This window comes from Natrix helvetica, assembly GCF_964273705.1.
Source record: "Natrix helvetica genome assembly, chromosome: 7".
NCBI lineage: Eukaryota > Metazoa > Chordata > Lepidosauria > Squamata > Natricidae > Natrix > Natrix helvetica.
Window position 1 is genome coordinate 54,179,064 of NC_138558.1, and position 72,089 is coordinate 54,251,152.

Sequence of the window (72,089 nt, forward strand, 5' to 3'; positions counted from 1 at the left end):
GTTCTAGCATATGCTGAATTAACTCTATAAACCAGGTCTATTTCCCACCCCATCTGTTGTTTCTCTCTGTGAATATATTCAGCCAAAATACTTGTCATAATGTCCCTTATGTCTTCATCATCCACTTCCACCACATTTTGAAATCTAAGATAAAAGGACATTCTCTCAAATTCTATTTTCATCTGCTGGGTATCAAGATCTTTGTTACCCTTCTGCATCACCTCCATCCCCTCCCTCATCTCAGCTGTCCCACCCTCCAAAAGATCCAGTCTCTGTGAGTTTTTATTGATTTGGGCCTGGTTCTCTTTGATTTCTTCTTTCATCTCTTTCAGTTGTTTTTTAATTTCCTCTTGTCCCTGTAGAAGTTGTTGAAACATTTGTTGAAAGTCAGTCTCTGTAGATTTAGGTTGCATTAAAGCTGATATCGTTGATTGTGTACTGGGACTAGACGTTGCAGATGTCGGGGCAGAGGCAGCAAAGCCAGGCTTTCCAGGAGGTGGTTTTTTAGGAGGCATTGTTTGTAGAATAAGAGAATCAGTCAGTACAGGGAGTGATCAATCAGAGAGGTGAAACAGCCAGGGGAGTCCAGGAGACAGAAGGTCCAGGCAGAAGAGGATTTTTCTAATCAGCCTGGCAGCAGAGTGAAGTTTCCCACTCCAGGGAGATCAAAGGGTAGCAATCAACAAGAGATTTGTCTGAGTAGCACGGAGACAAAGACCGGAAGCCTGAAGTTTCAAAGGTGGAGTCAAATTTGAAAGCTCATGAAGACAACGTAAGTGTGCCATCTTGCCCTGCCAGCTTCAGGTTTAGAGGCATAATAAAGTTTTCAAAGTTCCCAATAACTTTTCAGATCATCCTTCCATTGTAGCTTTAAGTTCAAAAAATTCACCATTATTAGGAGCGTGACATCCTTAGTTGGCTCTCCCCCCTCCTCCTTCCCTTGGGGCTGAGAGCAGGATTGTTTCTAGCCGCCAGTCTGAGGGGGGGGAATCCCCCTCCCTCTAGTCGCGCTTCTCCAGCCAAGCCGAAAATCAAGTTTAAACTGCTGGCAATTTTTCTAAGTTGATGAAAGGGGTAGGAGGGAGTTGTCGCCTCACCGCACCGCAGTCGCGTCCTTCAGCTCATCTTTTTCTTTCCGGCAGCATCACAGCGAAGACGCCGGAGCATCCCCCATCATGCTCCCTGATGCCTAGAGCAAGGCGGGGGTCTCCCCCGGCCGCCGCCGATCCAGCGGATCCCCCGCGGTGCCGCTCCTCCGGCAGGAGCCTCTGCGGGGCGTCCTGTGCCCCCCAAGGAGTGGGGAGCCCACCGGGAAAGCACGGGGTGAGCAAAGCTCGCCCGTCGCCATCGGCCGCCGGAACCGGAAGTCCAGCTCTTTTATTGTTTTTGTACTTATTTTGATCTTATTGTAGTTCATCCATTGGGGCAAAGAATTCAGTGACATCATCTTGGCCACTCCCACCCGGTCACAAGCCCGGCAAGCCACTCCCACAAAGTAGGCCACACCCACAGTTGCTGGTACACTTGCACCATCTAATTTTGCAAATACTTTTCCCTGGCCAAGGGAATGAAGTAGATGCTGGACAATGGGCACTGGATAAGCTCTCTGTTGGAGACCCTTATAGAGGGTGCACTTGTGGTCCGCACAGATGCAGACAGACCCATCAGGCTTGACCGGGGTCACAATAGGGGTCTCCCAGTGGGCACGATCAACCAGCTACAGAATCTCCTGGCCAATTAGCTTGTCTAATTCTTGGTCAATTTTTGGTTGGAGGGCAAAAAGGATCCTCTGGGGCTTTAATTGAATGGGGGTGATGTTGGGATCCAGATTGAATGTAATTGAGGTCCCCACATACTTGCCAAGACTGCCACTGAAGACGTCCTTGAACTCTCTCAGCAGGTCTTTGGCGCTGTCATCACATTGATGCCGGTCACCCCCAAACCCAGGGACTCCAACCAGTCTAAACCAAGGAGGCTTTGTAATGACCCACTGACCAGGAAGAAGCTGTCAAAGTTTTTGAATTGGACCCAGAAAGAGCCCTGTCCCAAACGGGGATTTGGTTCTCCTGATAGTCACTGAGATGCAGTTCTTGATGCCTCAGCTTGTTTCCTGATGTTAGGGGTGGCCTTCTTGAGTGTGGCCCAGGACATTATTGTTAGAGATGACCTGGCATCAATCTCTATGCTACACAGCGACCCTTCAAGGAGAATGGAGATTCACAGTTTTTTGTTCCGCGGGGTGCTTGCTTGCCCAATTGTTGTTTGGAAGGTGTCGTTGGCGTCTGCCCTCTCCTGTCTTTGCCTGGGCTTCCATGCCTCTTGCCTGGGTGGTCTTGGTCATGCAGTCTGGGCGGCAGGCTGTTTCAGTGGTGGTGCGGCTGGAAACTCGGTCCTGCAGACTCTTGCAATGTGTCTCCTATGATCGCAGCGTTAGCAGATTGCGTCTTGGAAATGGGAGGTAGATTGCTGGTGATTGCTCCCACAGCCGGTGCAAGGCGGTAAACAATGTTCAAATTCTCGCACTGCTTCCCTCCTCTCTGTGTGCATGCAGCAAACCTCATCCTCGCTTTCAGAGTTCTCGCTCAGCAGTCTCGTGATGAACTTCAGAGGTACTGCGAGTGCTTTTTGGGCTATTCTGCCTTTGCAGCATCTCCGTCAACTTGGTAAAGGACTCTGTAGCCCTGGCTTCGTCCAACTCAATTTGCAAAGTGAGATTGGTTTTCGCTAGCAACCTCCTTTACAAGTTGATATCTTGGATGCCACAAATAATTCTGTTCAGCAACAGTTCATCTAGATCGCGAAACTCACAATATGCTGCAGCTTTTCAAAGTGCGGCAACATACTGGTTGATGGTTTCGCCTTCTTTTTGATTTCAGAGGTTGAACTCGTGTCTCCGCACATATTTAGATGGTTTGGGAGCGTAATGTTTCCTCAATGTGTGTTGAAGCACCGACCAGGTGATGGTCTGTACAGGCGTTGGGCCGGATAGATCTTGGGCGGTGTCAATTACCTCTGGCCCACAGTAGCTCAGGAATATGGCTCTCTTGTAGTTCTCGGAGAGCCCAAGGAAGGTCATTCACTTCCAAGAAGCAGTCGAACCACATCATATACAAGTCCCAGTGTTTGGTTACTGGGTCATAAGGATCTGGTGGGGCATGGGTTGTCATCTTGTTCAGTCAAGGCAGCTTCGAATTTGCCGCTAAAAGATGGCCACTTTATGCTGCGCTTGCTCCAGCTGGATTGTTAGGCTGCATTATTTGTCAGCTCTTTTTGTGCCTAGTTGCCTTCCAATCCCACCTTTGTCGCCAGTGTTAGATCGGGTGAATGGATGAGGCAGACTCAGGCTTAGCAGTAAACAACAGCTCTTTATTGAGTTCAACTATGTACAATCCAGCACCGCTCTGTTTGACAGCAGTTATAGGGAGCTGTCAAAATGGCTCGGCCAATCATCTTTGAGTATTTTCCTGCCGGATCGGAGGACCTTCGTGGAACCTACCACACTGGCTATCAGTATGTAACAGGGTTACTTCTGGGGATTACCAGATACAGTAACTTTAGATTGGGAGCCGTCCAGAGTTGGTTAGGAAATGGGCAGCTATATAAATATTTTACATAAATAAATAAATAAACTTACAGATCAAGTTACTTGGAGCCCAAGGATGGAGGTTGGTTACTGTCGGTTGCTCCCTCCCACTTCAACCTGTTCTCTGTGCCTGGCTCTTTTTGGACCAGTATTTAATGCTTTGTTAGTGTTTTGTCAAATACTCTCCCAATTCACAGCCTTCCATATTGAAGAGAGTGCCTGATGGTTTTCCTGAAACGCAAGTTGACATTTAACTCTGCTAATCAGGAAGAGGATGACACTTCTAACCCGGCATCTCTCCCGAAAGGCTAACTGCCGGCATCTACCTTCCCCTGCCCGGATTCTAATTCCTCCGGTTTCAATACCCCACAAACCCTTTACTCGGCTTTTGAAAAACGTATATAAAAAGGAAAAAAGGTGGGGCAAATGTGGGCGACCGCCAGAGGGCAGCGAGGGAGAGCTGGATTGTTGGCAGTCCGAATCCATGCAGACTCGCCGCGGGAAGCGTAGGAATAATTCTCCGGTTCCTTCCTTTCTGCCATTCTGGGCAGCCGCCGCGCCGCGTCCAGGCGGGAAAGACGAACACTCGAGGTCCCGAGCTCCCCACCACCCAACCCTCTCCCGCTGCGTCGAGCCGCGGAGGAAGACGCAGCGCCAGGATCCGAGCGACTTCTCCCTCCCGGCGGCGCTTTGGGGCCGAGCCCTTCCAGCCACGCCACACGGCGCGGTCGCCGTTCTTTCTCCGCCCGTCCGTCCGCCGCGCGAACAGAGTTGACTATATATGGTCAAAGCCGGGAGATAAGCGAGAGCTGGGTGAGCTGCGCTTCCTGCTTTGCGCAGCCGGGAGTTGACGTCGCTCCCTCCCCTTCCACGCCGCTGGAGGAGGAGGAGGAGGTGGAAGAGGAGAGGGGACTGGCCAAGCCCTTCCTTGCTTTGCCTTGCCTTTGCTCCAGCCGCGGACTCGTCGCCCTTGAAGCCCCCGCAGCAGCGACAGGCAGCCACGATGCCCTACCAGCTGAGTGAGTGGCGACATTCCCGCCGTTCGCGGGGAGGCTGTTTAGATAGGCCGGGGACTGCGGGAACGTGGCTCTGCCTTCCGTGACCAGCGGAGAAGGCAGAGGAGGAAGAGCGGCGTCCCGGCTGGTCCCGTTACTGTCGATCCGAGGCTCCCTGCGCTTCCCTTCGATCAAATGAGATGGCGGGCCTCTCTTGGGAGCGGCCCGGGAAGCTGAATGGGAGAGGAGAGGCGGGGTGGTGGTGTAGTGATACGATTCCACCTTCGATCCGGGAAAATGTAGCTCCGATCATTTCGGAATCCGCCGTCTGGCCATGGGGGGAACCTTCCCAGCCACTCGCGCATCGCCGGGCCGAGGCGGGTTTCTTGATCTGGAAGGGGGAGAGAAGGCTGGTTGGAGCCGCTTGCCGCTTGATGGCTGAGTCAAGCAACAGGTTACATTTGGGGCCCAACGCCTCCCTCTTTCCTCCGTAGAGGCTAACCCTGTGTCTGTCCCCTTCTCTCTTGCAGAAACAGTGTTTGCCAGCCTCCCGCAGGTCGAAAGGGGGGTCTCCAAAATCATTGGCGGAGATCCGAAAGGCAACAATTTCTTATATACCAATGGAAAATCTGTCATCATTCGAAACATAGATGTAATGTATTCTGGTTTTTATATTTACTTAATTTAAAGCTTTCGTGTGAAACCACTTATGGCTTTGTAATTTCTGTGTAATTGGGGAAGAAATATTTGTGCCGATCTAGGAGGGCGTGGAGAAGCCGCCGTAGCGTATAAGTCAAAAGAGATCTAAGAATATCCAACAGCCAGGTTGCCTTTAGGGTTCCTGCCATGAAATCCAGAGTAGGAATGGTGGAGGGCAGCTGTTCTAAATAGCACTAAAATCCAGAAAACAAAGGTTAGTTCAGTGGCTATAGTCACTGTGAGATATATTTAATTTGGGTGTGTGCCTAATTAATAAAAGATCCAGAATAAGTGCCTTGGATTGCAAAGTACAGCCCTCCCCCCTTAGGCTTCATGAAGGCAGCCCCTCTTTTTTTCATAGCCCTGTCAATTTAAAGTGGGTTTTCTTCCTTTTCCCTCCTACTCAAGTGGAAGTCAGGGAAAAGAGGGGCTGCCTTAATGACTAGAAGAGAAGGACTGTGAATGTAGTTGCATAAAGTCCAAATCAATTTATCCGAATAATTTTTAAACTATACATACCCTTAATGTATATATAAAAATGCAAAGCACTAGATACATTGAACAAAATTAAACAATTAAATATTAAGACCTTTTGTGTTGTATTTTCCTTAATATTGTAACCGATGTGGCAGAACTCCTGTATTAGTTTCATGAGTTATGATATTGCATGCTCAGATTGTATAAAATTATTATTTTACAAAAAGGGGAAAAAGAGCCAGGGTAGGAACACCCTTCAAGGGCCAGGTCCACTGACAGGCAGGAGTCCTGGCTATGGAATCTTGGACTCAGAAAGCAAGGGAACAGGAAAAGAGAAATAGGATAGGCCCAGCCAATAAATAAACATAAATTATCCTTTTTGATGATCTGAGCATGCTTCCCACACAGAGCTCTCCCAGTTTGTTCATTAAAAGCATTGGGACTCTTCTAACACCTGGACTTTGGGGAAGGAAAAAAAATAGTTGGTAAATTTCTTTATCAAATGTAGCCACTTCACCAGAACTGAAAGTTGCAAATGATCTCATATGGACACCCTTTTGCATGAAAGACTTTCAAAACAGTTTCTGGATGAGAGTCTAGTTAGAGTTAATTGGGCATTGGAGTGGCTGAAATTACAAGTATGAAAAAGGTTACTATTCAATTGTCATATAAATCTCCATATTTAGATTACTCATTAGACTTTAGCAGAAACTTAAGACCTGATAATAGAAATTAAGAGATGTTGTTTTCTAAAAAATTGTTTGCCATGGCAGCCTTCGGTATTAGCCCAGTAAGACCTATCTTCTCTTCTGATTTTACTGTTTACTGGAAGAGGTGGAAACCAGAATTGTGTTCCTCTTAGAAATGTTCTCATACCTGTAGGCAACATTCATTGAATCACATCCTATCATATCTTGCAGCTAAAATCCTTCCTCTCTAGTTCTGCATGTTGCTAGGGGATTCCAGGGCAGAAGCATTCCAGGGGTTGGAGCAGTATAGCTTTGTTACAGTGCAAGTATACTATGGATTATGTACCTTCATGAAGTACAATGCAGCCATATTACAGGCAGTCCTTGACTTACAAGAACAATTGAGCCCAAAATGTTCGTTGCTGAGAGAGTTGTTAAGTGAATTTTGCACCATTTTATGACCTTTCTTGCCACAGATTTACCTTATTTTTCAGAGTATAAGACACATTCCCCTCCTCCCTAAAAGAGGGTGAAAATTTGGGTGCGTCTTATACACCAAGTGTAGCCCTGCCTACCTGCCAGCCCCCACCCTTTGGCCTCTGCCTCTCAGCAATTTACCTCCTTGCAGCAAATGGGGAAAATGGGGCTTGTGGAGGTGGCTATAGTCTATGGTAATTGATCATTGGGAGGCCCCTGCTGCAACTGAAATTGAAAGTGAAAAGGCTGTTTGCTGCAAAGAGGAAAATTGGTGGGAGGCAGAGGCAGGTTTTATTTTTCTTGTGCAAATCAGGCTGTGCTGAAACTGAAACAGGTTTCTGTTTGCTGTTTACTGCAAAGAGGTAAGTCAGTAACTATAAATTCCTATAGAATGTTCAAATTATTAGACTTATTTTTTAAAGACTGCTTTATTATTGTTCTAGACAACTTAACAAAATGAAGATTTTTTAAAAAAGTAAATGCTTGATCTGAAGAGGCCCAGTGCTATTGTATCTTCTTTTAAATAGCAGAGAATAACATATACTTCCAGAAAGTCACATCAATTTTAACAGCATCTGTACAAGTATAGTCTGAAATGTAAAAGCACAAACATTGTATATTGTCTGTGCTGTTTGCTGCAAGGAGGTAAATTGCTGGGAGGCAGAAGCAGATTTTTTCCTCTTGTTTTCCTCCCCAAAAGCTAGGTGCATCTTATACGGTAAGTGAATCACTGCAGTTGTTAAGTTAGTAGAATGATTGTTAAGTGAGTCTAGCTTCCGCATTGCCTTCACTTGTCAGAAGATCACAAAAGGTGATAACATGATACTGGAACATTGCAACCATCATAAATATGAACTAGATGTCAAGCATTTGAATGTTGCTCATGTGACCATGGGATGCTACAACAGTTGTAAATATGAAAAAAACAGAAGTCCCTTTTTCAGTGATGTTGTAATTTTGAATTGTCACTAAATGAACTGCTTTTTAACTAGTTTAAGTTACAACTATCTGAGAAAGAAAGGAATGAACAATTTCAACAGCTGATACTTTCTTCCATGAATATAAATACCTTCAACCTGACCACACTGGATATATTGATTGCAAGAGGTCCTCAGTTAATGGTGCCAAGTGGGATTGGAATTGCTGTCATATCATGCCATTGTGCTGCTTAGCAATGACAATTCTGGCATTACTGTTGACATGACTGCAGGGATGCTGCAATGATTGGAACTTCAAGGACCAGTCATAAGTTACCACTTGCTCAGCACTAATGCAAATTTGAATGGTTGCTGAGCAAGTAGTCCTCAAGCAAGGACCATCCATATAAGTCCCCAAATTTTCAGCCAAATCCAACCTATCTAGATTGCATCAGGTTTCTGAATCTTGTGCTAAGAATTGTTTGCTTTTATGATATGTAAAACTTTAAAAATAAGAATTTATTCCACTGTCCTGAACTACTAGACTACTGATTTAAAATGTCATGGTAAAATTACTTTGTTAAACTGTTAATTACATGCCATCAAGTCATTATCAATACTTAATGGCCACGTACATTTTTGAGATGATCTGTCCCCAACTTGGTCCTTGTTTTTCAACAGTGTACTCATTGCTTCTATAAATGTATCTATTCACCTTGCTGCTGGTCATCCTTTTCCCCCTTCCATTCCCCCCTGCATTATAGTCTTAAGAGAGCTAGGTTTGTGCATTGTGTCTAAATTGGAGCCTGGCCATTCATGCCTTGAAGGAAAACTGGATTGATTTGTTCATTTGCTTGTTTTCTTGGCTATCCATAGTATTTCCTCATTTTCAAAGTTCAAAAGTGTCAATACTCTTTCTATTCCTCTTCAGTATTTTCATTGTTAATCTAAAGCTGCTTGCAATACTGTACCTGTTGTCATTAGTCTTTACATTTAATCTTAGTCACAGTTTTTTTACTGTGTTCCTTGCACTTTCAGCTTGCAAATGTAGATTTTCAGCTATCAGAGTAATGTTATTGATGTCTCTTGGTCCAGTTTTAAAATCGCACTTGGTTGGCATGGTGAACTCGGCCTGGCCTGTGACATCGAGGGGCACCTGTGACGGGCCAGACAAGGCTGGGAGGGGTGATCCAGGGCGGGCGCCAAAGCCGGGGGGAAATGGGGGGAGAAGCTGAGCATCAGGACTTATGCGCAGCTGGGGAGAGTGCTTGGTGGAGTGTCGAACAGTGCTGGGGGAAGACGAACTGCCCATTCGGTTTTAGACTGGAGTCCAAGTGCAGAGGCAACAGCAGTGGGGAGAGGTCAAAATGGGAAGCCCCTGTCTACTGCTGCCTGCCCATTGGCTGAGGCGGCTTCCCCTTTTCACCCCTCTTCCTCTTTGCAGTTCGTGCAGTATTGTTCGACACCCCCTCCTCAAGTACCCTCCTCAGCTGCACACAAGCGATGTCCTGCAGTTTGTGTAGTACTGCAGAGCAAGCTCATAGGAGATCAGTAGCGTGAGATCGTGTGCTACTGATCTCACACTACAGTAGTTTAGGCCACTGTTGTCTACGAACTGAGGCTTGTTACCAGAGCTGTTTGAAGTGTGTTTGCAAGATAAAATTTTGGGGCAGTAAAATCACCGAGCTTGAAGCCTCCCATCAGCTTGAAAACACCTTTCATGCTGTTCCAATCTGTAAATGGCACGAAGAGCATTTACAAGCTGATGGGAGGCTTCAAGCGAGGTGATTTCGCTGCCCCAAAGTCTTGTCGGCTTGGAAACGCTCTTTGCGCCGAGACTGCAACAGTGCAGGGGTTTGCAAACCGATGGGAGACTTGAAGCAAGGGATTTCGCTGCCTCAAAGTCTTGTCAAATAATTTTCATGCTGTCTGAATCTTCCTCCACACTCAGAAAAGTATGAGGCCAGGGGGAGAGATTGGCATTGCTGCCGCTGGTCCTGGCTTTCCCATGCAAGGGCAGTGTGGTCCCAGTGAAAGAGGGCTGCAAGGTCTGATCTACAACTTGGTGTGGCCATTTGGGGAGGAATATGGCAGCCTTAGATCTGACCCATGCGGTCGCCCTGAAGCCAGCGAGAGACCAACCCCACTGCCTTGGTCTCATCCCCTGGGCATGCACACAGCAGACAGCGAGTGCATTTGACCTGGAAGAAAGAGGAGCACTCAGAATATACTTAACCTGTGGGGCAAGACAGTCCCCATGGACACCAGGGCCTGCATGCGCTCACCGCCTCCTGTGAGCATGCTTAGGGGGTGGCAGAGTAGCCTCTTGAGTCCAATCTAAGGCTAACCAAGTTCAGGCCCGGATGTCTGCCACCAGGTTGTAGAATATATCAGGGCCATGCATCAGAGCCTCCATGACCCACTAGTTGGTCCAGTCTCACACTCTGAGAGGCCTTCCTTTCACTGTGACACCCTCTCCCCCATTGGAAAGCCACAGCCAGACTCCTCAACTGCAAACCCTGACCCAGGCAAAGCAAGCAAGGGGTGCTCTGCATGTGGCCAGAGGCTCCCTCGCCAGATGCCCAGGCTGCAGTCTCTCTCCACATTATCCACTCAAGCACAGTCCCGCCAGCTCACCGGGACTCACCCCAAACTCACCTCTGCCCTGTGGCACCCTCCAGATGCAATGGTTTGCCTGTGGATGCCTCTGGCCAAGTCCCATTGACGGGTGCCACCTCAGAGGACAGGGCATGGGTCGAGGCTCCGGCAGCCTTTCCTCTGCCTGTAGATCGGGAAACCTGGACCAGCTTTGCCAGTGGAACTCCTGCCTGGCAGGTTTAAAGGGTGCGGGAGCCCGCAGGCGCCGGGTATGAGCTTCCACTGGGGGGAGGGGCTGTCCCAGTGAAAAGGAAGCACTGCCAATCTCTCCCCTTCTCCTTGTCCCTTTCTGAACATGGCCTTGTAGTCTGTGAGGCTTCCCTTTCACTGGGACCGCCCCAGGGCCCACATTGGAAAGCTGCGGCTGCCAGCTGCACGGCTACCAACAGTGCTGGCAATTTCCCCCCTGGCCTGTGGAGTCATCCTGGAAACAGTAAAGGACTGGTTTGCGTCACCTTGACCCGGCCCAGGCCAACCGAGCACTGATCTACAACTTGTGGCGGCCATCCGGGCCTGAACATGGTCAGTCTTAGGTACGCCCAATGCAGCTGCCCTGGAGGGATGGCAGGGCCTGCATGTGCTCACCACCTTCTGTGAGCATGCTTAGGGGATGGCAGAGTAGCCTCACTGGTGAGAGACTGCCCTGCTGCCTTGGCCTCGCCCCCTGGGGGGCTGCAAGGGCAGGCTGGGGCTTGCGCACAGGAGACGGTGAATGCTGGTGTCCTGGATGAAAGGGAGGCACTCAGAATGCAGTGAGCCTATGGGGCAGGCTGGCCCCCAGGGATGGCAGGCCCCGCGTGCTCGCCTTTTACTGTGTGCCTGCCTAGGGGGTGGGGCAGGGACGGCCCCCTGCCAGCTCTGGCCCTAAGGATTTAAGCCTCACTGCTTTCTGGCCTGGATAACCGCTGCCAGAATCAGCACCAGGTCAGTCTAGGCCGAGGCGCTGCAGGCCAGTGCTCCACTGTTTCCAGGGTGGCTCCATGGGCCAGATCTAACCACATTGTGGGCCTTTAGTTTGACACTCCTGTTCTAAGAAACCTTGGATCTGGACATCTCTATTCTATAGAATTAGTATATTTCTATATTTGATATTTTCTGAACTTACTTTGGCATCCTATACCATACTAATTTATGCTCCTGAGTTCAGAGATCTTTAAGAAGATTTTTTTTTTGTATACCTGTTTCCATCCTGGATGTTGTAATATAGCTTTTTGTCTTTTCTAAAAAGTCTCTGAAACTGTTAAATTATTTCCTGGGGTCTTTGCCTTTCTAGGCTTTGACTTTTCTTTAAAACTGGTGGGTTGCATTATGAAAACTGTCTTTCTTCTTTGATGTTGTTATTTTGCTTTAACTTGAATTGGAATTTGCACTTCAGCAGTTTGGGTTCAGTTTATAATCAACCTGCGATTACATTTTTACTGTAATATCTCCCTTTATCAGTTTGATTTCTTTAAATTCTATCCCGTGATATCTACAGGTGAAACTTGAAAAATTAGAATATCGTGCAAAAGTTCATTTATTTCAGTAATGCAACATAAAAGGTGAAATTAATATATGAGATAAGACTCATTACATGCAAAGCAAGATAGTTCAAGCTGTGATTTGTCATAATTGTGATGATTATGGCGTACAGCTCATGAAAACCCCAAATCCACCATCTGAGAAAATTAGAATATTACATGCAATCAATAAAACAAGGATTGTACATAGATAGTCCAGTCATTGAGTACATTGTAGAGTTTTGTGATCTGACTTGCCACGTAGATTGGCCAGAGGAAATACTCGTGTCTTGGTTCAAAGATGGCTTAAACGATGACCTGTACAATGCCTGCATTGCCCATGGAGCCCCAGTCTTCCTGCACAGCGGGTGTGTCTTGGCTGAGGAACGGAAATAATCCAAGCTTGAAACCAGTACCGCGCAAACTGCTCTTGGAAAAGAACCCAGCCGAAAGGGAGAAGGGAAGAAACTAAACCTTGCTCTGCCTCGCCATGCTCAGCCGCTTGCTTCCATTGCAGGAAGGAAGGTCACTGCGCAAGTGAGTGCCATGTGACAATGTCCACCCGAAAGGGAGAAGCAGGTCAGATGGAAACCCTCAAAGCCACCATTGTGTTCCAAAGATATCGCCGTGAAGACCCATTCAGTCATTGAGTTCCCCCTGGAATCAATTACATTGTGAGGAACTCTCACCCCTTCCGGTGGATGAACTGAAGTCAGTGGCAGAGCGACTATGAAGAACCTTTGGTGAGTGGGGTTGTCAAACCCTTTACAACCCCTATAGAACTGTTAATTCCGGTAAACGGGGAGAGAAGTGAAACTTAAGGCATTGCTAGATTTGAGGTGCAAGAGAAACCTAATAAGCCCGACTCTGGTTGTGGAACTCTGCCTTCAACTAAGGCCACTTAAAACCTCAATCTCGTTCTGCCAACTTGATGGGTCTATTTCAGGGGGTGCCCTGGCCATGTTTGCCACTGAACCATTCGAATTAATGATGGTAAATCACTCTGAAACCATTGCTTTCATTCTGACGCTAGGGATGGAGTTGGCCCTAGTTCTGGGGCTAACCTGGTTAAAGAAGTGGAACCCAAGGGTGGACTGGACAGAGGGGACCCTCCAATTCCCTAATGATGAATTAATTCGGAACGAAGAACCCCACCAGACTGAAACACCGCAGAGTGAGGAGGTAGCTGCGGTTGTGGCGAATGGACCCTTACCGGCCATCCCCAGGGAATACTGGGATTTGATGGATTTTTTTAACGAAGTGGCCTCAGATGAACTCCCCCTCCCCCTGCCTGCAGGTCTACAGATTGTGACATCGAGATTTTACCGGGGGCCAAACTACCTAAGCCAAAACTTTACATAATGACTCTCCAGGAACTGGATGAATTGCGGCAATTTATAGACAAAAACCTCAAGTATGGGTTCATAGAACTGGTGAGACCCAAGGTGGCTGCCTCCTCCTGTTCCAGGAGGATGGCTCATATGTTTCAGTGTGGATTATAAGAATTTAAATGTTTTTGCAAGGAAAATCTTTATCTCCTATTCTTGATGAAGGACATGCTGGCCCATCTGGCAAAGGGGATGCTTTTTTCTAAACTAGACTTGCAGGAGGCTTATTACCAGATCAGGATCTGAGAGGGGGACGAACAGAAAATAGTGTTTAATTGTCTGTTGGGATGTTTTGAGTTTAAGGTTTTGCCATTTGGACTCCAAGGGGCTCCCGCCGTTTTAAAGCAGCTAATTAATGAGGTGCTGCATGAGCACTTGTATAAGGGAGTTTTGGTTTATCTTGATGATATATTGATTTATACTGAAACTAAGACTCAACATGTTAAATTGGTGCAGGAGGTTTTGAAGAAATTAAGGGCAGCTAAGTTTTTTGCCAAACTCTCCAAATGTGATTTTCACCAAGATAAGATACATTACCTAGGGTACAGAATCTCTCACCATGGGGTGGAAATGGACCCCACAAAAGTCAGAGCAGCCTCAAGTACCCTCCGTACTCACAAACAATTGCAGAGCTTCCTAGGGTTCACTTAACTTTTATAGGCAGTTTATACCCTCCTTTGCCCAAATAGCGTTGCCGATTACAAATCTGTTAAATGCCAAAGGGGTAGGTAAACTGAAACCTAGCCAACTACTGAATTGGACTATGAAATTCCAAGTGGCATTTGAAAAACTGAAAAACTGTTTTCGGCTGAATCTGTATTAAAACACCCTGATCCAGAGAAACCATTTGTAATCCAGGCCAATGCCAGTGATGTGGCAGTTGGTGCTTTTTACTCCATGAGAATGAAGAAGGCAAATTACAACTATGAATTCACCTCTAGGAAGATAACTGAAACTGAACAGTGATGGGCAATATGTGAAAAGAAGGCTTTTGCAATTAGGTGGGCACTCCTAATTGGGAGACATTTCTTGGAAGGAAGTAAAATACCTTTCGAAGTATGGATCAACCACAAGAACCTGGAAGCGCTCAAAACCCCAACCAAAATGTCTCCAAAACAAGTCTGGGGGGCATAGTACTTCCAAGCTTTAATTTCACTTTTGGCAGATGCCTTGTCCAGACTATCGCAATATAACAGTGTCAGTACAGAAGTAATTAAGCCCATGGTTCCAACCTCCCAATTAGCAGCTAAGGTCGTCACATGCTCTCAGGCGAAGAACGATGCATCCACCTTAGACAATGTCACCACCACAGATTTCAAAAAAGCCTTAGAAACAGTTTAGTGCCAATAAATGTACTTGCATAATAAAAGAGGGGTTAGCTTGGGTGGGAAATAAGCTGCATGTCCCAATTAGGGAAAGGCTGAGGACTACGCAAGCTTGTCACGACTCCAAATTAGCTGGTCACTTTGGTTTTGTAAAAACATTACAGTTACTGAAACTGTAATTCTGGTGGCCATCATTTAAAAAATGACATACAAAGTTATGTAGCAAGCTGCCCCATTTGTGCTGCCGCTAAACGCCGGCAAGGGAACCCCCCCCCCCCGGTCTACTGCAGCCAGTGGCCAACCTTTCAGCACCGTGGAAAGAGATCTCCATGGATTTCATTGTTGAATTGCCCGAGAGTTCTGGAAACACTGTGATCTGGGTTGTCACAGATCTTTTCTCAAAACAGGTTCATTTCATCCCATGCCAAAAGATCCCTATGGCTAAAGCCTTGGCTAAACTGTTTTTGGTCCATATTTACCACTTGCATGGGCCCCCACAATGTATTATTTTGGACAGAGGGTTTCAATTCAGGTCCAAGTTCTGGAAAGCTTTTTTGAATCTACAGTAGAACCTCTGGTCATGAATGCTTCTGACCACGACCAAATCTGGTTCCGACCAAAAAATTCACAAATTTTTTTAATCTGGTCACGAACACATACTCGGGTGGTGATCAAACATGACTATGGACGATTTCCCCTTGCGCACCATTTTTTTTGTAAGTACCAAACAACAGCGACCTCATGTGGCTGCTGCATTAATTTTGGTTAGGGTCAGGTCATGACCAAATTGGGTTGCGACCAAAGTTATGAAACAAATTATGGTCGTGACCACAAGTTCTACTGTACTTGGGATTTTGTTCTAGTCACCATACACAGACAAATGGGGCCATGGAATGAATGAACTCAGTTCTGGAACAGTACTTGCATTGTTTTATTAATTACAAGCAGGACAACTGGACCGAACTACTGCCTTTTGCAGAAGTAGCCTATAATAATGCCGTTCATGCTAGCACAGGTTTTACCCCTTTCAGAGTGGCGACAGGGCAAGAATTTAATGCTATACCTGAATTACCCTCATATGAACCAGATATACCCTCCTTGAAATAGTGCATCAGTCATTTGCAATCCATTTGGCCCGTGGTCTGCAAACCCTTGAATGAAGCTAAGGCTGCCTATAAAGCACAAGCAGACAAGAAACGAACAGAACCCAAACCTTATAAAGTGGGGGATAAAGTTTACTTTTCCCCCATGTTTCTCAAATCTTTGCAGCAGTCTAAAATGTTGGGTCTTAATTGGGCTTTTCCCCATAGTTCATATCATTAACCTTGTCATGGTGGAATTACAATTCCTACGCTTTCCATTGTAACTTATTGAAGCCTGAAGTCACCTCTGATCTTCATCAGGCTACTACCCCTGTTCCACCCCCTATTATGGTAGAGGGTGAACAACATTTTGAGATTCAGAAAATTCTTGACTCTTAAGAAATTCCATGGGACCATTCAGAACCTGGTGACTTGGAAACACCTTCCCTTCTCACACAATGAATGGTTTCACAAAAAAAACATGTGCATGCCCCTAAATTAGTACATATATTTCATCACTTGTACCCTGACAAACCTCGTTGATTTTATGTTTCCTTGTCTCCCCTTCTCTGTTTTCTTTCAGGTGGACTTCCCATTTTTCTATGGGGGAGGAGCATGTCAGGTCCCATATATTTCTACAGGGACGCTGGCATTTTGGTGGGAGGAAAGGGGAGGAATGGAGTGATCTGTATATGAAGTTTCTGTTTCTGTTTCCTGCATTACTGTGCTAATCTCTATATGAAGTTTCTGTTTCTTGCATTACTGTATCAATGTCTTTATGAAGCTTCTGTTTCCCTGCAATGATGTAGTGTGGGAGGGGTTTGGTTAGCATTGCTTTATAAGCTGGTTTTAAGTTGAGAAGCTTCAGTTCTTGCCTAGATCTCTTGTTAACACAAACCTTTCAATAAAAGCTTTTCACATCTTTTTCAGTAGCATATTGAGTGCCATCTATCCTGAGGGATTCATCATTCAGCACTATAGATTTAGTGATTTTATCTTGCCTTTCCATGTGGTTTTCTTGATTAAATATAGCAATGTTTTACTATTGCCTTCTACGCACTATTGAAGCTTTGCCATTACCACTCCAGCATCTGCCTATATGGGTACTGCCCATTAGAGGTGCCTGCTTGCTTCACCTGGCTAGCTGGAAGGATCTTGGTGACATCACTGGTATTCTGCATTCTTGGCATGCATTCCTTGCCTTCGTCCTTCCCAAGAACACCCTATTGCAGGGCTGTTAAATTCGATTTCATTGAGGGCCGCATCAGGGTTGTTTTTGACCTCAGGGAGCAGGGGAAGCTTGGCCAGGGTGAGCATAGCCAGCTTGACATCGCTTGTGTCAGGGGCACCTGTGGCCCGAGCACTCTACCAGCAAAAATGGTCTCCTGAGCTCCGTTTTTGGCTGCAATGATCTCCTCCCTGGGTCGGACGACTGTGTGTGTGTGAATGTGTTACGTTCGCAGTTCCCATTGGTGGCCGTGGTGATCCGGGACCGTGGGTCGGACGTGTGAGTGAAAGCTATCTGTTTTGTCTGGGGCCCCGGGAGGACCATGGGTGGTAGTGAAAGTAAACCCCAGACCCCCCTCCAATGTATGTTAGACCATTTTAAGGCTGAATTCATGTCTCAGGACTATGGCATCAGGTGGAGTAGGCACAAACTCAGGGTATTTTGCACTTCTGAATGGCCCACTTTCGGCTTTGATTGGCCAGCCACAGGCACATTTGATCCCCAAATTACTCTAAAAGTCCATCAGTTGGTGTTCCACCCCGAATTGGGCCACCCCGACCAGGCTCCTTACATAGATGTGTGGTATTACTTGGTGCGAAGATCCCCTCCCTGGATGAAAAAATGCCAAGCCAAAGCAGTCAATGTCATGATGTCTCATACACTGACGCTGAAACGTCCAAAAATAAAAGAGGTTCCTCCCATAATGGCCAGTGCTCCAGAAGAGGTCCCCCACCCCCCCACCTTATGAAGTCTCTCAGGTGGAGGCACCCCGATTAGCTGTGGCCAGGCCACCACCTGTGCCTGCTCTAGTGCCCCAGGTGCACCACTCAGGTGCCCGTCCACACAGCGTAAGCTCAAGTGGAACCTCGGGGGCTACCTGGATGGAAGGAAGGCTGGATGAACTAACCCCCCTACTCTCAGCCACCAGCTCTTTCAAAGGCTCCCAGGATCTGGCTCCCACTGAACGACCAGTATCCCCAGAAGCAAAAGAAGAAACAGGAGAGGGGGAAGGGATGGAAGCAAGTGGAGGCATACCCATAGGGGAAAGTCAGGACCCCCCCATTTCCACCCGTACCAGGGCAAGGCAAGCTGAAACAGCCATTACGGCCCCCTTGAGAAGAGTGGATCAACTCCTAGTGGATCGAGATGACCCTACCAAGGTGCTGACCAGCCCCCTGTTTCAGCACGTTCCTTTTTCTACATCAGACCTCCTTAATTGGAAGCTCCACTACGGTCCCTTTAGTGAAAAGCCAAACGATGTGGCTGATCTGTTTAAAACCATCATGGACACCCACAACCCGAACTGGAGGGATCTCCAACAGCTGCTTGCCACCTTGTTCAACCCAGAAGAAAGGGAAAAGATCCGAATAGCGATTGGCCAGATTTTGAAGCCTGATGTCCCTGCTCATACCACTTTGGCCCAGTTTATAGAGAGACGCTTTCCATCTCAGGATCCCCACTGGGACCCTTATGAGCCCCGGCAAATGGCAGAACTGCGCCAGCTCCAGCAGCTAATTGTTAGGGCTATCCGGATGGCTGGCAAACCAACTACCAACATGTCAAAGTCCTCCCTAGTTCATCAGGAGCCGAATGAAAGCCCCGAGGCATTTTACACCAGGCTCATTGAAGCCTACCAAATGTATACTCCCATAGACCCCACTTCGCCTGAAAATGCTCGCATGCTGGCTATGGCTTACATTTCCCAAAGCGCCCCGGACATACGCCGGAAGCTTCAAAAGCTAGAAGGTGCCTTGGGCAAGCCCATGAGTGAGCTAGTGGAGGTGGCACGCAAGGTGTTTGTCAACAGGGAAGCTATGGAGGAAAAGAGGAAGGAGTCTAGGGGCTCCTATACCCTTCAGGTAAGGGGGTTATCTACCTGCTGCCTCAAACGCACTTTTGAAGAAGCTACCAGAAAAATAAGTTACAACAAATTATTACCCTAACATCCTCCCACAAAAATTTTTACTTTAAAAATGGAAAATATTCTGCAAAGCAAATTTTAAAAAATATGTTTATGAAAACCTTTAAAAAGAAGCCACCTTTAATTATCTGCACTACAGAAAGCTCCCCGAGTTCTGCAAGAAGACATTTGGCTTTCTCAGTCAGGTTCTTTGGGCTTCTGTGTGCTTCTCTTCATTCAGCATTTTCCTTCCTATGCATGTGAGCAGAGTTCTGCACTGGTGTTGGAAGTGGCTGTCCTAAGATACTTGCAGAAACAGAGATGTATGAGCCTCAGCATCCCTCTTTATAGTTACAGGGAGTTCTCAACTTAAAACAACCATTCATTTAGCAACATTTTCAAATGGCAACAGCACTGAAAAAAGTTGCTTATGACTGCTGCAGCATCCCCATAGTCAAGTCACATGATCAAACTTTGAGTGCTTAGCAATCAGTATGTATTTACGATGGTTGTAGCAGTGATTGACGTGATTACCATTTGCCATCTTCCCAGCTTCCAATAAGAGGAGTCAATGGGGGAAACTAAATCAAGGACTAGATACAGTTAACCAGTATTTTAACCATAATTTATCGAAGCAACTGTGCCCTGGTTCAAAGTAATATTAAGCTGTAAGAAAGTGAGTTCCAATGGTGGGAGTGGAGGGAGTCTCAAAAGTGATCTGTTGGAGTACACCAGACATTGAAGGCTGGGGGGCAATAAGTCCAAAGCAATTTTTTTCTTTTTGGCCTCTTTTCTATGTTCAGTTGGTCTTCCTGACATACTAGCTTCAAGTGCATCTTCTTCACCGTCCTTCAGTTATTCTGCCAATGACCTTTTTGTTCTTCAACCATCTGATGTACTTGCAACTTTCCACGCTCACCTATTTTCCCAGTAAATAGAGTCTGTCAACATCACTCTGTGAATGATCGGCATGATTCATTGTCATTATTTTTCTGAGAATAAATTATTATTATTAAAAATTAATACATTATTATTTTTAGTTATTCAGTTCCAGAGAGTCAACATGGCTTAAAAGAATAAAAAGGATAAGAACAATTTCCCTTTCCCCTACATAAAAGCATAGCCCTCAAAAACCTTATCCAATTAAAAAATAAAAATGTCTCTGCAGAAAGCAAGTAGAAAGTAGAAAAGAAGGAGCTCAGCGTTCTTCAGGAACACGTTGTTTTCTAGGTTGTGAGCTGTTCCTGACAAAGCCAGCCATTTGCCCCATCTCTTATACTTTCTTGAAGCATGGCCCTCCTCCCAAATGCCCTCCCTGGATAAGCATCATCTAATTAGCAGAGAAAGGTCATCGCAAGCCAGATATTGATACTATTCATATTAGCAAATAATCTTTTATCAGATCGACTGGCAAAAATGGGTAATTGACAATGGATGGGAAACTTCCCTTCTTTGGAAAGTTACATTTTGAAATTCTGTTTTTTTTCTTACAGAACCCAGCAATTGCTGACATCTATACTGAACACGCCCATCAAGTTGTGGTGGCCAAGTATGCACCCAGTGGCTTCTATATTGCATCTGGAGGTAGAGTGTAGAAGTATAAATTTGCATTTCATTGTAATTTGATGCAGGGTCATGCTCACTTATGCTCATCAAGAAGTATGTTTCTCTGCTTACAGTTTTCTCTGACTTTTGGTGTTGTATACTTAGATACAGCAATACCACTTAGACTTATATATAGACCACACTCTGAGCGGCTTACAATGTCAGTATATTGCCCCAACAAACTGGATCCTCATTTTACTAATCTCGGAAGGATGGAAGGCTGAGCCAACCATGAGCCAGTCAGAATCAAACTCTAGGCTGTGGGGAGAGCAAGCTTGCAATATTGAAATCTAACCCTTGTTCTATCAGGGCTCTTTTAACTTGCTGTTATTGATAAAACATTGTATCAATATCAATATATCCTTGGGCTAAGAAACTGCAGTGTGAATCTTTTGAATGATACTTTCATTGCAGGATCCAATCTGGGTCTGTCACTGAGACCAGAAGGTACCTCCGTAAACTATTCAGGCACAATGCGTACCCCCAAGCATATATTACAAGATGCCTGTGCAACATGCAAGGAAGAGAAAGGAAGAAATGCATAGAATAGGAGCCGGCGACTTGGCAACATAAGGAAACAATAGCGAACAACTTAATAGCTGGCCAGCAACACCCCAATCAACCATTTGAAAAGAAAGGCACACCCAACCAGGCACCATATAAATGTTGCACATAGAATAGCCCAAATAACACATGCTAGTAGAGAGAAGCATGAGTCTGAAAGCTTGGAAGACTAAACCTCTGATCTCATTGTCTGACCCAAATTGGATTCTGAACATTATCCTAGAACACATATATTTGCCTTCATTCATGATTCTTTCATTGGTAGATTTAGATGTGCTTCTCCGCTAAGCCACATTTCTCCTCCACCCCCACCCCCCCTTCTGTGTCCTATCAGCTAATTTTGGAGAGGAGACAAGGACAAGAACATTAGTGCTTAAAATTTTGAATTTTCAATATTTCTGCATAAATATGACCTAAAATGTAATCTGTTGTCTGCACAAATTTATTTATTGAGGAAAATGATCCAATGTATGTATTTGTGTATGGCAAAGTATATGAACCTTTGCTTTCAATACCTGTGTGACTTCTCCCCCAGCCAGCAATAACTTCAACTAAATATTTCCAATAACTGTTGATTAGTCCTACATACCAGCTGGAGAAATTGTAACCCATATCCTTCTTGCAGAACAGCTTTTTCTCTGGGATGTTGGGGAACTTCCTAATGTGTGTTTGAAGAAATATCCATCTGGGTTCAGTTCCAAGTGGAGAGAAAGACACTGGAAACATGGACGCTGATTGGAAAGATGGTTTAATGTAGCAGAACCATTAAGCACATGGTCCTGGTGCAGCTGAACACATGGAAGGGAGTGAGAAATATATATTTATACTCTCTCTTGGGCCTTGCCCTTGAGCTTCCTGTTCCTGTGCAAGAAATGTATTCTTTTGGTTGTCAGACTCCCAGGGGGCTATGTTGGGGTCATAGCTAACTTTGTAGGCTGTCTGTGTCCCAGACTTGGTTGAATTTTGCTGGGTGATGTAATGAAGGGCAATTCCTATTGTGGCTTTTTCCAGAGCTGGGAAACTCAGAACTGGGGCTGAGTTTCTGTCTCCAAGAGCATGTTTCTCAATTTCTCATCCAGGGAAGGATAATATTCTGCCTTTTTAATGTTTCCTAAAATATTTCATTCATTACTTGCTTCAATCCTTCCACAGCATTTCTATGGAATTAAGGTTAGGATTTTGACTTGCCTTTCCAAAACATTAAATTTCTTCTGCTTTCATCATTCTTTGGTACTCTAATTTGGTTACTTTAGGTTGCTGTTTAGCTGCATGACCCACTTTCTCTAAAGCAGTTTATGACAGATACCATGACCCTTTCCTGTGGAACTTGCTGGTATAATTCAGAATTCATAGTTTCATCAATGATGGGAAGCCAACCAGGTCCAGAGGCAGAAGATCAGGGCCAAAATATCGAACTGCCGTTACCATATTTCACCGATGGGATAAAGTTCTTATGTTGGAATGCAGTATCTGCTTTTCACCAATGTCACCATAATATTTTTCAATTAAGTCAGAAAGTTCGATTTTGGTCCCATGTGTCCACACAATGTCTTTCAGCAGCCTTCTGAGTTATTCATGTGATCTTTGACAAATTGTACACAGACGGCAATGTTCTTTTTGGGGAATAGTGGCTTTCTCCTTAGAACCCTACCATCTGCACCATGGTTGTTCACTATTCTCTTGATGGGGAGGGGGTGTCTCATGAACACACATTAGTTAATGCAAGATAAGACATTAGTTTTCTTGACATTGTTCTTGGGTTCTTGGTGACTTCTAAGAATATTATATGCCTTGCTTCTTGGTGTGATCTTTGGTTGGTTACTCCTATTACTCCTGGGAGGGTAATAGTGGTGTTGAATGACCTCAATTTGTACATGATCTGCCTGGAAGTGGACTGTTGGAATTCAAACTCTTTGGGAATAGATTTTTCAGCCTGGTGAGCACCAAGAACAGTTTTTCAGAGGTTTTCAGAGGTCCTTATGTCTTCTAAGCCTCCCACATCCCTGTATTGTATTGTAAAGACTTTGATAATGAACACACAAAATGTTGTTCTTTAAATAAAGCATCCTCCCACCTATTATTATTCCATTTGATTGAAATCCTGACTCTTAATTTTCCCTTCTGCTGAACTGAACATTGCACATGCTTTTGCCAAATACAAATATGAGGCTTTGAATTATTTTCCTCAATGAATAAATGAAGGCTATTAATGTTTTTGACTGATTTCTTCTTCTCTTTATCTAGTTTTAGGACTTGTGTAGAGAACAAATGTTTTTGGTCAAATTTATGCAGAAATATTGAAAATACAAAAGGATTCACAAATTTTTAAGTACACTGAACATGCAGATGCTGTTGTAATATCAACATTACATAATAGCTTTCTGCTTGGTGCAAAATGTACCTGTGGTATTTTTAGACCCAGAATGAAGTTGCCTTGAAAAATTGCAGTGATTTTCTCTCTCTTACCATAAAGAAAACAAACTAAACCCAAGAATTGACATCCTTATTTTGCTCATTTATCAAATCAGCAGTGCAGTTTTATTTATACTTCTTACAGTAATATAACTACAGTTACATACATTTTGCATTAAATTGAATTTGGTGAGCTTTATACATTATGTAAATTAAGCAGAACTTCCTTTCTACCATTAGAAAAGTTGTCGACTTCCTCCAATTTGTAACTAAATGAGAATTATTTTAACTTTTTAAAGTAGAAAACAATACATACTGTAAATGTTTTAATTTCATCCACAAGGTATATGCTTAAATAGAAATTTATCCACCTAAGCTCTAAAGATAAAAGCATATGATTATTCTCAGTGAGATGCTTTATTGATTCAGCCCTGGCAGTGAAAGAATATAAATAAAGTCGTGAATGAGGGAGTTTCTGCCTGTTTATAAATTTTGAAAAGTGCCTGCATGGTGAAGTGACAAGAAAAGGTTAGTTTCACAAACAAGCCTGTAGCATCTTTTGAGAAGATTAAATTATGTAAATCAAGCAATGCAAGAAAAAGATTAAAGGATACAGCATAATTAGTTGCTTTCTTAAAATGTAATATAAATCTTCATAAAATGAAGTGGGTTTTATTTAACACTTCTTTTTTAATGGGATTTTATTTAATATCTATTTGAAGGTCGAGGCCATCTGGCAGGATATGGCTAGTACATCTGTTCTCATGCTCCCTGATCTCTCAGCAGCCTTCAATATTGTTGACTGCAGTAGCATTCTGGACTGGTTGCAAGATTTAGCGGGGAAGGTCACCATGTTGCAGTGGTTCTCTAGCTTTCCTTGTGGCTAATTTCAATTGGCGTTGAATAGTTGTCCTCGGGGGGCATGGCAGGAGTGGGCATGGCCAACTGGGCATGGCCTGAGGAGCATGGCCAGCTTGACATCACTCGCGTGGGCTGGGCAGTATTGGGGAGGGAATGCAAGGGTCTCTGGCTGGTGGGGCGGTGGGTGGGAGACTCATTCCACAGGAGGTTAGGTGAGGTGACATGGGGTTGGGTGGGGGTGATGCTGCCGCAAGGCAATGCAAAGTGTGGAGTGGCTGGTGCTGGAAACCATCGGTCATCGCTTGCTCGCTGCCCTTTGTGCATGGCGGCCAATGTTTTCCAGCTCCTCAGCTGGCGCACTCTGCGACTCTGGACTGTTCCACCGGGCTCTCAGTCTCAGCAGCACATGTGTAAGCAGCATCAGCAGGCAAAGGCAGGGGAAGGCATGTGATGCGGACCACTGGATATTTGGCTGGGACAGGGCAGTGGTTGGCCGGCACATCCAGCAGGCGGGACTGTGTGTTTCTCCCCTATGCCTCTGCCTCCGGCTACTGCCACCGCAACAAGCCAAGACAGGAAGGTGTGGGGCGGCGGCTGCCAAACACCATCGGCCCGCCTACTCCATCCCGTCTGTTTTTGTTTGCGGTTGGATAGCAGGTTGCTGCTGGTCATCTCCTCCTTGGCCCCCTTGTGCGTCTTGCCCTTGGTTTGCGTGTGGAGCGTGTTCCCCTTGTGCACCCAATGCATCTTGATACTGCTGTGGGCTGCCGCTGCTCAGCAGGCTTGCCCAGCCCGAAGGCGGTAAAGCAGCCAGGTAAAAAGGCAGTGAGTGGGGAAAGCCAGATCCCTATCAGCGGCATGGCCGCCCAGGCTCAGCAGAAACAGGGAAGGCATGCGATCCTGGCTGGGCCGGGCAGCCATAGTGCTGAAGAGAACCCAGGTTTCCCTGCTTGCGGTGGCTACCTTTTGCCTGCTGGGCCTAGGCGAGCTCTACCACCTCTGCTGAAGCTTTCTAGCTGATGTGCTTCGCCTCTTCCATACTGGGCAGACCGGGTGCTCCTGCATGAGCTGCTGTTTGCCTCGATGGTGGCAGCGGCCCACAGCATTGCTGAAGTGCATTGGGTGCGCGAGGGGAACACGCTCCACATGCAGGCCAAGGGCAAGAGGGTGAGGAGGAGATGACCAGTGACGACCTGCTCTCCAACCCCAAGCAAAAACAGATGGGACGGAGTAGACGGGCCAGTGGTATCTAGCAGCCGCCGCTCCATTCCCTCCTCACCTTGTTTAGGCTTGCGGTGGTGGCAGTAGCCAGAGACAGAGGTGCAGGGGAGAGGCACGTGGTCCCGCCTGCTGGATGTGCCGGGAAGCCATCTGCTCTGTCTCAGCCATATGGGATGGGAGCAGGAGTGTTGGGTGTTGCACATCATGTGCCTCTCCCCTGACTCTGCTTGCGGCTGGTGCACCAGTTTGTGCGGCCATCCTGGAAATGGTAAGGGGCTGGCCTGCATCGCTTCAGCCCATCCCATCCCGGCAGGCATGCATGCACACAGGAGGCAGCAACCACACACATGCATAGGCCTGAACTTCCCTTGGTGCAAATCAGTCTTCAATGAAAGAAATGAGCATATCATCACTGTATTAAAAAAACTATATTAATTGTCAGTTGTCCTCTAGATACCATACATGCTAATTTTTAATGTTAGTCAATTGATATAAATTTAACATTTATTTAAGTCACTGTTTAGGTCCTTCCTATTTGAGGCCTCCAACTCCTGTTAAATTGGCCTGGTCATTAAAAATCCAGAAGCAGAAGAGAGCTTTCTCCTGTAGCTATGAATGCACTCTTGCAACATGGATTTGACCCCCATGTTTTACATCTTGAGAAGAATAGCATCTCTTTGGCCAGATTTTAATGGACAGTGGTTTTATTATTCATTATTTTTTATTATTTTTATTGGCCATATTCAGTATATAATTTATAAAGCTATCTTGAATACTCTTTTTGAGCAGAAAGACTTCATAAGCAGAAATAAAAGCAAAACTAATGTTTGTTCAATAGTAGTCATATGACTACTTTAGAACTGGTATATCTTAAATTTTGTAAATTAGGATCTGATATTATTTATTATTTTATTTATTAAATGATAGATATGCATTATTTTAATCTCGCTTGACAAATTATTTTTCTACGTGTTTGTGCTTTGACAGATATCTCTGGAAAGCTTAGAATTTGGGACACCACACAGAAGGAACATCTATTAAAATATGAGTATCAGCCATTTGCAGGAAAGATAAAAGATATTGCATGGACTGAAGATAGCAAGAGAATTGCTGCTGTTGGAGAAGGAAGGGAAAAGTGAGTAAGCCCAAATTCTCCTGTGTGCTACTTAGAGAGTCCAAGCATGGGTTAACTTCTGTCTATCTGCCCTGAGACTGAGTTGTAAATTCTTTGGCCATGCTTCCTGCTCTCTACTGAATCCAGTTTTCAACTCAGTCTATCCTAGGAAGGATGTATCCAAAGAATTTTCAGTCTTTGACCAGATTAGCTTGGAGTCTCAATATTTTTATTTTATTTTTTTCCTCTCCTTTTTAGTTTAACTTTTTGCTGCAAATCTATTTTCGTTCGGGAGCAGACTCTGTCGAAGCTGTCCTCTACCGCTGTGCACGGTTTGGGCAAAACCACATCAGCTGCTGGGGAGTGATTGGCCCAACTGGGTTGTCGGTGGGCTGTCACCATTGTTGACTGCCAATTCGGGCAGACAGCCTTGGAGTTGGATCTGAACCTTGGACCATGCGTCAGACGCAGTGGCTGGCTTTTCCCTTGCACCAAAAGCGGCAAATTCAAAAGATTTTTTATTTTGTGCGCTTTCGGCTGCTGGATTGCTGCTTGCATGTCTCCTTCGCAGATCACCGTGGGTCCTTGGGTGGATCCTATTCGGGTTGCTGACTGGATCGCCACCACCCTTTCTCATTGCAGCAGCGCTGGGGTCTTGGCCAACGCTGGCCATACTCTGTGATTCTAGATCTGCTTTGGCGCAGCACAACCGTTGGCGGTTCACACCCTTTTCCATTGCAGTCAGCCTGTTGATCAGCCTGGGCGCCATGGAGCAATTGTGGTTTGCGTCATTTTCACCTGCACATTTGCAGCTATCAGTGAGTGGAGCTTCGACCTCCAGGCCCTCTGTTTCTGCGGACTCTGTCTCCCTGACTGTTGGCACGGGACCTTGATCTGGACATTAAGACGTTCTGTACTCAGACAACCTTCCCTTGTAGTTAGATAGTGAGAACCTTGGCTTTAATCTAGAATGGCAGAGAGAGGCCTAGAAGGGAACAGCGACCAGACGTAGCCTTCAACTAGCCACCAAAGTAGGCCTTGACCTAGGAAGGCTGGGGCTTCTGCATGAGAGGCCTTGAGAGGAGTCAGGGCCCAACGTTCCCCCATTAGGAAAGGATCCAAGGGCCCGGACAGGGACTCCTAGATGCCAGAGGGCGTTAGAGAAACAATTTGCATTTTAGAGGAAGAACATCAAGATTGGTCTCCAGATGGCACCACAAGGGCCCTAGGTTCCCCAGTTCCCTCCATTGTGGAGGATTTTCCTCCCTTTGCACTCTTTCAGCAGATAGGGAGGCAATCAGGTGTTCACCCTGGGAGGCCACGTTCACACCCACTGCAGTGTGGCTCCATCCAGTGGAAGATCAGGGACCAGCTCTTTCTGAAGAGATGCGCAGTGTCATCTCCCAGTCCATTTCCCAAGGAATCGCTGAGGGGCTCCAAAAAAGGGACCAGCATCCTGCCAGACTAGCTCCCAACAGACTGCTTACACAGGGCCTCCTTGACAAGGCGCATCTGCAGGGCCTCCCTCCCCATGTCCCTCCCTAGGCAGCGAGGAATCCATGTAGGGGTAGGAAGACCATGCTGACCAAGACTATCAGAGGACGAAGGTCTTACTCCGGACAAGCCTGCCTTCACGGGGCTTTTTAAGCCTGCCTTATTCAAGACTCTTTTGTACAAGGCCAAGAAAACCACTCACAAGGGTGTTAGTGTTACACTTGAGTAGGAAACCACACATCTTGAGGATCCCAGTGAGGGACTATTTAACGAACCTGTTCCAGTGCAGGAGATTATCTCATCTCCTAAGCTGTTTGTGGACGTGATCCAGCATCAATGGTCACAATCCGGCTCCCTAGCTGCCCCCAAGCTCTCTACAGTCAATCCTAACCTAGAAGAGCTTCTGCAGTTTCCCTCCGTAGATGCCCCTGTGGTATCTCTGACTTCAGCATCTATTCTCCCTTCAGACTGATGGAGGGTTTGAAGGCGGAGGACAAAAAGGTGGAAATATCCTTCCGTAAAACGCATCAGGCAACTGCCTGGGCCATCAAGGCGGCCATTGCCGCTCATTTTTCAATAGGGCTTCCCTTCTCTGGCTTTGCCAAATGCAGGCTAGGTTGTCCCCAGAGGAAACCAGGCTGCCCCATGATGTTAACAAGCTGATGGCTGCAGCAGAGTTTTCGGCAGATGCTACCCTCAGTGCGTCCAAGTTCGCATTCAGGGCCCTAGCGTCCAATGTTACTTTGTGTCGTCTTCTGTGGCTTCACCATTGGCACATGGACATGAGATCAAAATGGAAGCTGGCCTCTGCTCCCTTCAAGGGAGGTAGCCTGTTTGGGGACTCACTAGATCCCATTCTAATCGAGGCCAAGGATAAGAGGAAGGTTTTGCCCTACATGAACAGAAGGACGGAGCACAGAACCCCAACTTTCCTAGAACAGAATCCTTTCGGGCCCCTGACACAAATCTCAATGTCCCTTCATTTCAATGATCCTACCCCCAGGGAACTGATCTTCCTCAGGAAAGACAGCCATTTTGAGACAGAGGCAGGCAGCAGCCTGCTGCAAGATGGCCATTTCAAGGAGAGTCAGGCAACAGACCCTTTTATAGAAATAAGTGACCACCAACAGCCTCCTCCCATTGGAGGATGGTTACAGCTTTTCACTGCCCAATGGGAGATGATCACCACAGATGTGTGGGTTTTACAGACAATAAGGCTGGGCCTTACCTTGGAGTTCATCTTCTCGCCCCCAAGGCACTTCATTCATTGTCCCACCCCCACCTGTCTTTCCAAAAAGGGCGTCATGGAAGCCGAAATACAGCATCTGCTAGAGATCTGGGCCATAGAACCAGTCCCTGTAGGGCAGGAGGGAAGGGGCTTCTATTCCATCCTTTTTCTAGTGCCAAAAAATTCAGGGTGGATGGGATGGAGAGCAATCTTAGATCTGAAGAGGCTCAGCATCCACCTGGCGTACAAATGCTTCAAAATGCAATCCTTTCAAATGATCCTAGGCTGCCTTTGAGAGGGCGACCTCTTGACATCAATAGATCCAAAGGAAGCTTATCTTCATGTTCCAATTCGGCCATCCCACAGAAGGTTCCCGAGGTTCTACTATGCAGGGCACCATTATCAATACAAAGCCCTGCCATTCGGCTTGTCATCAGCGCCCAGGACCTTCACCAAATTGTTAGCCACAGTGGCAGCTCACCTCAGGGCAAGACCAATAAGATTCCAATACTACTTGGATGACATCCTCATCCAGTCGTCATCCCTACCACAAGCAACACAAGAACTCTGGATTACAATGCAAACACTCCAGACCCATGGATTCTCTGTAAACCTGGAGAAAAGTTACCTGATTCCCACCACCAAACTGCTCCACCTGGGAGCGGTGATAGACACCTTGGCCTGCAAGATTTTTTTTTCTCCAAGGAATGTCTAGACAGCCTGAGTTCAGAGGTTGCAAACAGTGACAGTGATTCTTCTTTCCCAGTTACTGGGAAAGATGTCATGTATCACAGTTGTTCCTTGGGCGTGACTACACGCAAGAACCCTTCAGTGGTTCCTCCCACTACAGCAGAGAGCCGGTACAAGCAGCTCCATCACGACGGTTTATATTCCAGCAAAGGTCCTTCACTCCCTCAGATAGTGGCAGTCTCCAGCCATGAAGAAGGGCTGCCTCTTCAAAGAGCCCGACTGCCTTGTCATCATGTCAGATGATAGCCTATTCGGCTGGAGTGCCCACCTATAGACTCAAGTAACTCAGGACAGGTAGTACTTGGAGGAGCTGTCACACAACATCATTTAGCTGGAGCTGAGGGCAGCACGGCTGGCCCTTTGCCACTTCCGGATAGAGATATAAGATCACCATGTTCTCTTATTGACAGACAAGGTAGCAACCAAACCTCATGTCAATCGTCAAGGGGGCACTTGATCCAAGTCCCTCATGGAGGAGGCGGAGGCCCTAGGACTGTGGGCAGAGAAGCATGTCAGATCCCTGAGAGCAGAGCACATCTCAGGAGTAGACAACATACAAGTGGATTTGCCCGGCTGGAGAACACTCATCTTCCCAGGTTTTTCTCCAGGTTCCAGTCACCAGGAGCCAGTCACCAGAAGGAGAGGGTGTCAATGCCCTCCACTGCCCTTGGCCCCAAGGTCTCTTGTACACATTTCTGCCCCTCTCATCCCCAGGGTGATCAGGAAGAACATGGCAGAGGGAGCAGAAGTTCCTCTACTTGCTCCCCATTGGCCCAAGTGGTCCTGGTACACCGACCTCATCAGCCTTTCCATGACCTGACCTGAGGTCTCTCAGCCAGGGGGTCTTAATCCATCCAGAGCCTCAGTGGCTCCAGTTGACCATCTGGCACTTGAGAGGGACCCCCTGAGGAAGGACAGCTTTTCTGGCAAGGTCATCCAAATAATCCAGGGTTCCAGGCAGCCTTCTACCATTAGGACCTATGACACGACTTGGTCCGCCTTCTGTAAGTAGTGTTCCAAGAAGCATATTGATTCCATCAGGGCGTCAATTCTGCAAGTCCTGGAATTCTTGCAGGAAGGTTTCGACAGAGGGTTATCTCCCAACACCCTCCGGACTCTCCAAGCAGCACACAGGAGGAGGAACATTGGTTTTAACTGAATGGTTGTTCTCTGTGCGGTGCAGGAGAGTCCAACTCCACCCTGGGGTCTTCTTGGGGTCCAATGGACAAGAGTATTCGGAGTGCAACGAACAGATTATGTCTTCAGCAGGACCACAACCTCGTTGAAAACTGGACTCAATAGAGGGCAGGAGGCGTGGCCAAAGAATTTACAACTCAGTCTCTGGGCAGATAGAGAGATGTTAACCCATGCTTGGACTCTCCCGCAGTGCATAGATATCGAGCATTCAGGTAAGACCAATGTTCCTTCTATTTAATCCCTTATATTCTTTATTCTTAGCTCTTTCTTTGGGTTTTTAATTTCCAGATGAAATCTACTTGTTTAAGAGCTAAATCTTTCTTGAGAATGCATCCCCCTGGACTCCATAAGCAAAACATCCTCTTTTTAATGGCATTAATGTAAAAGGTTTGTTGTATTAAATCCTCACTATCAGTAATTTATAGGATTCATCCTGTTGGAATTCAAAATATCAAAACATCCCCGTTTAAAATGCGATGGGACAACACGGGAAAGTGGTTGGTGCAAGAATTATTTTGTAGGTCACTAAATTCCAGTTTTGTTTTTAAAATTCCATATCCAAAGCAAAAGTGGGGTTTTAAAGAATTCTAATTCTAAGAAATCTCCATCTATAAAAGAATTTGACGGGCAGTCATATCTATTCCATTGTTGTTGTATGTACATTTATCTTTTCACTGTGGTTCAGCATCAACCATTCTTTATGTTACTATTATTATAAAGATTTTATATGCCAAAAGGTGGGGAAAATCTAGGAAAAAGGAGAACTGATTTCAGCTTTTCCATAGTGAGGTCTGCTGCCTTTATGTCCAGAAATATTGGCACCATATTTTCTTCTCTAGTTTTGAATGCTGTCAACATCTTTTTTTTCCTAATATGGAGCTTCTGTTATGAAATACAATATTTTTCCTTCCAGCTTCCTTGTATAAATACACAGAATATATCCTTTCAGGAATTAGGTATTTGTAAATAAAGCAATAATTTAAGACCTTATTATGTCAGTGAGAAACTCATGCTTTGCTTTGCTGGTATTCACCATGCAAAGAAGATTTATTTAAAATTGTTATTTGCTTATAGATAAAATTCTTTTTTGTGTGTTCTTGAAGTGTAGAATTAATCATATCTTTAGCAGTTGTTGCAGAAAATCAGTTGGTATTGTAGCCTGTTTTTGTACATCTTTGAGAATCTTTTTATTGTATTCTTAAATTACACTAAATAACATGATAAAAACATTAAGTGGGAAGGAAAAAAAACTAAGAGGAACAAATAGAAACTTATTTTTTTAACCTTTGATTTCATTATTTTTTTACATGATACCGTAAGAAGTAAAGTTGAAGTTGCATGAGCATAATTTGTTACTTTAATGTGCATTAAAAAGAATTAAGTCTTTGTTTTGCATAAACAGATTTGGAGCAGTCTTCTTGTGGGATACCGGTTCTTCAGTAGGTGAGCTCGCAGGTCACAACAAAGTAATAAATACGGTGGACATTAAACAGACGAGGCCTTACCGCTTAGCAACGGGCAGCGATGACAACTGTGCTGCTTTCTTTGAAGGACCACCATTCAAGTTCCAGTTCACCATTAGTGTGAGTTTGTTTTCTTTCCTAAGCAGAGTCCAGCTTTGTGGTCAGAATCTTCTCTCACCTTCCTGCGGTAGCTGAAAGCAGTTTCCACATCTTGAGAAATAGGCAACTTTACTTACGGAGGACTCTTGTAGAGGGTCTGCAGTGAAGTGTTGCTTCTGGAATGGGGTTCTGAAAGTTCCTTTGTACAAACAGGATGAAAAGGATTTGTAGTAGTGAAGGATGGATCTCTCTCTCTCTCTCTCTCTCTCTCTCTCTCTCTCTCTCTCTCTCTCTCTCTCTCTTTCTTCACTGAAGCTAAACTGCACAGATACTCCATTGCTTATAGTGCACAGCTATATCTTTTAGACTTATTCATGCTATGTTAATATGGTTACTAGCCTGTGGTTCATGTATAGAGGAGAATCAAGATTGCAGCTCCATGTCCACCGAGTCATTTCATAAAAGTTTCTTGATAGCATCATGCATGAAACTGACGTAGCAGGCTATCTAGATTGGGTTGTACTAGATTAAGCTACCTGATTCCCACATTTTGTATAAGCACAAGGCACATCTCAAGCGTATGCAGTAGTATTAGATAAGATAAGCATCATTTGCATATTTTTTGAACTTTAAACCTTTTCAACATCCTAAAAGTATTCTTATTTCACTGTCTCCGATGCTTAGGAAATAATGTAGATTAACATGCAAGCTTCAGTCCTTGTCATCTTTGAAGTGGGTTCCTGACTTTATTGCAGTTGAAAATGGGTACCATGCTTTGTCTGGGAACCAGCTGGCCACAAACTAGCCTTCTGTTTCAGCCTGTGAAGAGGCTATCCATAATGTGTCTGATACACAGAGATAATCATATTCTGGACTTTTCTTAAATCCTAATTTTCCCAAACAACATAATTTGTATATTTCTATCCTCTGAATATAATCTCTTAGTATCCCTCCCGTGAACTGCCAGTAATCATTCTCAGCAGTTTGATGGACAAGACTGAAATATTAGATATCTTGTGCATCTGGAGGATGATTTTTATGAGCTTTGGAAGCAGGATACTCTGCTGTATATTTATTTATTTGTTTGTTTGACTTGTTTGCTGCCCATCTCACCTAGTATAATGTTCATACTGTGTATTTCTTCTCCTTTAGGACCACAGCCGCTTTGTGAACTGTGTGAGGTTCTCTCCTGATGGAAATAGACTTGCTACAGCCAGTGCAGATGGCCAGGTAAAAAATAATAATTGTTAAGTAATTAAGCTCCCCGTTAGAAGAGCGAGTATGCAGAGAAGCGTAATGAGAGTGATACAATAGAACACGCACAAACCAGCATACAGAGACACTGACTAGTATAAAAATATAGTAGTTTACTTTGTAGAAATATAGAGGTATTCAGAGTCCGGTTAACAGTCCAAGTCATACACGGTTCAGTAATTCAGTTATCAAAATAGTCAGTCTAACACACAAAGTATAGCTAAACAGTAGCAAACCACAATACCTCAAAATACACCTGACCAGCTTCTAACAAAACAGAGAGCTAACAGCCATTCTGGCTCCCTCTTATGGCTGCTTGAGGTAATAATTCAATTAAGCATTTAAAGTAACAGTAAAGTAATCATAACTTATATGCATTGCCAAGCCAAGCCTAGGGTTACATCCCTAACAATAATAATAGAAGGCATGCTTTGTATGAAACAGGTGTCAGTGTACAGTAGTCCCTAATAAGTGATTAGACCTATTTTCAAGAGCATATGACTCACCTTAGTCTGGATTCTAATTCACATGCAATAAAATGGAACATTTAATGTTTGCAGGTGGATATATCGGATGCCTCTTATATACAACAGTTTCCTTTTAGAAAAATATATACAGCACCAACAAAAGAATCAGAGTTTTAAAAGCATTTTATGTGAAAAGTATTTCACATGGGAATAGAAACATTCCCATGAATATATTTGCCTGAATTTACAGCAAAACAATTATTCTCCAGCTGATGGCACAGAACGGTCCAGAAGTGGGTTGTTCAATCCTTATTTGCCCAAGAGACTGAGTCATAGTTGAAGCTATGTTCCTTTCTGCTTGGCCCAATTCCCACTCAGCCTTGCCCATAAAGAGACATATTTTTCCTTACTCGTGTGTTGGTTTTTTTGTTTGTTACTTTGGTTTATTTTTCCTTTTTCTATCTTTTGGTTTCAAACTTGGTGGCTGGCTTGGTTTCCCAAGCTCTTTCTCCACCTTTTTTTGTAGTTGTGGTCTTCTCTGCATTTTTTCCTTCGCTTTTGCGCCCTGCCTGTTTTCGGAGGCTTCCTGGGTGCCAGGGGAGAGCCATTGGCTGCGCCGGCTATTGGAGCTCTTGTTGCTGTCCCTGTTGCCGGGCCGCTTGTCTGTGTGGTCACCTGTGATTGCCACTGGGTATCAGAGGCAGAGCCAGGCTGTCGGCAACATTGTGGGTGCGAGGACACATCGGAAGAACGTCAGCACCAAGTTGTGAGGCTGCGATTGGGGAGCTGGATACTTTCGGAGTGTGGCGGATTGGAGCGGTGGCATCATCTGCGGCTGTGCCGGGTGTTCTCGGGGCCGGCTGACTGCCAGACCGCTCAGCAGGCAGGTGCTGTTCTCTGTAAGTACTGCGGCCCTGGGAGAGTGGCCATTTTTGTGGGGTTCCCCTGGTTCTGGGAAGGTCATTGTGGCAGTGGCCATTTTGTTACCCAGCACATGGCGGCAGCCAATTTGTTCTCTGCCACATGGCGGTGGCCATTTTGTTCCTGACCACGTGGTGGCCATTTTGTTCAGTGGAGTTTTGCGTTTCTGGGGTCACGTGGTGGGCGGCCATTTTAATTACCATTTTTGCCAACTCATGGCTCATTGCAGCAGTCGGTTCCCTGCCGTGTGGTCGCAAGTTGGAGGTGCTGCTGCAGGGCCGTGATCCCCCAGGTTAGAAGTCCCTTGGCCTTGTGTGTGTGTGTGTGTGTGTGTGTTAGAGAGTGGTGCAGTGGGATAACTGATTCCCCAGGAGAAGGCACATCAAAGGCGGCCTCGTCTTTGACCAAGAAGGCCTCTAAGAAGAGGAAGGCCCCATCAGCTGAACCCCCAGTCATCTCAAAGCATGGTTCATCAAGCAAAAGAGCAAAGACGACTGTGGGGCTGAGAAAGCCAGACAAGGTAGTGGGGACAATGCCACATTGTCTCTCACAAGTTCACCACCCTCCTTGAAGGCGGTGCAGCTGTCCCCTTCTCCCTCTCCTCCTAGGCCCTCTGATTCCCCGAGGGCTAGTTCCATTTCCCCTCCTCTTTCAGAGGTGGATGAGGAGGGGGGAGTTGTCACCCTTTTGCATGCTTAGAACCTGTCTCCAGACCAGTACAGAAGCAAAGACTGGCTCCCAGACCTGGCCCCAGCCATTTTGAAGGTGAATTTGTTGATTTGCCTGCTAACATTCAATCTCTTATTCATTGGGCCATTGTTCATGGCATAGCTCTTTAGGAGTGGTCTTCAGACCAGGCAGATGTGGAGTTGATGGCGGCCAGGCGTAGGCTGGCCCAGGAGCCGGCTTCTCTTTCGAGCAGGGCCCATAGGGCTGTGTCTCCTTCACTAAGGAGTGAGGCTTCCGTCCTGGAGGAAGAAGAACAGGAGGAGCTGGAGTTCTCTGATGACGAGAGCTTGGTTCCCGATGTCCCTGCATTTGTGGGGCTCCCCCCCCCCCAGTTTGTTCCGTTCCTTGCTGTTCAAGGCTAGGAGTACAGCTGCTGTTGAAACTGAGACAGAGAAGCAGAAAGGGAAGGAGAAGGAGGCTGCAGTCGAGGCCTCGACGTCCACTAAGGCTCCTAGGAAACGGGGGTTCTTTGCAGAGCCGGCGGCTAGGAAAGAGGAGATCCCTGCACCGAAATTGTTCCTGGATGTGGTCCAGAAGCAGTGGGCCAAACCAGGTAGCTTCCCAACCCCGGGCGGGAACAATAGGCGCTTCTATAATATGGAGCCTGATTTCTCCCAAGCTTTGTAGGTCCCAGCGGTGGATGCCCCTGTGGCTGCTTGGCTTCCCCGGCTTCCCTGGTCGCAAGTGATGTGGCAGACAACTTGAAGGCGGAGGATAGGAGGACTGAACTGGCCTTACATAAGACCTTTCAAGCTGTGACATGGGCAATCAAGGCAGCTTCTTCTGCATCTTTCTTCAACCGGGCTATGTTGATGTGGCTGGAACAAATGCAGGAGCGGGTGCCGTCGCATGATGTGAGTTGCTGCAGGACATCAGCAAAGTCATCGCTGCTACACAATTTTTGGCTGACACCACTTTGAACTAAGTTTGCCTCCAGGGCTCTTTCTTCTTCTGTTTCAGCTAGAAGGATGGTGTGGCTCCGGAATTGGCAGGCTGATGCTAAGGTGAAGTGGAAGTTGGTGGTGGCCCCGTACACAGGGAAGAACCTGTTTGGTGAGGTTCTGGACCCAATTCTTGTTGAAGATAAGAACAAATGTAAGGTTTTGCCTGCCATGGCTAAGAAACAGAAACACAGATTTACACTTTACACACATAGGCCTAACTATAGGGGTTCTGATAATGATTATCAGTATCACCCCAGAGGGTTTCAGTCGCATCAGGATAGGGGGCAGGATAGATCTTCCTATGGGGACAGATCCCGTTTTCAGCCCCAAACTAAGTGGCCCTTTCAGGGGATGAGCGGATATCCTTTCTGCAGAAATAAATAAGTTGGCGGCAGCTGCTCCCATTGGTGGTCGGCTCGTGTTGCTTGCCGATCGCTGACCTTTGGGCCTTGAACATGGTTAGATTTGGCCCTTGTAAAACACAGTCATGTCCTGCTACTGACGGACAACGTGGCCGCAAAGGCTCATGGGAACAGACAGGGAGGGACACACTCCAAGGCCCTCTGGCAAGAATCTCAGAGGCTAGGCAGCTGGGCAGAGAGGCACCTGTTGTCCATCAAGGCGGAACACATTTCCGGACAGGCGAACCACCAGGTAGACTGGCTCAGCAGGCCTACAGTGGATCAGAAGGAATGGCAACTGGATCCGGAACTGTTTGAGGAGATTTGTCGATGGTTCAGATGGACGGAGGTAGACCTCTTCGCAACCCCAGAAAACGCCCAGCTCCCCAGGTTTTTCACATGGTTCCCGACTCGAGGAGCAGAGGGGAGCAGTGCCTATGCAGCAAGTGGTCCTGGGGATTGCTCTATGCTTTCCCCTTCTGCCCCTCATACCAGGGGTGCTGGGAAAGATAGTGTCAGAGGGGGCGGAGGTCATTGTGGTCGCTCCATACTGGCCTCGCAGGCCTTGGTTTGCAGACCTAGTATGTCTGTCCACTGCCAAACCATGGAGGATCCTGCAGGAGAGGATTTTCCTTCGCCAGAGGGTCCTAGTCCATCCGGAGCCTCAGTGGCTCCAGTTGACTGCCTGGTGTTTGAAAGGGAGCTCTTGAGGGAGGTGAATGGTGCCGCACGGCACAGGTGAATCCCAAGGGACCGTCTCTGCCGCACATCGTGGAATTCTTCTGGGATGGCTTGGAGAAGAGTCTCTCTCATAATACACTTCGTAGGCAGCCCTCTCCATGGTCCTGGTGCTGGATGGTAGGGAGAACCTTGGGCACCACCCTGTTATTAAAAGGTTTCTCAAGGGGGTGGCTAACCTTAGGCCCCCGGTGCTTCACAAGTTCCCATCTTGGGATTTGTCCATGGTCCTCCTGGCTCTCCTTAAAGATCCCTTTGAGCCATTGAGGACTGTCTCCTTGCAATTTCTCACGTTGAAAATGGCCTTTTTGGTTGCCATCACATCTACAAGGAGGATATCGGAGCTGAGGGCTCTGTCTGTGAGGGAGGATCTCTTTATTTTCCGTCCCAACATTGTAGTGTTGAGGCTTGACCCCACGTTCATTCCTAAAGTTAATTCATATTTCCATAGGGCTCAGGAGATAGTTCTCCCGGACGTTTGTCCCAATCCCACTCATGACAGGGAGAAGTCCTGGCATAGGTTGGATGTGTGGAGGACACTTCGTATCTATATCAAGCGGACGGCACTCTCCAGGAAGACGGAGACACTGTTCGGCTTGTTCCAGCCGTCTGCTGTGGGATCTAGGGTGTCAGCTTCCACCATTGGGCCTTGGCTGCGAGCGTGCATTGCTCCGGCCTACGAGGCGCAATGTAAGCCTGTGCCCCAGGGGATCATTGCGCATTTGACTAGGAGCACTGCTACCGCAGCTGCTTGGAACACTCAGGCATAGGGGACATTTGCAGGGCGGCTAGGTGGGCTTCTCCATCGCCCTTCATAAAGCACTATCAGTTGGATGCTTTTGCATCTGCCGAGGCATCTTTCAGACGAAGGGTGCTTCAAAGAGTGCTTGATCCATCAGGAACTATGGACCAGTGAGTTCCCTGCCCTAGGGACTGCCGCTTCGGTATGTCCCACTTCTGGACCGTCCTGCACCATCAGCTGGAGAAGGAACATTGGTCCTACCTGAACGTTCTTCTCAGTGTGGCGCAGGATGGTCCAGGTCCCTCCCTATTGGTTAGGTCCGTAGTCCTCTGAGCTGGATGTGCTGCGTGGCAGGGCCTGCTCTTCTTTTGTTTCTCTAGTTGGAGCTGCGTTTCATTGGAATTGGGCCAAGCAGGAAGGAGCTAGGGGCGTGGCTTCAACTATGACTCAGTCTCTTGGGCAAATAAGGATTGAACAACCCACTTCTGGACCGTCCTGCGCCATGCTGAGAAGAACGTTCAGATAGGACCAACATTCCTTCTCACTGAAGTGCTTATGTTGAGAATCATACTGCTAGGGTGTGTATAGGCATAAATGTTTTAGTAGTAAAGAAAGTGAGAACAATGGGCAGAAGGGAAAAAAATACCAAGAAAGATGAGGGCCTTGTACTAATGATAAAAAGAATAGCACTAAGGAGAGATTGAGAAAGAAGAAATACAGGTAGTCCTCGATTTACAACAGTTTTTTTTAGTGATTGTTCAAAGTTACAATGGCATTGAAAATGTGACTTATGACAGTTTTTCACAGTTATGACCTTTGCAGCATCCCCCTGATCACGTGATCAAAATTCAGATGTTGGGCAACTGGTTCGTAATTACAACCGTTGCTGTGTCCCAAGGTCACATGATAATCTTTTGCAATCTTCTGACAAGCAAAGTCAGTGAAGAAGCAACCATGTTGCTAACTTATCACTCAAGTGATTCACTTAACAACTGTGGTAAGAAAGGTCATAAAATGGGACACAATTCACTTAAACAAATGTCTCAGCAACAGAAATTTTGGGCTCAATTGTGGTTGTAAATTGATGATTACCTGTAGACAAAAGTCTCTTGCCACCAGTGGTGCTTCTGGAAACCCCATCGCAATCGGTACGCTGCGATGGGGCCGGGCATCCAACTCAGGCACGCTCGCTGCGCATACATGCGCACGCCACTTTCCTGCAACATCCCAGCTGCTCAGCAGAGGTCACGCAGGTGCCATATGCTATGCGCACATGCACAATTGGCCCGTTTCCCACAAAAAGCAATAAGGATCGCAGGCAGGTGGGTGGGCCTAATGAGCCACCGTTCCAGTACGGTGGCCGCTGCTCCCAGCGGCCACCGGTACACTCGTACCGAGCCGTATCGCCAGGAACCCACCGCTTGCTGCCCTTGAGTGCACCATCTTGGGCTCAGTTCTCAACCAAAGTTTATCTCTAGTAGTGGTATCACCATTTAGACAAGGTCTTCCTCAGGCTAACCTACTTTCCATGTATGCTTTGGAAGGTGCTCTGTGGCTCTCTGAGATACTCAAATGGTAACCAGTAACCACTATTGATGGTGCAGTGGTTGAAATCAGACTTTTTAAAAGTGACAATCTGAGTCACTAGTGTTCGAATGCTGACCCAAGTCTGATGCCTACTGCTTTTCTCCAAGAATAAATATGGCAGTGACCGCATGAAAAAGAAATATATGTAGCTGTGGAAAAGGGATTTGCTTTTATTTTTAGCAAGGCTTGCATGCTTCTTAGCTCTTGTGTTACAAATAATTTTTTTTTTTACTCATTGATTTGAGCTGTGGTGGCGCATTGGTTAGAATGCAGTAGTACAGACTAGTTCTGCTGGCTGCCTGCAATTTGGCAATTCAAATCTCACCAAGCTCAAGGTTGACTCAGCCTTCCATCCTTCCAAGGTCAGTAAAATGAGGACGTAGATTGTTGGGGGCAATATACCGACTCTGTAAACTGCTTAGGGTTGTAGAGCACTGTGAAATAGTATGTAAATGTAAGTGCTATTGCTATTGCTATGTTAAAGGTATTCTTTTTCTTGAAATATTAGTGTTTCACTTTAATGCAATCCATAAATTAACTCTTCCATGATAGTTGTCTCTTTTTAAACTTCTGAACAGATTATTATTTATGATGGCAAAACTGGAGAAAAAATTGATGCTCTTGGTGGAAACAAAGCACACGATGGAGGTATTTATGCGGTAAGTATATTCCAATTGTGCTCTATGGATTTATATCACTTGAATGACTTATTAAGCTGCAGAACTATTATTATACCTTGTAATAGACACAACAGCATCATAATGGTATTGTTGGGCAGCTATACCAGAATTCAACGTATCTCATGTATCTCGTATCTCAATTGTGGCAAACTGGTCTTCCCCAAGATGAAGTGGCGGCTCCCAAGCTGAAGGGAAAGTAGCACAGGCTCTGCAGTGGTGTTACCAGGCTTGGCCTTGGCCCATTCCCCGCGTGAGGGGCTGCTGCCCACCCGCCGCTGGCAGCTTCCGCACCTCTCACTCTGCTTCTTTGCTGGTGGGAAGCAGCGCCATGGCCTTTCCTCCTAAGACCACTCTTAACCTTGCATGGTAAAGATTGCTAATTGCTCATACTTGTGAGAAGTTTTTCTTTACTGTGTAAGATATTTTCCTGCATAGAGCGGCTGAGAGAGAAAAGTGGTGGAGCTGCCAGACTCGAGTAAGATGTTTGGGCAAATTTGGGGGTAGTGTGGGACAGGTGGGATCCCCTTTTCCTTGCACCCCCACCCCAATTCCTGAGACTAACCATGGCCGGGAGACGCATCCCCTTGGCCACAGCTTGGCTGCGAGCAATTAGAAATCTTTAATGCAAGTTTTTCCCTGCGCTTGGCTGGGCAGGGGTGGGGTGGGGTGAGACTTCGGGCTGGAACAGGTGAGCACAGCCGCCGCATCAAGAGGAGCACTTGCCTCCATTGTGTCCATCTCGCACCCGCAGCATCCATTGCTCCCTGCCACCACGCACCTGCCCTCCGCCTTCAGAAGCAACGGAGGCAAGCACTCCTCTTGGTGCGGCATGCTTGAGTGGTTGGGGTAGGATGGGGCGAGGCTTCAGGCCGGAGCAGGTGAGCACAGCCACCACACCAAGAGGAGCACTTGCCTCCGTTACCTCCATAGTTGGAGGTCAGGTGCATGGCAGCAGAAAGCAGTAGGTGCTCCGCTGTGGGTGTGAGTGGAAGGTGTTGGGTATTGTGGTAGGCGTGGGGTGCGCATCCGCCTCGTAGAAGTTGCCCGGCAAGTTGCCTCCAAAGGATGCCAGGCGGTACCGCCTGAACGGCCGTTATCTTTCTCCCTGGGCTCCATCTCCTGGGCAGATGGAGTGTCCTGGGCAGACAGAGCAAGAGGCCAGGACCAAACCCATCAACCACAGCCACCACTTCAAGAGCAGGCTGATTGGCTCGCCCCCAGCGTCGTCTGGGAGACACCGAAGAGCCCAGCTTGGCGCCCCCCCCCCACTTGGTCAAAAATTTTACTACTGTTCCAGTCGACGTAGCATTCTGGTGGTGGACATTCATTTTAACTATGACATTCATTTTAACTATGGCAATTCTTCCCATTAATGATATTTGCAATTTCCTCCAATTCTCCAAATCTTTTTTAATTTTCTGAATTATTTTCTCATAATTATCTTCTTTAATTGTTGAACATTTCCCTGTCAGCCAAATTCCTAGATATTTTACCCTTTTTACTAGCTGCATTCCCATAATTTCCTCTAATTCTTGCTCTTGTTTTTGGTAAGATTTTTTTCGTAACAATCTTTGTTTTATTCTTGTTAATTTTAAGTCCCGCTACATTACTGAATTCTTCTATATTTTGGATTAATTTAGTTCCTGTTTCTAGTGGTCCTCTAATATGAATACCATGTCATCTGTGAATGCCTGCATTTTGTATTCTTTGCCCATATTAACGGTTTATCATAGGAAGGGTGCTTTATCCCTATCGTGGCTGATTGCTCCATTTCTGAGAGTAACACAGGGGCGGAGGTTTCCCCAGGTTCTCAGGCCATACCTGGCACCTCCAATACCAGGGCAACCAGAGCTACCACCAGGAACTCTTCCTCCAGGCCTCAGGCCAGCGGATCCGTGCCTCAAGCCCCCACAGCAGCAACTAATAGGAAGTCTAGAGCCAAACAGAAAACATCTGGGAAGCACTCCTCTAAATCCATCACAGGAGTATGAGACCAGGATTCTCCCCTTATCATCTCATTCTCCAGCTGCTTCTCTACCTCTCTGCAAGTCACACAGGAATGGTCTCCTGATGTTGCTTCACAAAGATTGTTAGCAGAGGAGGTGGGGCTGGGCCCTGGCTCTCCATCGGGGTTTTCAGGAGTATGCCCATTGATAAATAATGAACCAGAACAATCGGTTCCTTTGCCTTCCCTTAACTCCACAGCGGCAGGGCTCCGCCTGTGGAAAGTCAGGCCCTGGTCCTGCCTAGAGAGATTCGCCACCTCATCTCTGCAGCTATAGCACAAGGGGTGGAATCTGAATTACAACACGGGATAAGGGTCCAGGTCATGGTCCTCAACCAGACCATTACCAGTTACTCAGGAGCCTTTTTTCCCGGCACATTCTCTGCGCAGTGAGGATTCACTGGCTGCAGAGGAGGATCTAGGGGATCAGGAGTTCAGGTAAGCCAATGTTCTCTTCCACACAGGTACTTTTCCTCTGTTGCCTATGATATCTCCCTCTTAGTGATCTAGGGGAGACATCGGAGGCGAGTCTTGAGGGACCATTCTGGGAGGAGTTTGACTCTGTTGCCGCCGAGGATATGGACAGGTTACGTGGGCGACTGCTGGCCACCACATGTTTATTGGACCCGTGTTCCTCCTGGCTTATACTGGCAGCCTGGGAGGTTACACGAGGCTGGCTCCAGGGACTAGTGAACGCTTCGTTGAGCGAGGGGTCCTTGCCAGCCGTCTTGAAAGAGGCGGTGGTGAGGCCCCTGCTTAAGAAGCCTTCTCTGGACCCAGCAGAGTTAGCCAATTATCATCCTGTCTCCAACCTTCCCTTCCTAGCAAAGGTTGTTGAGAGTGTGGTGGCGCAGCAGTTCCCTCGACACCTGGAGGAAATTGATTATCTAGACCCGCGCCAGTCCGGTTTCCGGCCCGGTCACAGCACTGAGACAGCTTTGGTCGCGTTGGTGGATGATCTCTGGAGGGCAAAAGATGGGGGCTGCTCCTCCATCCTAGTCCTTTTAGATCTCTCAGCGGCTTTCGATACTATCGACCATGGTATCCTATTGCGTCGGCTGGAGGGGATGGGGGTGAGGGGCACCGTATTGCGGTGGTTCTCCTCCTACCTCTCCGGTCGGACGCAATGTGTGTTGGCAGGGGAGCAGAGGTCGACCCTGAGGCCGTTCACGTGCGGGGTGCCGCAGGGGTCGGTCCTCTCACCTCTCCTGTTCAACACATATATGAAACCGCTGGGCGAGATCATTCGAGGGTTCGGGGTTGAGTATCATCTGTATGCCGATGATACTCAGCTATACATCTCTACCCCGAACCACCCCAACGAAGCCGTCGAGGTGATGTCCCGGTGTCTGGAGGCCGTCCGGGTCCGGATGGGAGACAACAGACTCAAGCTCAACCCCTCCAAGACGGAGTGGCTGTGGCTACCGGCACCCCGCTTTAGCCAGTGGGTTCCATCCCTGGCCATTGGGGGTGAACAACTGCCCCCGGTGGATAGGGCGCGCAATTTGGGCGTCCTCCTAGATACCCGGCTGTCGCTGGATGACCATGTGACGGCCGTGGCTAGGGGGGCGTTCCACCAGGTTCGCCTGGTGCGCCAATTGCGCCCCCTACTGGAGCGGGACGCCCTTCGCACAGTCACTCATGCCCTGGTGACTTCCCGCCTTGATTACTGCAATGCTCTCTACATGGGGCTCCCCCTGAGATGCACCCGAAGGCTGCAGCTGGTCCAGAATGCAGCCGCGCGGACAATTATGGGGAGTACTAGGTACTCCCATGTAACACCGCTCCTGCGCGAGCTGCACTGGCTGCCTGTGGCTTTTCGGGTGCGTTTCAAGGTGTTGATTATCATCTTTAAAACGCTCCATGGCTCAGGACCTAGTTATCTGCGGGATCGCATCCTACCCCACACATCCCTGCGACCAATCCGCTCTCACAGAGAGGGGCTCTTCCGGATACCATCCGCTAAGCAATGCGGGCGGTGCCCAGGGGTAGGGCCTTCTCTGTGACAGGCCCAACCCTCTGGAACGACCTCCCCCCCGATATTAGAACTACTGCTGATCTCCGCTCCTTCCGTAAGAAACTCAAGACCCACTTGTTCCAATTAGCTGGCCTGGCCCAATCGCAATTATAAGTATAATCTAATCCTGACCTTCCTGGATGGCATTTTAAATTTTTAAATTCTGGGGTATTTTAATTGGTTTTAATTGGTTTTAATTATCAGTTAGTTTATGGTTATTGTACAGACTGTGTGCATAAGTTGTTTTGTCTGGGGTTTTGTGTTCTGTTTTGTTGTCTATTGTATATTTATTGTCTGTACACCACCCCGAGTCCCTTCAGGGAGAGGGGGCGGTTTATAAATTTAATAAAACTGAAACTGAAACTAATCTTTACTATTGTTTTTCAAAATCTATTACTTTTAAGCTCTGTGATGGATTCCATTAAATGGGCAAGTATCCCAGGTACCTTTGCAGCAATAAGCTCCAAATTGTTCAAGAATTTAATTTTACTTCTGTTTGATATGAATTTCACCCCCAAGAAAGGAATCATTTATTTATTTTTAAAATAGTTTCTTCTTTTCTTTTAACAGATTAGTTGGAGTCCCGACGGCCATCGCCTTCTTTCTGCTTCTGGAGACAAAACAGCTAAGATCTGGGATGTTGGTGCCCAGAGTGTGGTAACTACATTTAAAATGGGATCAGATGTTCTGGACCAGCAACTGGGCTGTTTGTGGCAAAAAGGTCACTTGTTGACATTATCCCTTTCTGGCTATATCAACTATCTGGATGAGAACAATCCTAATAAGCCTCTTCGCATCATAAAGGTTTGTGGAATAATTAAGGCAGTGTGTTCTAGTTTTCAACTTCTGCTTAGCAATAATATAATTATGAAAAATAATTTGACTGGTTTGAATTCCAGTGACTATGTTATCCTGTTGACTATTATTGGGTAAGTTTAAGCACAGTAGTTTTAATAAAAGTAAATCAATTCTGCATTTTAGGTGAATATTTTTAATACCATTATGGGAAACATATTTTTTTTTAAAAGAAATTCTTGTATCAGAGCATGTTGATATCTCTAGACCAGAGGTGTCAAGCCGGCCTCCCTCAGTAACCAAGAAAGAAACCACTTAACACTATTTTGCAGAATTAAGAGTACTTTTACTGGTTATGAAAAGATAGTAGCTAAGAAAAGCAAGATCTGAGGCAAAAGCGTGCAAAATCATACATATCAATATGTGACCAACCCCCTCCCCCTGGCAACCCTCATCCCACTGTCCAATCTGCAAATCCCTTAGGTGTCATGTGAGTTCCATCTTCAAGGAGCATCATCAGGTAGGTATGCAGACGGTTGGCCTTGACCGACACCAAGCGCTAATCTCCAGCATGCGCAGTAGACGGTGAAACCAAAACTCCCACTTTACAATCTCTCCTGTACTAAAGCTTCCCCTCCCAAATACCAGCCCCCCCTCCCCGTTTCACTGGCAGCCGAAAGCAAATAGCGAAACAGAGGCTGACGAGGTGTCAAATTCATGGGCCGCGGGTTGGATCTGGCCCACGGTGTGCTTAAATCTGGCCTGCGAGGCTGGCCTGGAAATAACAAAAGAGTGGCCTGCGTTGCCTCTGGCAGCCAAAATGGGGGGGATTAGGGCCCCCCATGCCCCGTTTTGGTCAGCAAAGTGCTGCAGGAGGCATCTATCCTATCTCTCCCCCCCCCCCCCGCAGCCCATGGAGAACTACAATGATGATCCAGCCCTCGAAGAAATCCAGTTTGACACTCCTGCTCTAGAGCATCACATGTTCACATACAGACCCTTTTAGGATCCAGAGAATACTTCCTAAACAATAGCACTTTTCTTTTCCTTGACCAGGTCTTAAAATTAGTTTGATGTGGCTAACATTTGGAATGGAGGCCACAGAAAACCACAGGGAATTGTGTTTGGCTGGACAGAAATAAGAAATCCAATAGAGCAGAAGTATCAAACTCAAGGACCGTGAATTTGCAGTCTACCATTGCAGAAGGTTGAGGGCATGGGGCTGCAAGGGATGAGACACCTCCCCTTCTCCCCCTGCGTGCACACACACACACACACTCAAACAAACTTCTGTGATGGCAGGCTGCAAATTAATGAAAGCTGTTATTTTGGAATTGCTTTCACTGCTTTTACAGTTGCTTTCAGGTAGACATTTCTTTTTGTTAGCCCTCAGTCCTGTGGAAGGCTGCAAGAAGTTCCCATCCCTCCTTATCTCTCCCATTCGCGGACAGGCGGGGGAGTGAGAGAGCTGCAACGGGGCAGCCAGGGCGAGCGAATGACAGGGCCGGGGCCGGCGTTCCGGAAGTTACTTCCGGGTCCACCGGTCAAACCTCCTCTCACCGGATCGCTAAACTTCACCAACCGGTTCTCCAGAGCCAGTGAGAACTGGCAGAAACCCACCACTGGTACGCATGCATCCACATCGTGGATGCCGGACCCCATTGCAACATACCAGTTGCAATGGGATCCGGAACACACCACTGGCGCAAACACTTGCGCGGATTGGGAGAAGTGAGCTGATGGCCATGCTGAGGCAATGATGGGGGTGTGGTCAAAATGGGAAGCCTCTGGCAGCTTAAAAAAGGAAAGGAAGGAAGGAAGGAAGGAAGGAAGGAAGGAAGGAAGGAAGGAAGGAAGGAAGGAAGGAAATGAGGCAGGGAGGGGGTCTTTTAACTGGCCACAAACTACTAGCAAAAGTGGCATTTGATCACAAGGCTAGGATGCATCGAGAAATGTTTCTCCTTTTCCATTTGAGCATCCGAGATGGGACGGGAAAGGAGAAAGAGGAAAGAAAAAGAAAAAAGAAGGGAAGATGGGAAGAGAGCAAGGAAGGGGAAAAAGGGGAAGGAAAAAGAAAGAAAAAATGAAAAGGGAAGAAAAAATTAAGGAAGGAAGGAGAGAGGAAGATTATAATGAGAGGGAGTCAGGGTCTGAGGGAAGTCCTGCCTTAGCACTTGGCCACAAGCAGCCCTGCTGCCCTTTCACCATCCCCTTGTCCCGTCCTCCTGATCTCTCCTGGTGCTCTCCCATCTTATTGCTGAGAATGCTTTGGGTACAAAGTCTCCTCACATGGAGAGGGAGTGGGCCTCCTTCTGACCCACATACTTTGCCTCCCGCATACAACATGAGCAACCTACCCAAGCAGAGCAAACATAGCAGCAGCAGCCTTGAGGAGGCAAGCGCAGCCAGGCACATCCCCGGGGAAGCGGGGTTAGGTGGACTGGGCTCTGGGGTTCCAGTGCCCTGGAAGTTAGAGGGCCGGGCTGGGTGCTTTCCCTCCACTGCCCAGTGCTCCAGGCAATCTGCGGTGCTGTCCAGGGGTCCTCTGTATGGCCTGAGACGGACAGTGAGGTTCCTCTGGTGGACAAGGATTTGGTGCTCATTCATCTCACCTTGCTCCACTGGAGACAATGGATCCCCCCAACCCTGCCTGGGCCACCACAGATGCCCCCGACATGAATGATGTTGATGTTGAGCTGGCCACCCCCCCACCACCCCCGAGGTCAACCACAATCCTGATGTGGCCCTCAATGAAATTGAGTTTGACACCCCTGCCATAGAGGGTAGAAAAAGCTGTCTCCAGAGTACTCCTTGCCTGGGATTTTTACTTTTCTTGTCACACAATCCTCAGTCATCTAGACCTCATATTGATCATTCAGTTTTTAGCTTTTTTAGTCTTCCAGCCCAGAACACTTAATACCAACTTCTCTACTACAAATTCATTTTTCCCACATCACTTTTACCAATTCCTTGGCAATTCTGCCCCAACTGCCTCTGTTCAGCACCCTCTCTTCCTCCCTGTTTCTTCCTCGAAGGGAGAGGTAGCATCCAAGGGCCAAAATAAAATGTCTCAAAGCCCAGATAGAGAACAGCCAGATGAAAGGAGGCACTGCTGCCCTTACACAGTTGAGAGACTTTGAAGGTGTTTATCCTTCAGCAGGTCTGATTTTTCCTTAGTGAGAGAGATAGTAGTAGTAGCACTCTGAGTGAAGTTACTTGTCCTTTTTCTCTCCTGCTTTACAGAACAAGCCACCTTACCTTTTCTCTAGCTTCATCCGAAAGAGGAAAACATCCCTTGCCTAGTTTTTCTGTGCTCCATATGAATTATATTAAACTTAATATTCTGGCTTCTACTTGAGCTGCAAGCTTCTCTGAGAAAAACATATAATCTTGGATTACGCTGTTATTTGCTCCAGAATAAGAATAGGAATATGGAATAGAATAAGAATACGGAATAGGAATATGGAATAGAATGGCTTTATTTGGCCAACAAGGAATTTGTCTGTGCTACAGAAGCTCTCAGTATATAGGCAAAACAACAGAATCATCATAATACCAATAAGAGGGGGGAGTAAAGAAGCTAATAAGAAAGATAAGTGATAATCCTACAGCCATACTACATGGGTACGTATCTATAGACACTAGACAGGACCATGGGGATTACTTGTTCAGCAGATTGATGAAGGAAAATACGTCGCTGTATCTACTTGTTTTGGCATGCAATTTCCTATAGCACTGTGCCAAGGAAAGGAGTTGAAACAGTCTATATCCAGGAAGTGATGTGTCTGTAGTTATCATAATCCTGTAACCAGTGGTGGGATTCAAATAATTTAACAACCTAATGACTGTCTGGGTAGGCGTGATTGGGTGGGTGTGGCCAACTTGGCATCACATTGAAGACTGCCTCGCCTTGCCCTGCCTCCTCGCCACACCCAGCAACGCCTCCATCCCTCCCCTCTCAGCCACTCCTTGTCACTCCTAGCTTCGCCTCGCCCAGCCTCGCCTTGAATTACGACCACAATTGAGCCCAAAATTTATGTTGCTAAGTGAGAAATGTATTAAGTGAATTTCCCCTCATTTCATGACTTTTCTAGCCATGTTTGTTAAGTGAATCATTGCAGTTGTTAAGTTAGTAACATGGCTGTTAAGTGAGTCTGGCCTCCCCGTTGACTTTGCTTGTCAGAAGGTTGCAAAAGGGGATCACAAGACCCTGGGAGGTTACAATCGTCATAAATGTGAGACAGTTGTCAACATCTGAATTTTGATCACAGGACCGTGGGGAAGGCTGCAACAGTCATAAGTGTGAAAAATGATCATGTCACTTTTTTCAGTGCCCTTGTAAGTTTGAATGGTCGCTAAATGAACTGTTGTAAGTCAAGGATTACCTGTACAAAAATACAAAAAAGCTTCTTTGCTTGCAAAAAGCTGCCCTAAATACCATTCATTAGATTAGAAATGGGGGAATACACACTGAAGATCAATGACTCACAGTCGTCATGGAAACCCAAACCATTCTGTCTGAATACCTTCCTTTTCACCAGCAATACCTGCAACCCAGAGTTACAAATCAGGCAGGTTGCCAGAGCACATTGAGGAATTAAAATAGTTAAAATACAAGGATAACTATCAACAGCCAAGTTATTCTTGCTCATAAAGTGAAACCCTTTAGCAGAGAGGTCATTTTAAGTTCTCCAGAAAGTGGATGGGCATACTACAAAATGTCAAGCTAAAGAGACAAATTAACATCTTGCGTGAGGGCTAACCCCATTCTGCCTTTGTTCAGACCTTGCTGAAGGAAATGTTTTAGGAGAGAGGTGGGTGCTAACATTCAACAATTGGTGCCATGTTATTATGCCATATTATCATGAGAGCAAACTAAAACAAATTGGAAGGTAGATTCACTTATTATCAGTGAGTAATCATGTTCCTTGCCCACTCCGAAGCAATGCAAGCGCCTCCTGTCCCAAAGGTGCTTTTTCAGGAGGCAACTGGACTTTCTGGAAACCAAGAAAGTCCAGTTGTCTCTTGAAAAAAGTCACCTTTGGAACAACCATGACCTGAATGATTGAAGAATCTCCATAGACAAAAGACTCCTGTGCTCAGTGAACTGACAAGGCATCCTTTCCCACCCAGGAGAAGCAAGGCTTAGCTCCATTTGCACCATTTAAAGATCCCGGCTGGTTTCACCTCACAAGATATCCTAAGGAAACCATCCAGATTTAAGAAAAAGATCACATGCCCCCAGAAAGGCAATAAAAAAATCAGACAGAGTGCGCAAGCTTTCATCCTACCTCTTAGCCATTGTTTAACTCGATCAGGCATCCTCATCGCTTTCCCGTCTGTGTGTGTGTGTGTGTGTGTGTGTGTGTGTGGTGGAGAGAGACCTTCTGAAGCTCTTTTATTAATAACAAGCCAAAGACTAGCCGGACTGCTCCATTTAGAGAAGACTACAGATTCAGGAAAGAAAGAGCCCAGTGATCACTCTCTCCACCCTTAATTGGGGACAGAGGAGGCAAGGAGTGGTTCAGCTGTGTTGAAAGTACACCCCAAAAGGACAGTGCCGGGAACCACTAAAACAGTGCAAAAAGGTTAAAACAACTCTTCCCCTTTAAGAAAATCAAGCGCCAGAATAAAAGTACCAGCAAAGAAAGAAAAAAAAACTCCAGAGAAGCTGCTCAGGCTATACAAAGTAATAGCTGATACAATGTAACAAGGCTTAACTGCAAAGGCAGTTTCAGGAAACACTTAAGCAGGGCAATAAAGATAAGCAGAATTAGGCTAGAAACAGCACAGAGAGGCACACCAAAATGCCTCCTTCCTGCCTTCCTGACAGGATTAACCCAGTAAATTAGGAAAAACAAAAGGCTGTTGGGTTTTTTTCAACAGCCAGTTCACCAAACTGCTCAGAAAGTTAACTACTGATTCTCTCGAACCAGTGTGAATCGGCTGAATTCCACCACTGCCTGTAAGCATCACAGTGTTTTGATCTGAAATGTCTGAAAAGGGATTTTTCATAAGAAGTGTAGGCTGTTGAGGGAATCCTGTGAACGTTTTAATGTTTTGGAAGGTTACAGCGGCAAAAAGAAAGTCTTGGGCATATAATAAGATATAGTTACCTTATTTTTTCAGTAGTCAATATTCAAGTGAAAGAAAAGTTGGGCAGATAGTTTTTCCGATAGTATATAAGCTTCTCTTTGGCTATCACTAAAGTAGCTGAAGCTTAGAAATCCCTTTTCTAAGAAAATACCAGGTAGTTTTGCTGGGAATATGGGAGCTATTCCTGCTCCATTGGATCTAAACCTCTAGTTTTTGATGTGAAGAAGTATAAGTAAATGGTTTTGTTTTTTAAAAAAAAAGGAGAAACGTGGCTTTTGTAATAATTATATCTACTTTCTTGCAGGGTCACAGCAAATCAATACAGTGTCTTACAGTGCATAAAAACGGAAATAAATCCTATATATACTCTGGAAGCCATGATGGACATATTAATATCCTTTAAGTGATTAACAGTTTTTATGCTAACCTGAGGTGGCCAAAGAGCTATTTTTTCATTATTATTTTTCTGTCTTCTCTGCTATTACTGAGATATTATTAACAAACAGGATATACTAGAGCTGTTCATGCTTATTTGAATTGCTGAATGGAAACCTTAAAGTTGTCTAATCCTTTTTTGTAAGAAAGACTGCTACATTCAATATAATTTGAAATTATTCTATTTGAATTGAATAAAAGTTAGCATAGAACCTCTTCCTCCATGCAGCATTCCTAGCTTCTCAAACTTCAAGTGACTTTCTCTCCCAAGATCCAAATTTTCATCAACCCTCCAGCACTTTGCATAACAATGCATTTTTAAAAAAGGAATTTGAATTTATGAAAGTCCTTCTTAACAAAAAAGTGTCTGACTTGACATGTTCCATTAGGGTTTACAGTGCTGATATCAGCATTGATTTCTTAAAACCTTGGGAGAATAATCATCATCATTTACATAGTTTAGGCGTTTATTGTTGACTGTCTAAATGTATATGGCAGAACTTTTTTTCCCAAGTTTTTTATTTTATACATCTCATTGCATGGATGGTGTGATATCTGTGTATCATACATTTCAATATAAATAAACATACTATTATTCCTAATAATTACATTTCATTTTCATTTTTCACTTTGTTAACACATAACTTTTACTATCCTTCAGTTCTAAACTTTCTCTTATAACACTTTAGTGTCTGTTTTTACTATTATTCGTCTCTTATTTCTACCTCTATTTTAGCCCTTTTTTTCTTTCCCCTCTCATATCACTCTAATATTCAAAGATGTGATCCTTCCTTCTTTCATTATCCAGTATTTCAATATACACTCCTAGTACCAGTCACAATCATTCACGCATGTAATGTACATCTATTCATATTCATATTCTTTCCAATCCTTCAATCCTTATAATTCTACTACTAATACATGATTTCATTAAAGTATCTTCTTTCTTTGTCTGATCTCAAATTATTTAATTCTAGCTTTTCACTGCTAATCACATTTTATACATATACATATTTAATAGTACCCTCATACAAATTCAATCTATCTAATTTGCAAAATAATTTTCCAACCTATATAATTCTACTAATGGTATACATTATTAATGTATATTCAAAAATATTTTTTAACTCTTTTTACCCCTCTTTCCATCATCTCTTGCCCATTTCCAAGTTTTTAATCTTATTACAAAATCTATATTCTGATTATATAATCTAACCTTTCCCACTGTCTAGTTTCAAAACTATCTATTTCATGCCCCTTCTCTTTTCCCTAGCTATTCCTGTTTCTCCCATTCCCTCTTTAAAACTTTTACAATATTTCCCTCCTATTTTAATTTCTTAACTGTTATAAATTTTAGTGGCATCTCTTTCTTGTTATTGTCTTCATCATGTTGACTTCCCAATTCTGCTTTCTCTTCCACTTCTGATAACTCTATTCTTCCCTCATTGTCCAAATTTTTGCTCATTATCTCTTGCATTATATTTTCCAATCTTTGATTTTTGCAATCAAACATTTGGTCCATGTGATCCTTAATGCTTTGAGACAGCTCCATTCCGTTTAGCTTACACGATTTCCAAATCACAGTTTTAAGTATTTCATACAATACACAATCTATTCAATTTTGATACATCAGGGAGTTTTCCACTCTCTTTAAGTCACTTTTATACGTTTAGTAATATTCAAAAGTCTTTTATTTAAATCTCCAATAGTCTTGAGGTAGAAGCCTATCCAAAAATATTTTCAGACTTTTTAAGTATTTATTTCCAAAGTTGCTTAGTTCATCTTTTATCAGAAGGTGGCACTCTCATTTCAGTCTACTCCAGCCTCTCTGCTATGTTGTTTAAAAAAAAACCCAGTTTCAGTTATTTTAAATTGTAAATCCAATAAATGAGCAGTAATAATAAGACAGGAGTTTGGGGTTGTAATTCCAGCATTTAAAATGCCTTCTCCACATCACCTCTTTTGTCTTTGAAAATCCAAATTTCTAAAATATTTTTAAAAAATATTTTCTTCTTCTTCTTAGATTTGGGTATTTTCCTAGGTGCCTGGTCGCTGCTTTAACAAATATCTCTAAATATATATTCCCCTTGGTTTTCTTGGGTTGCAGTTAAAAGTATTTTCTCACCCAGTTCGCACACCATTCACTTTCTCCGCGCCAGCACAGTCTTAGGTATTTTGACTGTCCCTAGCTTTGTGGCAGCCATGTTTTGATGGTATGTGGCAGAATGTTTGATATAGCTTGTTACATGGATTAGGTTTTGGATTTTCTTTTCCTCCTCATCCTGAAGAGAATTTCCTTAATTTTTTTTCTGTACATTATTGGGATTCTGAAACAGGAGAAAATGGTGGATTTAGTGGAAAAGGACACACAAATCTAGTTTCCCGAATGGCCGTGGATGACTTTGATCAGTTGGTCAGCTGTAGTATGGATGATACTGTCCGTTATACTAGTATTAACAAAAAGGAATACAGGTATTTTTAAGCTGCTATCACATTTTCTTTCTGTCATCATACTATTAAAATATCTATTTCAATTTTTAGACAATTTCGTGTGTTTATGAAAATCTGTATCTATAAACATTTTTGCCATACTGTGATTAATGTTTCAGTAGCATCCTTTTTACCGTGTCATGTAACACAACATAATGAGCAATTGTATTTATCCAAATTTAAGCACATTTTAGAAGTTGAAATGAAACAATTAATATTGAAGAAGAAATTTCTAAGACTAAAAGAATAGAAAAAAACCTCTACATTGTTGTTATGTTAAAGTAAATTGACTCTGAAGCCAGTTTTCATGTTCCAGAATTGGTGAAGAATAATGCATCTTGGTTATATCTTGTCTAGTTCGGCTGGGTGAACCATGAGGGAAGTAGTCAGGGTTCTCTACAACCTTGGTTCTGCCAAGTATAATCGCGAACCCTGTCCTTCTTGGTTGATGAAAGGTGAAAGGGCCTGGTTTAGGATGCTGGTAAATGCATCCTTGAATAAGGGGGTGCTACTGTCCTTAAACGAGGCAGTGATTTGCTATCCCTCACAGGATATGTGGGCAGTTATTAACCAACTTAAATCTTTCCTTTTTGAGAAAAGATTGAGAAAGTGATGGGGCTGCAGCAGAAGAGAACTAGGGAGAAAACTGATGATCCATTTTAGTCAGGTTTCAAGTCAAGACGCAGTATAAATATGACAATGACCCTGGAGAGACTGGGATTGGGGAGTGCAACAGTCGTGGTGATGCTTGATCTTTCAGAGGTTTTTGATACCACTAGTCAGTAGTGCTTGGAGTGGGCAGTGAACCTTTAAAACATATTCAGAAGCATTATAACATCTGCAGACTTGTGCCATAGTTGTTCTGGCTGCTTTTTTAAAGCAGCTTGAATACTTCATTATATGCACCTGCTTGTATTTCTTCAGTTGGGAAAATTAGATTATGATTTTTTTAAAGCAGCCAAGATGTTATAAAAATGGATGTTCAACCAAAATGTGTGGCAGTTGGACCTGGAGGATATGCAGTGGTCATATGCATTGGAGAAGTGAGTAAATTCAGAAAAAATAAATCATAGTCCATTCTTTGATTCAATTATTTTAATCCTGTTGCTTTGTGATTTTAGTAGTCTGGGCAGTTGACATTTCATTGTATTGTGTAAAATGTAAAAAATATAATTCAGTAAGATGCTGTTAGGTGTTGTTAGAATGCAGCAATAGTGATTTAGGGTGTTCCTCACCACAAATTAATAACAGAGAAGGGAAAGAGGTATGAACATGAAATGATCATGTGAAGGAAAAGGGATGTGGCACTTGTTTTGAACTCAGAGGGGGAAAATCCTGTTGCAGAAATCCCTGATCAGAACATTGCACTCTAGGCAAAAGAGCAAGAGCCAGTTTAGTGTAGCGGTTAAGTCAGGGATCCTCAATCCCCAGGCCATCGCCCACTATCGAGGATTGAAACCCTTTGAAATTGGCTGCAGAAATGGTGGAAGAGCACACATGCACACATCCCCACTTGCACAAACAGCAGACAAGCATGGTCAAGTCCGCTCCATTTGCGTGAGTGACGTGTGCATTTACACGCCACTCGCATTGAACCATCCCCTCTCTCCCCCCCCCCCCCCCCCCGGCTTGTCTGCACAGCCGGAAAGGTTGGGGAACTCTGAGTTAAGCCCAGGCTAGAAACCAGGAGACAATGAGTTCTAGTCACAGGACACAGGCATGAAAGCTTGTTGGGTGATTTTGGGCCAGTCCCTCTCTTGGACCATGAGATCAGACCTGACAACTGTTGCAACAGTTTAGCGCTCAGTTGATTGGAAATAATGTGGACCCTGCACTTGCAGGGGGGGGAAATGTTAGAAAGAAAAAAAAACTATAGGCAAAAAGTTCATGCATTTGTTTCTTCAATTATAGATTATTTTGATGAAGGATAAGAAGAAGTGTCTTGCAATTAATAACCCTGGTTTTGAACCGGAAGCAGTGACAATTCACCCTGGAGGTGGGACAGCAGCAGTTGGAGGAACAGTAAGAATATTTCTCATGAAATCATATAATTTTCAAGCTTTTGACATACATACAGAAATGCAGTAAAAGCCACCATTTCCTTTGGTTCATGCTTAAACTTACCCTTGTTATGTTTGTATCTCCAGGATGGGAAAGTGCATTTATATGCAATTCATGGAACTTCTTTAAAAAGTGAAGAGAAGGTCCTGGAAGCCAAAGGACCAGTAACTGACCTGGCATATTCTCCTGATGGAGCTTTCCTGGCTGTGACAGATGCAAACAAAGTAGTCACTGTGTTCAGTGTTGCTGATGGCTATGGGGTAAGAACTATGTTAATCATCGCCAATTGATTTTTAGTTTCACGTCTTAAATAGAAAGCATAATAATCGTTCTACCACATGTCTCAATTCTAATCAGTTTGCAGTGACATCTGCTAATTTACTATCAATCCTCATAAGCAGGTTTATTAATAGTATAAAGGCTGCTGGCCTATGATTTTGGCAATTAAGATGCACTTTGGAAGAACTATGTTCTTCCAAAAGTATTGATAGGTTGAAATGATTAAATCAAATGTTGTTATTGGAACCTATTCCCCCCCCCCATTTAAAAAAAATGCATAACCATTTAAATGTAGTTATCAAATGTAACCTTGCATTGTTTACTCCACTATATTGGTTTCACTTATACCTTTGGTGTAATTAAAACATGAAAGTACATAAATAGTTAAATAATTATTAGAATAATAATTAAATAATCAATCATCAGGAAATTGCAAAAGGCAGCTTTACTCCCAACAGCTTACATCCTGCAATATACCTTTAACACCATCAAACATCCACATCTGCTTATCCCAGGTCCTTGGAAAGGACTCGATAGGTAGACAACAATGCCAAATCAAGTAGGAACATCTCGCTGATTGTGTGATAAACCATAATAATAAAAATAATTAATTTAATTTGGGGGATTAAAATATTGTATAAATATTTTTTTTTCTGAATAGGAACATAATGTATTCTATGGCCATCATGCAAAAATAATTTGTGTTGCCTGGTCCCCTGATAATGAGCACTTTGCTACTGGTGGCATGGACATGTTGGTGAACGTGTGGACCCTAAGTGACCCAGAAACCCGAGTCAAAATACCAGGTGATTTAGGCTTTTTTTTTCCTTTGAAAGAATTGATGCTGAAATTGATTGAAAATTAAGGTGTGGCAGTCTATCTTACTTATCTGGACAACATTCTATTTGATAGAGAAAATTGTATTTTTCAGGAAAAATTTTAGAATTCGAAAATAAAATTGTCCACAGTTAGTTGGAAATTCTAAAGTCAGTTGTTTCTACAAGACTTAATTGAAGGGGCGTGCATGCATTTTTATCTTCCCTGTTTCTTTTCCCATAAGAATTGTAGAATTTCAGAGACCGGAGGGGCAATTCATTCTTTCATTCATTCATTCTATTCAGTTTACTCATTTATTCATTCAATTTGTAGAGCTCTTCCTCAGCATAGAAATCCATAATAGATGCCATATAGTTTCAGCTTTGAAATGTCCAAGGAAGGAGTTCCTACCATTTTTATGAGTCATTAATCCTGATATTAAATAGCGGTTCCTGTAAGCAATTTTTTCCCTTTTTTCATTTGGAAGCTGCTTTCTGGCAAATTAAATTCCTGCTCTTTTCATGACAAATGTTATTTAAGGAAAGTCTGCAATCTATTTAATGTTAAAAGAGAAGAACCATAAGAGCTTCCGGAAAGCAATTAAGTACCAGAGCCAACATTTTATACCAGTTGTCAGTGTTCCAAATATCATGCAGAATTAAATCATTGTCCAAGGCAAAGTGATCCTTAAAACTCCAATTTAATAAGACAGGCATGTTGGCATTATGCTGTTGAATTTCAACTCTAATGTACATCCGGTGAATTCACCCAGTTAAAAGTTCATCATCTATCCCCACACCCCATAATTAATCACATGGTCCAATCTTCATCTTCCACGCTGGCATGTACACCCCTCTTCTTCCGGCCAGGTGTCGAGGTGCGGAGACAAAAGACGACCTTGAGCTTCTAAGAAATCCATAACAATACATTCCACAATCCTACTCCTTTCTATTCCCCCCTCCCAACTACTATACCAATGAAACAGCATAATATATATATGTTTTAAATATGTGGCAGGCCAAAGATCCTAAAAGGAACAGAATTACAGGCCTGACACCAGTGATATGCAAGATGAGCAAACAGTATCAGCCAAGGAAGCAATTATATGGCTAGCCAGACTGAAAGTCATATTATCACTAACCTTTTTTTTCCAGAATGCATTGGACAAGATTGTAATTACTCACATTTCTCTTTCATTTTCTCTTTGCTAAGATGCACACAGGTTACATCACATTAGCGGTTTAGCATGGCTGAATGAAAATACCTTGGTAACAACATCACACGATGCCTCAGTCAAAGAGTGGTCTATTTCCTACAAGTAAAATGCCTTCAGTCAGAATAACTTCATCAGGAGAGATTACTAGAGCATTTCTTTTTCTGAAAATTTAGCAAATGTATAATTGGATTCTATAGCATATTATACTATCTTTGCAGGCAGTGTTTATATCTGTAATTACATAACTGTTGAAAAGCTTTAGTCAGTAACGGTTTGCACATGAAAAGCACTTAAATTATATTTGGAGTTTAAAAAAATCTTTTGTGTGCTGAACATTCCAGAGTTTGCAACCTTAGCAGGGTGATAGAACTGATTTGGTTCCTTATTTTTAATACTATATGTAAAACACATATTCACCTGATCTTGTACAGCATGAGAGAACTCTCATTTTTTCTACTTGCAGAACATTTCTGTACTAAGTCATAAGAATGCTTGTTGTGATCCACAAAAATGAATTGTGATGTGCAGCTACTGTATATGGGCTTGTCTTAATCCCCAAACTGTGGTTTCAGATTTCCTTCAAAAGAAAAGACGGGGGTACATCCATAATAAAGTTTTTGGTATTTCCTGTGCAAATTTGTAGTTATTTTTAAGATAAAGGCATTTTTTTTTCAGATTGACACTTGTTACTGTTTTGCACAAATGAGAATATTTGATCATGATTTGTTTGGAAAAGGAATGCTTCTAGATCAGCTTTAAATATACTTTTTTCATGAGTAGAAAGATGTTGATGTAAAAGAACTTGGATTAATCATAAAAAAAAAATTTTTGTTGTTAATTATTAAAATAAACCAAATCATTATTTTGTTTTGAATTTCTCTTTGCAAAGATCAACCCAAGCCCAGTGAAATCGAATAACTTTAGGAAATTCATGTTCTCAATACAGTTCTTCTGTAAAGCTTTAGAACATACCTGGAAGGGACAAGGAGTCCAATCTGCTGATCAAATAACTACCTACACCCCCTTAAGATCTCAATGAAGAGGAACTTGGTTCCATGTTTCAAAAGTTCGGATCATGAGCATTTTCACTAAGATTCAATAAGAATCTGTCTTTCGTTGCCTTAAGGTTTTGCCCTAAGGACAATTTTTGCCCTAAGGACAATTGCCTGTCCTGAATTGCGAAAGAAGTGGAAGCAGGATTTGATTTTCTATGTGACATCTTTTAAACAGTTCTTCTGAAGACTAACGTTTTTCAATTCTTTTAGTGATGTGTCGTAAGAGTTAATTATAAGTCCTCTGATTATTCTTACTTTCTTAAAAGTCAGAACTCCTCACCTAGCAAATGTTGGGCACTTCTGCACAAAACCTGTCATCTTTGTATGTTGTAGCAGATTTAGCATCTGAAAGCTGCTAAATGCTGATTATAAAATATTTACAACAATAATGGCGGAAAGAATTAAAAATATATTAAACGGAATCATACACCCAGACCAAAATGGATTTTTACCCAACAGATACATAAAAAACAATATACGAACAATAATGGACATATTAGAATACTACGAGATTACATCCAGGAAAACAAGCAGCATTGATATTTATTGATGCTCAAAAAGCATTTGATAACCTGAATTGGGATTTTCTTATAAATCAATTAGCAGTAATGAACTTCGGAGAGAAATTCATCGGGATGATCAGAGCAATATATTCGAGTCAGAGAGCAAAAATAATACTAAACGGGGAAGCAACAGAAGACTTCAGCATAACCAAAGGGGTAAGACAGGGATGCCCGCTATCCCCCCTGTTATTTATCCTCTCATTAGAGACATTGATATCACAAATCAGGCAAAATAAGGACATAAAGGGACTGAAAATTAGAACACAGGAATATAAAGTGCAGGCCTTTGCAGACGATCTTGCATTTATCATAGAGGAACCACTAGGAACTGGATTAAAACTATTACAGGATATAAACCAATTCGGTAAAGTGGCAGGGCTTAAAATAAATAAAGAGAAAACTAAAATATTAACTAAGAATTTAACCAAAAGACAAAATGAAAAACTGGAGCAGGAACTGGGAATTTCGAGGGCCAAGAAAATTAAATATTTGTTAATATGGCTATCGGCAAAATGTATTACAATAAAAGAAGATAATTACAACAAACTGCTACGACAGATACAAAAAGATTTGGACAATTGGACTAAACTACAGATATCACTAATTGGCAGAATCTCAACAATCAAAATGAATATACTACCCAAATTACTCTTATCTTTTTCAAACAATACTGATTAAATTAGAGATTTTTTTTTTCCGAACAACTAAATAAAATGGTATCCAAATTTATTTGGTCAGGGGAAAAAACGCGTATTAAATACAAACTTCTACAAGATAGTAGAAACAGGCGGCTTTGGACTCCCAGATTGGGAGCTATATTACCAGGCGGCAGCCCTACCATGGTTAAAAGACTGGATCCAATTAAAAAATAAAAGAATACTTATGCTAGAAGGGCGTGATCTCCAACTGGCATGGCTTCCTCTGGGAGGGAAAGACTAAATCCCATTCCTACTTTCAGAGACATATAGTAAGGGACCCTCTGTTTAGGGTCTGGGAAAAAATAAAAAAAAACCACTACCTGAAAATCCCAAGCTGGTTATCAACCATGGAGGCAATGACATATCCATATCCATAGAGACTTTAGTAAAATGGTAAGATATGCAGACCTCTTAGATGAAGAAGGAGAACTAAAATCAGTGCAAGATCTGAAAGCACAGGGAATAAATATGGAATGGTAACCCTACCTATAAATTAAAACAAGATTTAAAAAAGCGGGAACAATATGGAATATATGAGACACAAGTGGAATTAAATAAAATATTACTAGGAACGGGAGGAAAAATGATCACTAGATTATATAACTTTCTTTTAAAACATAAAATGGAGGAAGAGACGGTAAATGAGACAATGATTAGCTGGGAAAGAAATTTTGGCCATAATATAGAATTAGAAAAATGGGATAAACTGGGGGAAAGAAATTATAAATTTACGATGGCAGTAGCTTAGAAAGAAAATCTCTATAAAATGTTTTATAGATGGCATTTGCCCCCAGCGAGATTGGCTAAAATGTACCCAAATTTATCCCTTAATTGTTGGAGATGCAACCACAAGCCTGGAACATTCTATCACATGTGGTGGACGTGCCCCATCACAAGGAAGTACTGGTGTAAAATTCGGAAGTGGTTAGAAGAAATTACTGAGCGAAAAATAGAACTCAAACCAGAAACATTCTTATTAGGACTGCTGGATCAAAAAATGGACAAACAATCTCAATACATAATCATAAATATACTCACTGTAGCCAGGATTGCCTTCACACAAAACTGGAAAAAGATCAATACACCTTCAGATGAAACTACAATCAGGAAAATACTCGAATGCGCAGAAATGAATAAAATGACAATAGAACTAAAAGAAGAATCGGACTTCTATAAAGTATGGAATAAAATGCACAAGTGGCTGGAAAATAGAAGCCAAGACAGAAAATAGAGAATACAAATATAGGGATATAAATAATGAATACTATTATAAGTGTTAATACTATGTTTGTTAAATCATAGGACAAGGTTATAGTGAGAGGAAGGCAATGCAGAAGGGAGAATTATAAAAGCTAAGAAGGAAAGCCGATAGAGAAAGCTGTAAAATTATTGTATATTGTTATGTATGTTCTGACGGTTTTTTTGTCTTATTGTGTTTTTTTTTCTTTGCTGTGTCTTCCCTATTGTTTTTAAAAATCAAAACATTTAATAAAAATTATTTATAAAATTGTCCTGTATGCTAGTTATCCTGTAGCAATAAGATGAATCTCAGGAGTACAGGCACTGGAGAAGCACATGCTCAGTTGTTTCTGCATATCCAAACACATTCCAAGCAGAATGTCTATGGAGATTCTCAGTCATCCAGGTCATAGTTGTCCCAAAGGTGCTTTTTTCAAGAGGCAACTGGACTTTCTGGGTTTTTCTTTGAAGACGTTTCGCTTCTCATCCAAGAAGCTTCTTCAGCTCTGACTGGATGATGGGGAATGGAAGGATTTATACTCCTTGCCGAGAGCTGGTCATTTGTATACTTTTAGTGGATCATTAAGGTCACCTGGAGATTTATCAGTGTCATCGGGGTCACCTGAGTGGTGCAAATTGGTGTGGAGCAGGGGTGTCAAAATCGTGGCCCACGGGCTGGATGTGTCACATGCATGCCACGCTTACCCCAGCTTCGCGAATGGAAAAAAAAACATTGCGAAACATCATGTGACATGGTGAGTTTGACACCTGTGGTATGGAGCCTTCTTGGAACTGTTGAAAGCACTGTTGTGTAGACTGGAGATAGATGTTGTCTGTTGAGAGAGGGTTGTTCAATTTTGACATAACCCCTCTTTCAAACCAGTGATCCTCTCTATCTAAAATATGGACTTTGTTGTCTTCAAAAGAGTGGCTTGTGTCTTTTAAATGCAGATGGACTGCTGTTTCATTTCTCCAATGTACAGATCTACACATGGCTCATTGCATTGTACTCAATATACCACGTTGCTCAGTTTCTGTCTGGATATTTTATCCTTGGGGTGGATAAGCTTCTGCCTTATAGTGTATTCTTGGGTTTGATGTGTGCATGTATATTATGTTGGCTGAAGATCATCCTGAGCGTTTCCGATATTCCTGCAATGTACAGAATGGCAAAGTTGCTTCTTAAAAACTTCCAGTGTTGGAGCATTTACAACTTCTGGAGGCAAGTTGTTCCACTAATTAATTGTTCTAACTCTCAGGAAATTTGAGAGGCTCCTAAAAATGAGGGAGTCAATCTATTTTCCAAAGCACCAAAAGACACAACAAGAAACAGCTTTAGAACAGCAATCACAAATTGGTGGTCTGTGGAGCACTCATGGTCCATGAGAAAATTTTGGTGGTCCCCAGAAAAATTATTTGCATTTTTTATATTGCACTAAATACTTTATCTTTAAATATATATATATATTAGTGGTCTGCAGGATTTAAAATTATGAATTTAGTGGTCCCTGAAGTCCGAAAGGTTGATGACCCCTGCTTTTGAGGTTTGAGGTGAAGCAACAACAGTACATGGAATCAGGTTGGGGCGGCAAGAATGCCACTAGATGGCAGCAAAGCATTAGGGATTTTGTTGCTGTTTGTTACCCTAATCAATAAAGATAGTTCTCCTTTTTGCACTGTTAGTGTATCCCATGAAATGGTTGCATTATTCAGATTTGCACTATTGAAACTAATATTTCTATGGAAACTAGGATAATTGGTTCCAGCTTGACAGAAGCAGGTAATTAAAATTGTAAACGTGAATTTTATATGCATGTATATTCTAGTGAAAAGAAGGATTAGGGGAGACATGATAGCAGTGTTCCAATATTTGAGGGAGAGATGAGGATCACATTATTTTCCAAAGCACTAGAAGGCAGGACAAGAAACAATGGATGGAAACTAATCAAGGGGAGAAGCAACCTAGAACTAATTAGAAATTTCCCAACAGTGAGAGCAATCAACCAATGGAATGGCTTCCTTTCCAAAGTTGTGGGGTGCCCCGTGACTGGATACTTTAAAAAAAAAGACTGGTCAGCCATTTGTCTGAAATGGTATGGGGTCTCCTGCTTGAGCAGGGTTGGATTAGGAGACGTCCAAGATCCTTTTCAACTCTGTTATACTAATAATTTAAATATATGGTTAATAAAGTTACAGAATAATTCTAGAAAGCAGCATAAAAATAACCATCATAGATTTAGGCATTCCAACATATCCTATTTTAACATTGCTATATCCCCCGTTCATGTCTTTCAGTTGCATCACATGTAAATGAGAAGCCTCTCTTTTCAAAATTTACACTGTCTCTCTGACAGAATCTTCTCCATTTTGCACACGTGAAAATTAGAGCATAAAATTGTATGTGCTAGCGTCATCTGAGCATGCACTAAACCATGCAGTAAATAACCTAATAGCTTCTTGTCACTATATTTTACTTCTTCCTATTTCTTAAGAAGTAATTTGATCAGACTGCCATTTGTTCTTCAATACAAAGGGCACTAGCATCCTGTTTCCTTATTCATAACAGACATATAATACAATACAATACAATACAATACAATAGTAGAGTTGGAAGGGACCTTGGAGGTCTTCTAGTCCAACCCCCTGCCTAGGCAGGAAACCCTATACCGTTTCAGACAAATAGCTATCCAACATCTTCTTAAAGACTTCCAGTGTTGGGGCATTCACAACTTCTGGAGGCAAGCTGTTCCACTGATTAATTGTTCTCACTGTCAGGAAATTCCTCCTCAGTTCTAAATTGCTTCTCTCCTTGATTAGTTTCCACCCATTGCTTCTTGTTCTACCCTCAGGTGCTTTGGAGAATAGTTTGACTCCCTCTTCTTTGTGGCAACCTCTGAGATATTGGAATAATGCTATCATGTCTCCCCTAGTCCTTCTTTCTCTTAAGCTAAACATACCCAGTTCCTGCAACCGTTCTTCATATGTTTTAGACTCCAGGCCCCTAATCATCTTTGTTGCTCTTCTCTGCACTCTTTCTAGAGTCTCCACATCTTTTTTACATCGTGGCGACCAGAACTGAATGCAGTATTCCAAGTGTGGCCTTACCAAGGCATTATAAAGTGGTATTAACACTTCACGTGATCTTGATTCTATCCCTCTGTTGATGCAGCCTAGAACTGTGTTGGCTTTTTTGGCAGCTGCTGCGCACTGCTGGCTCATATTTAAATGGTTGTCCACTAGGACTCCAAGATCCCTTTCACAGTTACTACTACTGAGTATGGTATCACCTATACTGTACCTGTGCATTCCGTTTTTGTTGCCTAAATGTAGAACCTTACTCTTTTCACCATTGAATTTCATTTTATTAGATAGTGCCCAATGTTCAAGTTTGTCAAGATCCTTCTGTATCTTAAGCCTATCTTCTGGAGTGTTGGCTATTCCTGCCAGCTTGGTATCATCTGCAAATTTGATGAGTTCCCCATTTATTCCCTCATCCAAATCATTGATGAAGATGTTGAAGAGTACTGGGCCTAAAACAGAGCCTTGGGGTACTCCACTGCATACTTCCCTCCATGTAGATGCAGTTCCATTGAGAACTACACGTTGAGTGCGGTTGGTCAGCCAGTTACCAATCCATCTGGTGGTGATGCTGTCTAACCCACATTCTTCTACTTTATCTAGTAGTAGGTTATGGTCTACCTTATCAAAAGCCTTACTGAAGTCCAAGTAAACTATATCAACGGCATTCCTCTGGTCCACTAATTTTGTCACATTATCAAAGAATGCAATAAGATTAGTCTGGCATGATCTGTTTTTGACAAATCCATGTTGGCTTTTGGCTATTACTTTGTTTGCTTCTAGGTGTTCGCAAATTCGTTGCTTGATTATTTTTTCCAGAATCTTTCCTGGTATTGAGGTTAGGCTGATAGGTCTGTAGTTTCCTGGATCTAATTTTTTCCCTTTTTTGAAGATGGGAACCACATCAGCTCTTTTCCAGTCCTCTGGTAGTTCCCCGGTGTTCCAGGATCTCTGAAAGATATAATTCAGTGGTTCTGAGATCTCGTCTGCTAGTTCCTTCAGAACTCTGGGGTGTAATCCATCCGGTCCTGGTGATTTGAACTCATCTAGGGTAGACAGGTGCTCACTTACCATTTTCTTCCCTATTTCAATTTGTGTTCCTAATTTTGTGGTGCTGCTTTTGATAGGTTGGACTGTTTTATCCCTTTGTGTAAAGACAGATGCAAAACATGAGTTAAATAGTTCTGCTTTCTCCCTGTTGCTTGTCACCTTCTTGCCACTTTCTCCTAGCAATGGACCAATTGTTTCCTTAACTTTTTTCTTGTTTTTAACATGTTGGAAGAAGCTTTTTTTGTTAATTTTTACTTTTGTGGCAAGCCTTTCTTCATTGTGAGCCTTAGCTTTCCTCACTTCATCTTTATAGGCTCGGGCTATTTGCTGATATTCTGCCTTAGTTATGTCCCCCTCCTTCCACTTTTTATACTTACTTTTTTTGTCTTTCAGTTTGTCAGATAGTTGTTTATGCAGCCATGCTGGTTTCTTTTGGGAGCTGTTGTTTTTCTTCTTCATTGGTATTGTGTTAGACTGGGCTTTTCTAATCTCATTTTTCAAAATTTCCCAAGCTTCTTGAGTTGTTTTCCCCTCGAGGATTCTCATCCATGGAATTTTTCCCAAGCTCTCTCTAAGTTTATTGAAATTAGCTTTCTTAAAGTCCAAGACTCTAGTTTGACTTTGTTCTACTACTTGTATTTGGATAATGTTGAATTCCAATATTGCATGGTCACTTGCCCCCAGGGTTCCTATGGCTTCAACACCTTCTATCATTTCCTCTCTGTTAGTGAGAATTAAGTCCAGTATGGCTGATCCCCTTGTTTCCTTCTCTACTTTTTGGAAAACAAAGTTGTCTGCTAGGTTTGTTAGGAACCTGTTGGCTCTTCCACTTGGTGCAGAGTTTGTTTCCCAGTTGATGTCAGGGTAGTTAAAATCTCCCATTACTATTGTGGTGTGCTTCCTACATACCTTAGTTAGCTGACTAGCAAAAAGTTCATCTTCTTCCTCTGCTTGGTTGGGTGGCCTGTAGTATAGACCTATGGCAATGTCATTTCCCCCACAACCTTTAATATTGACCCAAATGCATTCAAGATAGTTCTCATTATTGTTGTGCTCTATTTCTGTAGAGACATAGTTATTTCTTATATATAGTGCAACTCCACCTCCTCTTTTATTTGGTCTATTTCTTTTAAATAATTTAAATCCTTCTAGCTGTATGTTCCATTTGTCAGTTTCATCCCACCAAGTTTCTGTAATGGCAATAATATCATATCTGCCCTCTTTTACTTGAATTTCTAATTCTCCCTGTTTATTCCTCATACTCTGTGCATTGGTATATAGACATTTGAGTCCATTTTGATTGACCTTGTGTTTACTGTCTACATAACCTGTATTATGCCTGACTACCCCTATTTTCTTGCCACTTGTGTGATTCATGCACATGGTATGACAATCACTATTACATGCTTGGTTTTGCTTGACAGCAGGAGTGATAATCTTACCCACACACACATCTATGTTACATGCATTTATAACCCTATGAATTTTAGTTTGCTGGGGACAGAGATGTTCTGTATCTATTAATTCTCTGTCCCCGCTCTTCAGTTTAAATGTTTATCAAGAAAATCTGTGAATTTAATGCCAAGTAACTCAGTTCCTTTCTTGGATGGGTGCAACCCATCTCTTTTGTACAGTTTTTCATTGGACCAGCTACAGGCTTCATGACTAATAAAACCAAAGCCTTCCCTTTTACACCACTCCTTTAGCCAAACATTAAACTCTGCTACACGCTGGCCCTTCCCTTTTTGTTCCTTATATACAGGTAAAACCTCTGAAAAGATAAGCCTACAACCTATACTATTAAGTTCATACCCCAAGTTCTGGAAATCATTCTGCACAGAAAGTACATCTTTCTGGGATAGATCATTAGTGCCAAGATGTATAATAGCATCAACGTCACAGTCCTTACTTGCATTCTTGACTATCTTAAGAATACGCCTCTTGTCTCTGCTGGCAGTAGCACCTGGCAGACACCTGACCTCTTTTAAAACCTCCTTATCCTCTCCTAAATTAACATCTCTTACGATTGAATCACCAACCAGAAGGTGACTTCTCTTTTTACATACCTTGATCTTCTTCTGCGACTGATGTATGATACCTGGTTCCCCTTTTCGCCTTTCCGAAGAAAGTTCTTCGTTTTGGACAACGATCCCCTGCTTATTTGAGTCATCATTATCACAACTGCCTTGACCTATCTCTTTAGTGTCCCCATTAAGGTCAGCAAGGGCACTATATCTGTTTTGCTGGGTCACAGCAAAAGCTTTGGGTTTATGGTTCACAGCTCTCAACCTGCCAGATCCCACAGTTGTCCAGACAGCTCTTCTCCTGCAAGATCTTTGTGGCAGAGGGGGCTGATAGTGTGGCTTCACCATAGAGTGGAATGGCTGACGTAGACACCTAGTTTCTGCTTGGAGAGCACAGATTACAGATTCTAGATAGGTAATCTGCCTATGTAGACTCGTAATTTGTTTACAAAGGGGACAGTATCCAAATTTGAAAAGAGTACTGCGAAAGACAGGTGCAAAACAGCTATTACATTGAACTATATACATACATGTTTAATAATAATAATATACATACATACATGTTTAATAATAATAATCAAGATCAGAATTGAAAAATTATCAAATGATTCATATTGTACATTGTGCAAAGAAGCAGAAGAAACAGTAGATCAAATACTCAGTTCATGCTAGAAGACATTATAAACAACATAACACAGTCATCAAAATGATTTATTGGAACTTCAGCAAATATTTTCCTGAAACAGTAATGAAAATGGGTGGGATCTTAATTGAGTAAGTAGTAAAAATGAGCAGGTTAAAATATTGTGGAAATTTCCAAATACAAGCTGATAAAGTCTTGTCTCTACACCAGATATAACTGGTTGAAATGAAGATTGTGGCCAATTGATGTGGCAATACCAGGGGATAATAGAATAGAATAATTTTTTGAAACAATAGAACAGAAAAAAAATCACCCTCCAAAGACATTGAATGTTTTCCATTAAGAATTGAAACAGGCTATAGTATTAAAACATTTGGGGGAAATGCTTTAATACTATACTAATAATCTTGTCAGCTCACTTTCATAGTTTACATGATTCATACATTCAACAGCGTTGCATCAGAGGAGTTCTGCTCAGGAGTGGCCTTTAATTGGATTCTACGGAAGTCTACAGCCAAGGCTAATTAATGGTAATAATTTGGCAGGCAACCCAGAGCAATCTTCTACAGTCACAGACAGGTCTGAGCTAGAACAGTATCTCTATACAAAGCTCGTAAATTCAAAGTAAAACCTTTATATTTCTAAGAATGTACTGTTGTGTTAAAAAAAATTGAGGGAAAAACACCATTTCCAAAATATTCATTGTGTTTGAAGCATTGATACTGGGATGAGAAATGGGACTGTTCAATAAGCCTATCTTACATTACATGTTTGAGTCTTTTTTGGCATTCAAGTAACTATTTTTGGCTGGAGTATGTTAACAAGACTCCAGATTCAGTCATGGAATGTGTCTAAAGAACTCTGTCCTGCTCAATAATCTAATAGTAGAGAGAAATAAATGTCACATTCATCTGATTTGCTGGAAGAGGAGCCCTTTTCTAGTACAGTGGCCTACTTCAGTTCATGCACTGTGTCTCTGGATCCAGATAAAGTTGAATGTTATTATATGCTTCCAAAGTTTTGAATAAGCTCTGTAGATGTGGTGGGACTGAAACTAAGTTATGGTTCAAGGAACTGGGTGCTTTCAGAAGAGAAAACTGATGAGCGATAAGACAGCCATCTTCAGTTACTAAGGGCAAACAAGGAAGGGATCAAACTTATTCTCTGCTATTCCTGTGGACAAAGGCAGAACCAGTGGAATGAAAATACAAGGAAGTAGATTCAGTTAAATATTAAGAGAAAATTCCCATCAGTAAAAGCTATCAGGCATTAAGCAGTCTGTTCTCCTTCACTGGAAGTCTTCAAAGAGAGTCTGGCTAGTCATCTGGCTGAAATGCATTAGCAGATCCTGCATTGAGCAACGCTTGGATTTAATGGTCTTGAGATCTCTTACAAATCTCTGATTATATGAAGTTTAAAAAAAAAAACAGAGGATAAGATGAAATTCTTTAACACCTCATTAATCGGACCCCATGCTTGGAAGTAGCAAGGAGTACATGGATTTCTTACCATGACATAAACCCCAAGTTTAGGTAGTTCAGATGAATAAACAGAAAAATGAGCAGGATGGATTTTCAGGAACTGAAGTCAAATAAAAAAGACCTTCCCCTCTTCAAATGTCGGCCATTTACTTCTACAGGAAACCAGTGAGAAGTGCTTCTTTTGGAATCCCCGTCACAGAGAAAATAGTTTGCCTGCTTCAGGTAGAAAATAACTTTGAGAAATCATAGTATTTAGATATCTCACAGAGAGTTGAATACATATTTCACATCCCTTGGAAATCTTAGTGCAGTAGCAACCTTACTCATCCACAAACACACAACATATTATGGAAAATTAATACAAGGCACAAAATTACAGAGCATGCCAAAATACGTATTTTCTAATTACTCATTACTATCACTTTTCATTTATTTTTTCCATTATTTCTTAGCCTTATTGCTCAGCATTTTTCCAAGGCTGTTCATTTCAGTGGTAACCGAAGGGACCTTTCAGTTGTGGAACAAAGAGTGTACCAGCATTGCTGCATGGATGAAGGACCATGATTCATTTGTCAATATTTTTGTAGTCTTCCTATTCAAGGATTTTAATTGTTCTTGAGTTCAATCCACTGTTCCATTATTAACTAATGTCTGGAATTG

General features: G+C 43.7%; 1 protein-coding gene across 2 annotated transcripts; it reads left to right on the forward strand.

The window, feature by feature from the left end:
• The first annotated feature begins 4,408 nt into the window (after positions 1-4,408).
• WDR1 (WD repeat domain 1) lies at positions 4,409-60,461 on the forward strand. Of its 2 annotated transcripts, none has more exons than XM_081958893.1 (15): positions 4,409-4,602; positions 5,109-5,230; positions 20,411-20,501; positions 26,568-26,715; positions 32,766-32,946; positions 34,078-34,155; positions 41,287-41,367; positions 45,981-46,214; positions 52,606-52,693; positions 55,052-55,208; positions 56,185-56,269; positions 57,138-57,248; positions 57,374-57,547; positions 58,228-58,372; positions 59,595-60,461. In XM_081958893.1, the coding sequence occupies exons 1-15, from the start codon at positions 4,587-4,589 to the stop codon at positions 59,702-59,704; spliced, it is 1,821 nt and encodes a 606-aa protein (XP_081815019.1). In that variant the 5' UTR covers positions 4,409-4,586; the 3' UTR covers positions 59,705-60,461. The 2 variants fall into 2 exon arrangements, with proteins under 2 accessions (XP_081815019.1, XP_081815018.1); XM_081958892.1 differs by having other exon boundaries at positions 4,411-4,602; positions 56,182-56,269.
• The last annotated feature ends 11,628 nt before the right edge of the window (positions 60,462-72,089 follow it).

Bases quoted from the DNA above. Each gene is read 5' to 3' on its own strand.
- WDR1 (XM_081958892.1), top strand. The intron at 46,215-52,605 runs GTTTGTGGAATA...ACTTTCTTGCAG, and splicing joins AGCCTCTTCGCATCATAAAG to GGTCACAGCAAATCAATACA. The intron at 52,694-55,051 runs ATATCCTTTAAG...TTTTTTCTGTAC, and splicing joins AAGCCATGATGGACATATTA to ATTATTGGGATTCTGAAACA.